General features: G+C 46.3%; 1 protein-coding gene and 3 pseudogenes across 3 annotated transcripts; all 4 read right to left on the bottom strand.

The window, feature by feature from the left end:
• Positions 1–2,783: 2,783 nt before the first annotated feature.
• Ccl21d (chemokine (C-C motif) ligand 21D) lies at positions 2,784–3,914 on the bottom strand. The gene is made up of 4 exons (NM_001270360.1): positions 3,776–3,914; positions 3,567–3,687; positions 3,290–3,472; positions 2,784–3,207 (listed from the first exon to the last, which is right to left on the bottom strand). Exons 1-4 carry the CDS (start codon positions 3,840–3,842, stop codon positions 3,177–3,179), a joined length of 402 nt encoding a protein of 133 aa, NP_001257289.1. The 5' UTR covers positions 3,843–3,914; the 3' UTR covers positions 2,784–3,176.
• Positions 3,915–12,127: 8,213 nt separating this feature from the next.
• Positions 12,128–14,079, bottom strand: Gm13302 (annotated as a pseudogene).
• A 284-nt stretch (positions 14,080–14,363) lies between these two features.
• Gm29804 (predicted gene, 29804) lies at positions 14,364–17,084 on the bottom strand (annotated as a pseudogene). The gene has a single exon (NR_166045.1). The product of NR_166045.1 is annotated as a predicted gene, 29804 (transcript).
• Positions 17,085–17,883: 799 nt separating this feature from the next.
• Positions 17,884–20,226, bottom strand: Gm29801 (predicted gene, 29801; annotated as a pseudogene). The gene has a single exon (NR_166046.1). The product of NR_166046.1 is annotated as a predicted gene, 29801 (transcript).
• Positions 20,227–69,801: the final 49,575 nt, after the last annotated feature.

Here is a 69,801-nt window from a genome sequence, read left to right as displayed (position 1 = left end):
AGCCACCATGTGGTTGTTGGGAATTGAACTCAGGACCTCTGGAAGAACAGTCAGTCCTCTTAACCTCTAAGCCATCTCTCCAGCCTCCAAATTTAAATCTTAAGTAAAAGAAAAACAAAAAGCCAGAAGTGGGGCATGAAAGTATTTCACTAGAGCCCTTGGCGAGCATGTCTGAGGTCCTAGTTCAATCCCCAAAAGAGCTTAAAGAGAAGTCAAGAAAAGGGGAAAACTGAGCGACAGAGGAGGGGTAAGAAGTGTGCGCACATCACTCTGTGTTCCTCAGTGAACGGACGTCTGCACAATTCTGGTAATATAAATGGAGCATGGTGTGATACAGGGACTGTGGGCATTGCAAGCAGAAGGCGGCGTAGCAGGGGAAGTGGTGAGAGAGCTAAATCCTCACTTTTTATAGCAAGAGGTCTATTGATGGCACTCAGCACGCTCAGTAGTTACAGGGATTTGCACATCTGCAGCAGAGCTCAGAAGAAATATCTTAGGGGTTAAAGGTCAGGGTGGGGGATGCTGCTGCTTAGAACAAGATTCTGGCACTTTCTTGCAAGAAAGAAAAAACCATTAAACATTCTTTTTAAAGCCATGAATATGTTTGTGTGATTGAAGAAATATTTTATGAGTATAAGGAAGAACCGGATAAAATTGTTAAAGAAATGGACAAGTGGTCCCTCATTCACTGAAGAAAAAAAGAAAAAGAGAAAAGGATTGCATGTTAACTGAGAGCAGGGCTTGAGGCCAGCGCCAGTCACATAGCCACAGTGAGACGTTTAGTGAACTTTTCTCCTTTGCTACTGGTTATTAAGTCTGGGGCCTCTCACATTCTAAACACACATTCTACAACTCAGCTTTATCCTCAGCCACATTTTTTACCTAAAATAATTTTTTTTTAAAAGTTGGGCAGTGTTTCTTAGGCTAACCCTGAACTTCTCTTGCAGCCAGGCAGGCTGTTACTCTGTCATCCTCCTGTCTCAGTCTCCCAAGTAGCTGGAACTCAGTCCTGGACCAGCAGGCCTGGCTAGGCGTTGCTTCTGCCTGATTTTCCTCTCATTTTAGAGCAGACTTGAGTTTGGGCAGGGCTGGGAATAAAGGGTTCTAGATATGAAAGACCCCCTTGCCTTTTGTAAATGTCTGACTCTAAAGTAACAATGGGGAAGAGGGAGAGTGACCTGGAGGGCCAGGAGATGGAGGGAGGGGCTTCTCCAGTCTGTGGAGGTGACTGTCCTGCAGATCCAGCTGTGGACACTGGCCTCTAATGCCTGGCATCGAGGGAAGTGACAGGCAGATGGCTCCAAGGGTGTGGGGAGGCACTCAGGTCAAAGTTCAGTGGCTCTAGTGTCAGAATTCCCACATCTCAAATTTGGCTTGCATCTGAAGAGACACAACCTGTGGGGATCCCAGGGGTCAGAGTTTTTTTTTTTTTTGGCTGCATCCCAAGATAGCATGGCTGTGGGGGTCAACATGGGCAGGTAGAAGGTCTCACCTGGGGTCCAGTGTTCTCAGAACTCTGCACAGCCTTTGAGAGAGGGATTCCCTTATGAGTGAGAATCTGATGGCAAGGTTTTTTTGCTAGCATTCTGGTATAGCGGCTTGGAGGAGGAACCACAGTAATTAAAGAGACACTTTATAATGTACAGCATCTTCTAATGTGCTGTGCACATCTCAGTGTGTAGGTTAAGACCACCCCCGATTGACCAAAGACTAGGGTCACTTGTCTTCACCAGCCCAGGAGGAGGGAGGGGCACGTGCAGATGCCTTGGTGATTTTGTAAGTGGTAAATGCTGCGGCCAGCTTGGGCTCTGTGCAAACTGCTACAGCCACTGCTGATTCCCTAGGTCCCTGCCTTTCTCGTCCATCCTCCAGGATCTGTCCCCTGCTTTCCCACATAGACATGGTTCCTCAGTGGTTTTCTTTACTCCTGCCTGGGGATAGGCGGGTCTCCTCTCTAAGAAGAGGTAGAGGGGAGCTTGGCTGGAGCCCTCTTGAAGGAAAGATGGATTTATGTGTGAATCTTGAACTTTCAAAGACCTGTCCTGAGAGACTTGGTCCTTGGCTTCAAGAAACTAGAAGAGAGGGTTGAGGGGATGATTAGGGATGCGAGCACTTGCTGTGAAATCACAAGAACCCGGGTTTGAACCCCCAAACACCCATGTAAAAGCCAAGCCTGGCTGCATGTTCCTGTAACCCTAGGATTGCACAGTGGCAATGGGTGGACCCTAGCAGGTTACCTGGCTTATCCAGCTGTGTTTCAAAGGAGGGAAGTGGAGCTATAGGGGAAGACACCTGATGTCCTCCTCTGGCCTTGTCATGTCCCCCACAAGTGTGAATATAGAACCCACATGCACACAATACACATACACACAAATGAACACACACGAGTGCACACACACACACACACATGCACACACACACATGCACACACGTATACACACACATGCACACAAACATAAACACATACACACATGCACACAAACACGCATACATACACATATACACACGCACACATACACAAACATGCACATACACACATGCACACCTACACTCATAAACACAGACACAGACACAAACATGCACACATGCACACATACACTCATAAACACACACACACAGACACAAACATGCACATACACACATGCACACATACACTCATAAACACAGACACAGACACAAACATGCACATACACACATGCACACATACACTCATAAACACACACACACACACACACACACGCACACACACACACACATACAACCAGGAACTGAGGAATTCGGGCTGAGGCTGGATCACTTTTTTATTCAGTTAGGTATAAATCATAGGTGCAAGGACAAGGGGAGGGCGCCATGGAGAGCAGGTTCAGGTCTTGGGACCTGAGTGACCTCCTAGAGGGGACAGTCCTGCTGTCTCCTTCCTCATTCCCTGGGAGACACTCTTTCTTCTGACTCTCTAGGTCTACCCCAGGGAAGGCAGCTCCGCCAGGTAAGAAAGGGATGGCCGTGCAGATGTAATGGTTGAAGCAGGGCAAGGGTGTGGACGGAGGCCAGCATGAGGTGGCTGCTTTGGGCTCCTGAGTCTGTTTTCTAGCTCCCTCTTTGCCTGTGAGTTGGACCGTGAACCACCCAGCTTGAAGTTCGTGGGGGATCTCCTGGGCTCCAGGCGGGCTACTGGGCTATCCTCTTGAGGGCTGTGTCTGTTCAGTTCTGGCAGGGCAGAAAAGAAGTGTGAGAGGCAGGTGGAGGGAGGCTCCTCTTTGTTCCCCTTCCATCCCTTCAGCAGCCTCACCTCTTGCAGCCCTTGGAGCCCTTTCCTTTCTTTCCAGACTTAGAGGTTCCCCGGTTCTTCCTGCAGCCGGGGCTTTGTTTCCCTGGGGCTGGAGGCTGGTCCAGGCGGCGCATCAGGTTCTGCACCCAGCCTTCCTCAGGGTTTGCACATAGCTCAGGCTTAGAGTGCTTCCGGGGTAAGAACCTGAGGGTTGGAGGGCAGCAAGCTTTCTTAGTCTGGCCCATCACACCTCCCCAACCCAACCACCAGCCTGTACCCACCCGATCAGCGCACTCACAGGATTGCCGGGATGGGACAGCCTAAACTTGGTTCTTGCTTCCTATAGCCTCGGACAATACTGTAGGGAATTTTCTTCTGGCTGTACTTAAGGCAGCAGTCCTGTCCCCCTCCATCACTGCCTGCAAGGTAGGTGCACAGACCCAGCTGCGGCTTATAAGGTGTCTCTATGGCCCCCTTCCCCAGCCAAAGCCTCTCCCTCCTTGGTACCTTGGGTCCAGGGGATGCAGAGAGCCAGGACCAGGCTAAGGAGGCTCAGAGTCATCATCTGAGCCATGATTGTGGTTGAGTTGAGGATGAGACCAGAGCTGTAGGTGAGATGGACAGCTGCAAGTTGGGGTCTGTGTGTGTGGGCTGCGACTGGCTTGCTGCCTATTTATGCAGTCTGAGACTTTCGCTTCCCTCGCTCCCCCTCCTTTTCCTGTGAGTTGGATCAGATGGCATTAGTGTGAGCATACGGTCAGCTCCTAGCTGTTCAGCTCCTCATCTCTCCCTGGTCCTTCCAGCCACTGTCCCCAAAGCATGATTGCTTCCTCCCTGCCCTTCAGGCCCCACACATCTCCTCTCCTTTCGGCAAGTAATAATCTAGCTAATGACTAGGAGTTCTTTATAGATCCCTGACAATAGGCCTTATTTTAGACATATGATATACAAATGCATCCTCTCAGTCTATAGGCTTCCTGATAGTAGCGCACAAAATTTAAAAGTTTTGTGAAACCCAACTCCCCCTCTTCCTCTACTAGCTGTGATGTTACTACCACGACATCACACTGAACCGATCATTAACAGATCCAAGCCCATGAAACTTTCCTCTGCTTTTTAAAACAATGTGTATTTTTGTGTGGCTGTAAGTGGAAGTGGTAGGTGAGGGTGCAGGGAACTGAACTCAGGTCCTCTGCAAGAGCAACACCCTTCCATAAGTGCTGAGCCATCTTTCTGCCCCTCCCTTATGTTTTATTTATTATTATTTCTTTTAGCTTTTGGGATTATAATATAATTACACAACTGTCCCCTTTCCATCCCTCCCTAGGGATTCTAATAGATATTGTACTGAATCTGAGGACCACTTACGTTGTTATCACTGTCTTTGTAAAATTAGAATTCAATCCAAGAATAAGGGATAGCTTTTTATTCATTTAGGCCTCCTTTAATTAGAATGTTTTGTATTTTTCACAGTATAAGTCTTATACCTACTGGATTAAATTTGTCTGTAAGTATTCTGTTTGGTGCTGTTATAAATATAATTGTGTTCTTTATTTCCTTTTGGAATTTTGTTGTTGTTGTTATTGTTGTTACTTTTTTGAGACACAATGTCACATGTAGCCTTGGCTGTTCTGGGATTCATAGACCAGGTTGACCTTGAACTCACAGAGATCTACCTGCCTCTGCCTCTGAGTGCTGGAATTATTAATTGCTAATAGTTCTCTCTCTCTCTCTCTCTCTCTCTCTCTCTCTCTCTCTCTCTCTCTCTCTCTCCCTCCCTCCCTCCCTCCCTCCCTCCCTCCCTCCCTCCCTCCCTCCCTCTCTCCACTATAGCTTGCACTGTTGGGTTGAAGTGAGCATCTTGTATGTTCCTGATCTGAAGAAAGCTCAGTCTTTCCTTATTGACGGACAAGGTAGGATTCTCATAGTCAGTCCTTTATTATGTTGGGATGTTTCTTGCCATTTTCAGTTAATGGGCTATTATTTTCTCCTCCTGAAAGGGCACTGGATTCATTTTTTTTTTTTATGATGTGGTAAGATCGTATGGGTTTCCCCTTCATGTTAATGTGGCCTTGTTTTAACCTGAGAGCAGACCCCACTTGGTCGTAGTATATAATACTTCACTGTGCTGCTGAGTTTGTTTTTTTAAAAATATTTTGTGGAGGGCTTTTGTGTTTTCATGTATAAGGAATGGGGGTTGGTCTGCTGTTTTCCTGTAGGCTCGTTTTCCAGCCTCAGGATCAGGTAACGCTGACCTCAGACACTGTGTTAGGGAATACCAGCTCTTCAGACTTTTGGAAACTTTGAGAACAATGGATGTTAAAATTGTTGTGATGTTGAAGAGAATTCACACTGAAGCCATTGGACCTGGTATTTTCTTAGTTTGGGTATTTGGCAATTGTTATTCCTTATTCCGTGTTCTCACGTGGTGTGAATCCACTCGGAGGTGCGTTTCTTCTCTAGCTGATTTTGGTAGATTTTGTGATTTTGGAATTTATCCATTTCACCTAGGTTGGAACAGAGTCATACATAGCACACTCTTTTTGTTTGTTTGTTTTTTGCTTTGTTGTTTGTTTTTTGTTTTGAGACAGGTTTCTCTGTGTAGCCCTGGCTATCCTAGAACTTGCTCTATAGAGCAGGCTGGCTTTGAACTCAGAGATCCACCTCCCCCTGCCTCCCCAGTCTGGGATTAAAAGCAAGCACTACCACACCCGGTTTATTGGATCTTTTTTATTTATGTCAAATTATACTGATGTCCCTATTTTCACTTTTGACTTCAATGAGTTGATCTTTTAAATTAAAAAAGTGATTTTATTTCATGTGTGTGGATGTTCTTTCCTACATGTGTATATATATATACATATATATATATATATATATATACACACACACACATATATATATATATCTTCTGTGCACGTGTGTGCAGTGCACTTGGGGGCAGAAGAGGGCATCCGATCCCCCAGAACTGGAGTTACAGATGGTTGTGAGCCACCATGTAGGTTTCGATAATTGAGGCTGGATCCTCTGGAAGAGAAGCCAGTGCTTTTAACCACTAAGCTGTCTCCCTTGACATTTGAGATATATATATATATATCAATAATATTCAAAGCCAGCTTAGTCCAGGGTATCCAGGGTGGCATTCAGTGACCCTTTATATATATATTCACAAAGATCCACCAACCTCTGCCTTCTAATGATTTTTATTTTTATTATCTTTTGAATCTTTATTTCTGCTTTCATCTGTATCATTTCCTTCTGTGTACTGATTTTTTTGTTTGCTCCTCTTCTTTTGTCCTCTTAAGAACCTTACAGTCTGTCCTGACAGCTGAGACAGACCTGGGTCCCATCCTCACACCTGGGTGCTTGTCTTACCTGGCATCTCCTTGCAGAATTTGGGCTCAGCCTCTTTCTGTAGTGCAGACTTACCTTGAACTCGGATGGTCCTGCCTCTGCCTCCTAAATAGTGCATCAAGGCTGTGAGGTGCTGCATCTGCCTGTCCTCCGCAGTTCCATACACTGCTTTCTAAACCTCTTCTTCTCAAGGATGTACAGTTCCCAGATTTCCTTTGCTTTTCTGCCCAGATTTCCCTTCAGCCACCTGAAGGTTGTTAAGTAACAATAACATAAATTCTGGTAATGTGCCGGATGTCTGGGCTTTCTCAGTAATGTTTCTCCTCTCAGTGTTTGTTTGTTTGTTATTTTTCTGTTGAGTGAGCTATATTTTGAGTATTTGTAGCTTCTTGATGACTACTGGGAACTCAGACCATTTAGTGTGGGATCTTTGGACATCAATTCTTATGCTTCTCAGAGGCTGATAACACTGTTAGCTTCAAACTTAGATGTAACCATCCTCTGCCTCCTGAGGGCTGAGGTTAAAGGAGTATGCCACTATGCCTGGCTGACAGCCCTTGTTGAGGACAATGCCATCATCTACTTGTGACTTTCCCAAAGAGATTTTTCTAAGTGTGTTGTCTTTGCTGTACAGGGTGGTATTTGGGGCTCCTTTTGTGGGGGAAACGGGTACTGTTGGGATGGTTCACAGGGAAGAAGAACTGGTCACAAGGGCTGGGAGAATAGCCACGCCCTTGGAACTGAGGTTTCTAGCAGGCTGAGACACTATGCAGGGCATGGAGTATCCTTGCTAGCAAGAAGGTGGTTTTCCTGGAAAATGGCTGGGGAAAAATAAGAGAAAATATGTCCTAAATCAGAGGACATATACCTTTAATCACAGCGCTCGGATGGCAGAGGCAATTGGATCTCTGTGAGTCTGAGGCCGGCCTGGTCTACAAATTGAGTTCTATGACAGCCAGTGAGACATTGTCTCAAATAAAACAAGACAGATGTCTTAGATTTTTTTTTTTTTTACCTAGATCTTGGCACTAGAAAAATTTAAATTCCCATCTATTTGTCTCCTCTGTGGAGGTGACACAGAAGGTAATGAGTAGCTCTGGTTGTTATCCTTCCTTCCTTCCTTCCTTCCTTCCTTCCTTCCTTCCTTCCTTCCTTCCTCCTTCCCTTCCTTTCCTTCCTTCTTCTTCTTCCTCTCTCTCTCTCTCTCTCTCTCTCTCTCTCTCTCTCTCTCTCTCTCTCTCTCTCTCTTCCTCCCTCCCTCCCTCCCTCCCTCCCTCCCTCCCTCCCTTCCTTCCTTCCTTCCTTCCTTCCTTCTTTCCTTCCTTCCTTCTCTTCCTTTTGAAACAGAGTCTCACAATGTAGGTTGGCCTGGTCTGTTACTCATTATGTAGATCAGGCAGGCTGGCTTCAAACTCAGAGATCCGTCTTTGCCTCCTGAGTGCTAGGACTAAAGGTGTGTAAGCCACATTGGAGCTGTGTTTTATTTTTTGTGTGTATGGATCTGTGTGACGTGGGTGTTCTGGAGCTGGAGTCAGTTCTAGGCAGCCATAAGTCACCCCGAGAGGGGGCAGGGAAGTGAATCCCGGTCCTCTAGGAGAGCTCTCAGTCTCCTCTCTGGTGGTTGATTTTAGTTGCCAACCTGAGTGGGTCTGGAATTAGGAGATAAACCTCTGGTCACACCTGTGAGGGGTATCTAGAATAAGGTCAGCCTCTGAGAATACCTAGGAAGGTTTTTGTTTTCTTTTAAAATTAACTAGTCTCTCTCTCTCTCTCTCTCTCTCTCTCTCTCTCTCTCTCTCTCTCTGTGTGTGTGTGTGTGTGTGTGAAAGAGAGAGAGAGAGAGAGAGAGAGAGAGAGAGTATGCATGCATCTGAGCTTGCATGTGCCATAGCTCTCAATTATGGAGGTCGGAGGACAACTCTGGGGTGACAGTTCTTGCCTTCCATCTCACTGAGGCAAAGGTTTCTGTCTTTACCTCCGTTTTTACTATGGGAATGCCAGGTCTACAGATGCATGCAACTGCACCTGCCTTTTTCTCATGGGTTCTGGGCTTGACCTCAGGCTATCAGGCTTTCAAGACAAATGTTTTCACTCATCAAGCCATTTCTCCAGCCCTGGGATTTTCCTGGCTACAGTGGGTAGACATCACAGAGCCAGGACTACCCACTTGAAGTGGGTAGGCACATCATAGACACAGGACTACCCACTTGAAGTGGGTAGTTCCTTCCAGTAACTGTTCAGCTATAAGAAGGTCAGAGGGACAACATACTTTTACATTGTGCCTGCTTGCCTTGAGTCTTTCTGGTGAGTTTATCTACTTACTCTGTTGCTGCCACTGCCTTTCCTTGCTGATGTCAGAACCCTGATTCTTCTGGCTTCCAACCTTAAGACCAGTGGCTTTCAGGGACTCCGCTAGGCCATCAGTGCCAGACTGACATGCTAAGGTATTCAGCCTTGTGGACAGCAGCTGCCAGGCTCTTAGCTTCTCCAGTGTGAAGACCATCATTGTTGAGTAGCCCGGGTGCTACTGTATAAGCCAGTCTAATAAATATCCTTTTGAATATGTATCTGTTCTATCTGCTTGGCTCCCCTAGAGAACCCTAAAGCAGTAACTTGTCTCTGAGTTTTCTAAAAAAGGAAGATAGCAGGGCTTAGAGCTAGGTATGTAGATGACAGCCATCCTTAATTCGACTCTTTCCCAAATAGGCTGCACTAAGAATCCCCTGGAAAGCGTGTTAAAAATAAACGCATCTGCCATTATCCCAGATCAACTTAAATAGACTCTCAGAACAGAGCCAAGTAATCTGTATTTTTACCCAGGTTGTCCAGGTAATTCCAAGCATTTGACGGGTGACGCTGAAAGAGCCACCTGGGCCGCTTCTGCTCCCATCCCACACTCCAGATGGGCAAAAATCTCGTGGGAAGGAACAAAGGTGACCAGAGGAAATGGTGTCCCAGTTGCCTCTCTGGAGGAAGGTTACTTTCCAGCCTAGCACAGGAAAGAAAGGTGGGGGAGGGGGATGAAGAGTGAAAAGGGGGCTTGTGGATTTGACTTCTAAAATATCTAGGCGCTTCTCTCTCACCTAAGATCCTGCCTTGTCTTTATCTGTGGCTTCCCCTCAGGTCCCATCACTGCCCACATTCCTGGATCCTGGAAACTCTTCCTAGCACAGACCAGGAACCTCTCCTGTCGAACGTGAGCCTGTAGAGATAGAACAGCCTCAAAGAGATGTTGCATCCTGGGGTTGCGGGGTCAGGTGGTCTTCCTGCTTGCTTCTGAGCTTAGAGTCCAAATGAAGGCCCTTGTGGGTAACTGAAGGTTTGATGGGGCTGGAAACCTTGGTGGGAAAAAGCTAGGGAAGGAAATATCTGTCTTGAAAACAAAAGAGATGAATGGGACCTGCCCCTACCTGGTCTGTGACTAGAGACACTGAGGTAGCCTGGGAAGAAGCAAGGCTGGCAGGAAGTTAGATGAGGAACGAATTGTTACTGTTCTCAGGACTCCAGAGACCCACGCCCACCTGGTCTTTTGCTGCCGGCCTCATCCTAGCCCACAGTCCCACCTGAACCCTAACACAAACACGGAGGTCTAGGGGTTTACATCCTAGAACCGCTTTGGGTCCCTGAGCCAGACTGCATGTAAACAGTGCAGAAAGGGCACAGAGACCAATGGGTGTCAGGCTGAGATTTGAGTGTCTGCTTAAGTATTCCAGTCCTTAATGCGAAAGTCCTGACTCCTCAGGAAACCTGGTTACTGTTTGACAGGCCCATGGAGGCTCAGAAGCAGAGGGTTTCTATGCTCGTACCTGGGTGTAAGGAGTGGGGCAGAGAGCGTGACTGATGCTAACGCTAACAACGAGACAGACCAAGTCCCTAGAGCGAGTGAGAGAGGAGCCGTGTGCATTGCTACCTCTCTCAGCCTCACTTCCAGCAGGTCCACTAGCTGTCTGGGGCTGGTACCTGGGGCCATTCTGGGGTAGACATCTTAGGTGCTGCAAGAGTCTGGAAATCCCCGTATTGGAATAGCCACATTCGCTTCTGCTCTGTGCCCGCCTGCTCCTGTCTCCTCGGGGCCTCCAGGGCAGCAGATGCTCCCTCTGAGTTTGGCAGACAAGAGCCAAGGGGAGGGTATGGTGGGAATTTCAGCTCAAGGGTTGAGCTAATCCTGGAAGAGGCTTTGCGGTATGCCAGGACCCATGGGTCTGCATATTCCACCAGGGTCAAAAGGCCTGGGTGTTTTGGTGCTCCTGGGTTCCCGGCCGAGCACTGAGTGAGCCATCCCAGGAATAAGGTACCTCATGGACAAAAGCCGATGGTGGCTGTGCCAGCGAGAGCCACTGAGTCCCTGAAGCTGTGAAAGTCGTATGCCCAGCATAGAGGTGTATGTTACCCAGTGTGCAACTGTTCAGGTTGGGTTTGGAATTAGATGGATGCCCAGAATGGTGTTGATCTGAGATCAGATTAGAATAGGGTTATGGCCAGCACAGGGAAGGATCCTGCTGATGTTAGTGTGGGGTTTTGAACTGGGTTGTGATTCTTGCTGTTAAAGGCTGGCATATGTTGGATTGGTCTTTTGAAGACAGAATGGAGTCGGGCACTGAATTTGGGTTTGAGGTTAGGATCAGCCAAGGAGTTTACATTGTATGTTGGAGGTTGGTTCTGAACTTCTAAGACAATTCAGGGAGGGATATATGGTTATGTGCAATTCTGCTCTGATATGGGGAGAGTCTGCTGGGCTGCTTTCTAGGTTCCCTGTGTGAGGCTGTAAGTCTCTCCAGAGCTATCCAAGCAGGGCAGGTGGCCATCCAGGTCCAAGGGAGAAGGAACACCAAAGCCTTCTGTGCTCATTTGGCCATTCAAGCACCTTGTTGGCATTTACCACACCACCCTTCTCTTTCTGGGAATGAGGCTGGAGTTTGGTTAGGAGTATGGCTGTAAGGCTGGGCTTGCAGTGGGATTGCAGCTAACATTAAAGCTTGCCATAGAGCTATAAAAGGAACCATGCCTGTGCCAGGGCCCCCTTCTGGGGCACCTGGGACTTTGATGGTTCCCTAAGGGTGACTTGGATCAGGCATGTCTGCCTAGTTTGTTGTTCCCTTTTACCTGCTGTGTCAGACTGTAGGGGGTCAGTAGTCTGCAGGCATGGGACCCTGGGTAAACTGAGGCTTTTCATGTGATGCGTGGTAGGTGGGATTCTAAAAGGGTCGAGAACTCACACCTGACTTTGGTAGATCTTAAAAGAGAGTCTGTCCCTGAGAACAGTTTCTGGCATGCACCTATCTTTGCCATAATTAACTTCTGAACATTCTCAAGTATTGGGGTCACTGGTGTTCTGAATTTTTCCCTATAGAACTCAAGAGCAAATCAAAAGCCTTCATATGTGAGGCTAGTGCTCTGCCACTGGGCAAGACCCTCCTTTTGTGGATATTTAAGACCTGACCAAGTTGTTGAGATCAGGATATACACATGAATCCAAGGCTATCCCATTAACGACAGGCAATAGGATAGAAGTTACAAACCAGATTTAAAGGAGGGAGAAGGGTCAGCATGGTGGTATGCCATTAATTCCAGTTCTCTGGAGGTAGAGGCAGGTAGATCTCTTTGAGTTAGAGGTTGACCTGCCTACAGAGTTAGTTCCGAGTCAGCTAGGGCTACATAGTGAGACCCGGGGACTGTGTGGACAGGCATCCTCAAGATGAAAGGTGTGACCCTGTTGTGAGGAGCCCTGGAGTGGTCTGTGCAGGAGCCTCTTCTCCTGCTCTCCATCCTGGCGTGTCTTTTGACTGACCAGGGAAAACCCAAGACCTGCGTCCCCTTCTCCAAGGTCCCCCACGACTTTGGATTTCTCTAGGTTGAACCTTTTCCCTCCAGCTTCCATGTCAACACAGACTTGGGTCTTATCCCTTTGGGATTGCGAGGCCTTGGAGCTCTGCTGGGCAGAACTATGGGGCACTGCTTTGGAAGGAGGAGGCCTTTGCGCCTGACACACATCCTGTACTGCAGAAGCTGGCTGTTTTTTAGGGTGGACCCCTTTTGCATTTGGGGCTGGCAGAGATGGGCATGCGACAGGCTGTTCCTGAAGCAGTGTGCTCTCTGACATGTGTAGACTTCTGAGAAATTCCTGGATGGATTCGCTCTCTAGGTCGGCTGTACCCAGCTCCTTGTATTCTCTCTTTTCCTTTTCAGAAATCCCAAACTGCATTGCTAGGATCTTTTTTTTTTTTTTTCAGGTGGAAATTCAGTTTGGCCAAGATATGTGTGTTTATTGGGTAGGGTCTGCATGGGGGAGGCTGACTCTCTGCAGGCACCTTCTCTGTCCTTCTGTCCGCCTCTGCTCCAGGCTGGAACTCTTCTGCAGTGTCCGCAGACACCCCACTGTCATCCTGAGCGCAGGGCTCAAGTGGGGTTATTTGAGTCAGAGCATTTGATGGGCTTTTGACAGCTTTGGGCATCTTCTCTCTGAGTCTAGGTTGGCTAGTGACTGCTGGGGATGCAGGCCTAGAGAGAGCTACACAGTAAAGGGCAGGCAGGCCTGACAGGAAGGCCAGATACTTATGATGTAAAGTTGTCTCCAGTTTCTTAATGGTTTCCTTAGGCAGGGATTGGGGCTTCTTACAGTGTTCAAAGAGAGTACCAGATAAGGTTTGTGTCTCCTGGTCACTTTTACTTTCTGCCTGTAACTTCCTGCATTGGCCTTGTGGAATCCAAGGGAAGGGAGCCACTGTTGCTAAGCTTCCAGGAATTTTGCATTCCCAAGATTTCCAGACTTGGGCCGGGACCTCGCCCTCCCGGATCTGTTCACATTTGGAATCAACATGGCTTTTCAACATTTCCCTTGTCTTGGCAAACAAGTGTGGCATGGGGATTGTCCCTTTGCCCACTGTGAGTGAGAACATGTTACCAGGCCCATCGGCCTCTGGTTTCCCGGGCTGTGAGATGCTCACATTGGGTAAGCTACTGCTGCCACAGGGCAGGGACTGCGGGTCTGTTGAGGAGAGCAGCATATTCATGGAGCACTGGATCCTCTGGGGCAGCCCCCAGCGGAGGTGAATCAGCTGCTTCTGCAGGTGGAATTCCAGCAGCCTTCCTGCGTGCTCTGGGAAGATGTCCCTGGTGGGATGTAAAAAGGGCTTCCTTGCCAAGGAAGTTTTTACTGTCTTAGCCTCACTGGGTGCTTCACACAGCATTCGGCGCTGGTTTTGGAGGAGGAGAGCTGGCAGGCCCCACTGAAGCTTGCTTAGTTGTTTCTTTAGGAGGTGGCGTTCCAGTGCTTCACACTCAGCCAGGGACAGGAACGGAACAGTAATCTGTGCTCCTTCACGCTCACAGGGAGTCTTGCCATTCAGAGAGGTCGGGGAAGAGGGAAAGGCTGACTTATATGGTGTTTTGGGTAAGAAAAGGCCCGAGAGTACCCCTGAGGGCTGAGCATCTGTGGAGGGCTTGGACATATCCTTTTTCTTGCAGGTACCTTGAGAACTCAAGGATGTAACATCCAAGGACTCACTGTGAAGGGATGGAAAGGTCCCAAACCGTGAAGAATCTTTTTTGATGGTTCTCTGCCGTCACTAATTTCTTTTACTTCTTTTTCATTCCAGCCCTTGACTTTCATAATTAAATTGAGAACATCACAATTTTTCCCTTATCGCTTTACCTTTGGCCCCAAAATATGAGCCAGGCAGAGTTTGGTGAAGGAACTCAAGCCTGATCTTTATCTTTATTGTATAATACACGAGAGACTTCCTTTCTGGTCAAGTGTTTAATTCACATTCTAGGTTGGGGTAAGGAAAACTGACTTGTCTGAAGTAAGTTCAAGTCTCCTTCCCAGGATGAGGGCATTTTTATTTCCTTCATACCTTCTCTTAATAATGTACAGCAGAGACAAAGACGACAGACAACTCATTCGGAGATAGAAAATACATTTTGGGTAGTGCAGTCCCTACCTGTTCATCAAAGAAAATGACAATGCTGTGCTCTTAAAGGGATACAGAGGTTGGGGAGCCTAGAAACTGTCACCATGCAGGGCGGTCTCCAATACCAGAAGAGCATTTCTGAAGTAAACCCTGGGAGCTAGGGTAGGTTTCTGTGGTGAGTGGCATAAGCCAACCTAGGACAGTGCCGAGGGCAATGGCGGGAGTTGCCTAATATTGAGACAGAGCCAAGCTGCTGGGAGCGAGGCCGGAGCTTACTGTCTACAATATGGGGAGCAGTTAATAAGGAGGCCATCACTGACTTCTCAGAGGACGAAAACTGGGCCTTGGGCCCTCTGGAGTCCTCTGGCTTAGTTTTCTTGGTGGGGCTCTTGGCATGAGGCAGACCCCTATCAACATTTTCTTTACTGGTTTTGGCCACCTTTCCAGGTGTAGAGACCGTGGATGGCTCCGTGTGTGCTTTGCTCTTCATCTTGGGGTTAATAGAGTGAAAAAAGAATTTCAGGTTCTGGGACAATGGATTCCTCGCTTTGACTGTCTTCCATGTCCTGCTCAGAGTCTGTCTCCATGAAGACTTCTGGAGGTGGGTCTGGGAACTGGAGCTCAGGGGACTCCCGGGGACTGTGTGGACAGGCATCCTCAAGATGAAAGGTGTGACCCTGTTGTGAGGAGCCCTGGAGTGGTCTGTGCAGGAGCCTCTTCTCCTGCTCTCCATCCTGGCGTGTCTTTTGACTGACCAGGGAAAACCCAAGACCTGCGTCCCCTTCTCCAAGGTCCCCCACAACTTTGGATTTCTCTAGGTTGAACCTTTTCCCTCCAGCTTCCATGTCAACACAGACTTGGGTCTTATCCCTTTGGGATTGCGAGGCCTTGGAGCTCTGCTGGGCAGAACTATGGGGCACTGCTTTGGAAGGAGGAGGCCTTTGCGCCTGACACACATCCTGTACTGCAGAAGCTGGCTGTTTTTTAGGGTGGACCCCTTTTGCATTTGGGGCTGGCAGAGATGGGCATGCGACAGGCTGTTCCTGAAGCAGTGTGCTCTCTGACATGTGTAGACTTCTGAGAAATTCCTGGATGGATTCGCTCTCTAGGTCGGCTGTACCCAGCTCCTTGTATTCTCTCTTTTCCTTTTCAGAAATCCCAAACTGCATTGCTAGGATCTTTTTTTTTTTCAGGTGGAAATTCAGTTTGGCCAAGATATGTGTGTTTATTGGGTAGGGTCTGCATGGGGGAGGCTGACTCTCTGCAGGCACCTTCTCTGTCCTTCTGTCCGCCTCTGCTCCAGGCTGGAACTCTTCTGCAGTGTCCACAGACACCCCACTGTCATCGTGAGCGCAGGGCTCAAGTGGGGTTATTTGAGTCAGAGCATTTGATGGGCTTTTGACAGCTTTGGGCATCTTCTCTCTGAGTCTAGGTTGGCTATTGACTGCTGGGGATGCAGGCCTAGAGAGAGCTACACAGTAAAGGGCAGGCAGGCCTGACAGGAAGGCCAGATACTTATGATGTAAAGTTGTCTCCAGTTTCTTAATGGTTTCCTTAGGCAGGGATTGGGGCTTCTTACAGTGTTCAAAGAGAGTACCAGATAAGGTTTGTGTCTCCTGGTCACTTTTACTGTCTGCCTGTAACTTCCTGCATTGGCCTTGTTGAATATAAGGGAAGGGAGCCACTGTTGCTAAGCTTCCAGGAATTTTGCATTCCCAAGATTTCCAGACTTGGGCCGGGACCTTGCCCTCCCGGATCTGTTCACATTTGGAATCAACATGGCTTTTCAACATTTCCCTTGTCTTGGCAAACAAGTGTGGCATGGGGATTGTCCCTTTGCCCGCTGTGAGTGAGAACATGTCACCAGGCCCATTGGCCTCTGGTTTCCCGGGCTGTGAGATGCTCACATTGGGTAAGCTACTGCTGCCACAGGGCAGGGACTGTGGGTCTGTTGAGGAGAGCAGCATATTCATGGAGCGCTGGATCCTCTGGGGCAGCCCCCAGCGGAGGTGAATCAGCTGCTTCTGCAGGTGGAATTCCAGCAGCCTTCCTGCGTGCTCTGGGAAGATGTCCCTGGTGGGATGTAAAAAGGGCTTCCTTGCCAAGGAAGTTTTTACTGTCTTAGCCTCACTGGGTGCTTCACACAGCATTCGGCGCTGGTTTTGGAGGAGGAGAGCTGGCAGGCCCCACTGAAGCTTGCTTAGTTGTTTCTTTAGGAGGTGGCGTTCCAGTGCTTCACACTCAGCCAGGGACAGGAACGGGACAGTAATCTGTGCTCCTTCACGCTCACAGGGAGTCTTGCCATTCAGAGAGGTCGGGGAAGAGGGAAAGGCTGACTTACATGGTGTTTTGGGTAAGAAAAGGCCCGAGAGTACCCCTGAGGGCTGAGCATCTGTGGAGGGCTTGGACATATCCTTTTTCTTGCAGGTACCTTGAGAACTCAAGGATGTAACATCCAAGGACTCACTGTGAAGGGATGGAAAGGTCCCAAACCGTGAAGAATCTTTTTTGATGGTTCTCTGCCGTCACTAATTTCTTTTACTTCTTTTTCATTCCAGCCCTTGACTTTCATAATTAAATTGAGAACATCACAATTTTTCCCTTATCGCTTTACCTTTGGCCCCAAAATATGAGCCAGGCAGAGTTTGGTGAAGGAACTCAAGCCTGATCTTTATCTTTATTGTATAATACACGAGAGACTTCCTTTCTGGTCAAGTGTTTAATTCACATTCTAGGTTGGGGTAAGGAAAACTGACTTGTCTGAAGTAAGTTCAAGTCTCCTTCCCAGGATGAGGGCATTTTTATTTCCTTCATACCTTCTCTTAATAATGTACAGCAGAGACAAAGACGACAGACAACTCATTCGGAGATAGAAAATACATTTTGGGTAGTGCAGTCCCTACCTGTTCATCAAAGAAAATGACAATGCTGTGCTCTTAAAGGGATACAGAGGTTGGGGAGCCTAGAAACTGTCACCATGCAGGGCGGTCTCCAATACCAGAAGAGCATTTCTGAAGTAAACCCTGGGAGCTAGGGTAGGTTTCTGTGGTGAGTGGCATAAGCCAACCTAGGACAGTGCCGAGGGCAATGGCGGGAGTTGCCTAATATTGAGACAGAGCCAAGCTGCCGGGAGCGAGGCCGGAGCTTACTGTCTACAATATGGGGAGCAGTTAATAAGGAGGCCATCACTGACTTCTCAGAGGACGAAAACTGGGCCTTGGGCCCTCTGGAGTCCTCTGGCTTAGTTTTCTTGGTGGGGCTCTTGGCATGAGGCAGACCCCTATCAACATTTTCTTTACTGGTTTTGGCCACCTTTCCAGGTGTAGAGACCGTGGATGGCTCCGTGTGTGCTTTGCTCTTCATCTTGGGGTTAATAGAGTGAAAAAAGAATTTCAGGTTCTGGGACAATGGATTCCTCGCTTTGACTGTCTTCCATGTCCTGCTCAGAGTCTGTCTCCATGAAGACTTCTGGAGGTGGGTCTGGGAACTGGAGCTCAGGGGACTCCCGGGGACTGTGTGGACAGGCATCCTCAAGATGAAAGGTGTGACCCTGTTGTGAGGAGCCCTGGAGTGGTCTGTGCAGGAGCCTCTTCTCCTGCTCTCCATCCTGGCGTGTCTTTTGACCGACCAGGGAAAACCCAAGACCTGCGTCCCCTTCTCCAAGGTCCCCCACGACTTTGGATTTCTCTACGTTGAACCTTTTCCCTCCAGCTTCCATGTCAACACAGACTTGGGTCTTATCCCTTTGGGATTGCGAGGCCTTGGAGCTCTGCTGGGCAGAACTATGGGGCACTGCTTTGGAAGGAGGAGGCCTTTGCGCCTGACACACATCCTGTACTGCAGAAGCTGGCTGTTTTTTAGGGTGGACCCCTTTTGCATTTGGGGCTGGCAGAGATGGGCATGCGACAGGCTGTTCCTGAAGCAGTGTGCTCTCTGACATGTGTAGACTTCTGAGAAATTCCTGGATGGATTCGCTCTCTAGGTCGGCTGTACCCAGCTCCTTGTATTCTCTCTTTTCCTTTTCAGAAATCCCAAACTGCATTGCTAGGATCTTTTTTTTCAGGTGGAAATTCAGTTTGGCCAAGATATGTGTGTTTATTGGGTAGGGTCTGCATGGGGGAGGCTGACTCTCTGCAGGCACCTTCTCTGTCCTTCTGTCCGCCTCTGCTCCAGGCTGGAACTCTTCTGCAGTGTCCGCAGACACCCCACTGTCATCGTGAGCGCAGGGCTCAAGTGGGGTTATTTGAGTCAGAGCATTTGATGGGCTTTTGACAGCTTTGGGCATCTTCTCTCTGAGTCTAGGTTGGCTAGTGACTGCTGGGGATGCAGGCCTAGAGAGAGCTACACAGTAAAGGGCAGGCAGGCCTGACAGGAAGGCCAGATACTTATGATGTAAAGTTGTCTCCAGTTTCTTAATGGTTTCCTTAGGCAGGGATTGGGGCTTCTTACAGTGTTCAAAGAGAGTACCAGATAAGGTTTGTGTCTCCTGGTCACTTTTACTTTCTGCCTGTAACTTCCTGCATTGGCCTTGTGGAATCCAAGGGAAGGGAGCCACTGTTGCTAAGCTTCCAGGAATTTTGCATTCCCAAGATTTCCAGACTTGGGCCGGGACCTCGCCCTCCCGGATCTGTTCACATTTGGAATCAACATGGCTTTTCAACATTTCCCTTGTCTTGGCAAACAAGTGTGGCATGGGGATTGTCCCTTTGCCCGCTGTGAGTGAGAACATGTCACCAGGCCCATTGGCCTCTGGTTTCCCGGGCTGTGAGATGCTCACATTGGGTAAGCTACTGCTGCCACAGGGCAGGGACTGTGGGTCTGTTGAGGAGAGCAGCATATTCATGGAGCGCTGGATCCTCTGGGGCAGCCCCCAGCGGAGGTGAATCAGCTGCTTCTGCAGGTGGAATTCCAGCAGCCTTCCTGCGTGCTCTGGGAAGATGTCCCTGGTGGGATGTAAAAAGGGCTTCCTTGCCAAGGAAGTTTTTACTGTCTTAGCCTCACTGGGTGCTTCACACAGCATTCAGCGCTGGTTTTGGAGGAGGAGAGCTGGCAGGCCCCACTGAAGCTTGCTGAGTTGTTTCTTTAGGAGGTGGCGTTCCAGTGCTTCACACTCAGCCAGGGACAGGAACAGGACAGTAATCTGTGCTCCTTCACGCTCACAGGGAGTCTTGCCATTCAGAGAGGTCGGGGAAGAGGGAAAGGCTGACTTACATGGTGTTTTGGGTAAGAAAAGGCCTGAGAGTACCCCTGAGGGCTGAGCATCTGTGGAGGGCTTGGACATATCATTTTTCTTGCAGGTACCTTGAGAACTCAAGGAAGTAACATCCAAGGACTCACTGTGAAGGGATGGAAAGGTCCCAAACCGTGAAGAATCTTTTTTGATGGTTCTCTGCCGTCACTAATTTCTTTTACTTCTTTTTCATTCCAGCCCTTGACTTTCATAATTAAATTGAGAACATCACAATTTTTCCCTTATCGCTTTACCTTTGGCCCCAAAATATGAGCCAGGCAGAGTTTGGTGAAGGAACTCAAGCCTGATCTTTATCTTTATTGTATAATACACGAGAGACTTCCTTTCTGGTCAAGTGTTTAATTCACATTCTAGGTTGGGGTAAGGAAAACTGACTTGTCTGAAGTAAGTTCAAGTCTCCTTCCCAGGATGAGGGAATTTTTATTTCCTTCATACCTTCTCTTAATAATGTACAGCAGAGACAAAGACGACAGACAACTCATTCGGAGATAGAAAATACATTTTGGGTAGTGCAGTCCCTACCTGTTCATCAAAGAAAATGACAATGCTGTGCTCTTAAAGGGATACAGAGGTTGGGGAGCCTAGAAACTGTCACCATGCAGGGCGGTCTCCAATACCAGAAGAGCATTTCTGAAGTAAACCCTGGGAGCTAGGGTAGGTTTCTGTGGTGAGTGGCATAAGCCAACCTAGGACAGTGCCGAGGGCAATGGCGGGAGTTGCCTAATATTGAGACAGAGCCAAGCTGCTGGGAGCGAGGCCGGAGCTTACTGTCTACAATATGGGGAGCAGTTAATAAGGAGGCCATCACTGACTTCTCAGAGGACGAAAACTGGGCCTTGGGCCCTCTGGAGTCCTCTGGCTTAGTTTTCTTGATGGGGCTCTTGGCATGAGGCAGACCCCTATCAACATTTTCTTTACTGGTTTTGGCCACCTTTCCAGGTGTAGAGACCGTGGATGGCTCCGTGTGTGCTTTGCTCTTCATCTTGGGGTTAATAGAGTGAAAAAAGAATTTCAGGTTCTGGGACAATGGATTCCTCGCTTTGACTGTCTTCCATGTCCTGCTCAGAGTCTGTCTCCATGAAGACTTCTGGAGGTGGGTCTGGGAACTGGAGCTCAGGGGACTCCCGGGGACTGTGTGGACAGGCATCCTCAAGATGAAAGGTGTGACCCTGTTGTGAGGAGCCCTGGAGTGGTCTGTGCAGGAGCCTCTTCTCCTGCTCTCCATCCTGGCGTGTCTTTTGACCGACCAGGGAAAACCCAAGACCTGCGTCCCCTTCTCCAAGGTCCCCCACGACTTTGGATTTCTCTACGTTGAACCTTTTCCCTCCAGCTTCCATGTCAACACAGACTTGGGTCTTATCCCTTTGGGATTGCGAGGCCTTGGAGCTCTGCTGGGCAGAAATATGGGGCACTGCTTTGGAAGGAGGAGGCCTTTGCGCCTGACACACATCCTGTACTGCAGAAGCTGGCTGTTTTTTAGGGTGGACCCCTTTTGCATTTGGGGCTGGCAGAGATGGGCATGCGACAGGCTGTTCCTGAAGCAGTGTGCTCTCTGACATGTGTAGACTTCTGAGAAATTCCTGGATGGATTCGCTCTCTAGGTCGGCTGTACCCAGCTCCTTGTATTCTCTCTTTTCCTTTTCAGAAATCCCAAACTGCATTGCTAGGATCTTTTTTTTTTTCAGGTGGAAATTCAGTTTGGCCAAGATATGTGTGTTTATTGGGTAGGGTCTGCATGGGGGAGGCTGACTCTCTGCAGGCACCTTCTCTGTCCTTCTGTCCGCCTCTGCTCCAGGCTGGAACTCTTCTGCAGTGTCCACAGACACCCCACTGTCATCGTGAGCGCAGGGCTCAAGTGGGGTTATTTGAGTCAGAGCATTTGATGGGCTTTTGACAGCTTTGGGCATCTTCTCTCTGAGTCTAGGTTGGCTATTGACTGCTGGGGATGCAGGCCTAGAGAGAGCTACACAGTAAAGGGCAGGCAGGCCTGACAGGAAGGCCAGATACTTATGATGTAAAGTTGTCTCCAGTTTCTTAATGGTTTCCTTAGGCAGGGATTGGGGCTTCTTACAGTGTTCAAAGAGAGTACCAGATAAGGTTTGTGTCTCCTGGTCACTTTTACTTTCTGCCTGTAACTTCCTGCATTGGCCTTGTGGAATCCAAGGGAAGGGAGCCACTGTTGCTAAGCTTCCAGGAATTTTGCATTCCCAAGATTTCCAGACTTGGGCCGGGACCTCGCCCTCCCGGATCTGTTCACATTTGGAATCAACATGGCTTTTCAACATTTCCCTTGTCTTGGCAAACAAGTGTGGCATGGGGATTGTCCCTTTGCCCGCTGTGAGTGAGAACATGTCACCAGGCCCATTGGCCTCTGGTTTCCCAGGCTGTGAGATGCTCACATTGGGTAAGCTACTGCTGCCACAGGGCAGGGACTGTGGGTCTGTTGAGGAGAGCAGCATATTCATGGAGCGCTGGATCCTCTGGGGCAGCCCCCAGCGGAGGTGAATCAGCTGCTTCTGCAGGTGGAATTCCAGCAGCCTTCCTGCGTGCTCTGGGAAGATGTCCCTGGTGGGATGTAAAAAGGGCTTCCTTGCCAAGGAAGTTTTTACTGTCTTAGCCTCACTGGGTGCTTCACACAGCATTCAGGGCTGGTTTTGGAGGAGGAGAGCTGGCAGGCCCCACTGAAGCTTGCTTAGTTGTTTCTTTAGGAGGTGGCGTTCCAGTGCTTCACACTCAGCCAGCGACAGGAACGGGACAGTAATCTGTGCTCCTTCACGCTCACAGGGAGTCTTGCCATTCAGAGAGGTCGGGGAAGAGGGAAAGGCTGACTTACATGGTGTTTTGGGTCAGAAAAGGCCCGAGAGTACCCCTGAGGGCTGAGCATCTGTGGAGGGCTTGGACATATCCTTTTTCTTGCAGGTACCTTGAGAACTCAAGGATGTAACATCCAAGGACTCACTGTGAAGGGATGGAAAGGTCCCAAACCGTGAAGAATCTTTTTTGATGGTTCTCTGCCGTCACTAATTTCTTTTACTTCTTTTTCATTCCAGCCCTTGACTTTCATAATTAAATTGAGAACATCACAATTTTTCCCTTATCGCTTTACCTTTGGCCCCAAAATATGAGCCAGGCAGAGTTTGGTGAAGGAACTCAAGCCTGATCTTTATCTTTATTGTATAATACACGAGAGACTTCCTTTCTGGTCAAGTGTTTAATTCACATTCTAGGTTGGGGTAAGGAAAACTGACTTGTCTGAAGTAAGTTCAAGTCTCCTTCCCAGGATGAGGGCATTTTTATTTCCTTCATACCTTCTCTTAATAATGTACAGCAGAGACAAAGACGACAGACAACTCATTCGGAGATAGAAAATACATTTTGGGTAGTGCAGTCCCTACCTGTTCATCAAAGAAAATGACAATGCTGTGCTCTTAAAGGGATACAGAGGTTGGGGAGCCTAGAAACTGTCACCATGCAGGGCGGTCTCCAATACCAGAAGAGCATTTCTGAAGTAAACCCTGGGAGCTAGGGTAGGTTTCTGTGGTGAGTGGCATAAGCCAACCTAGGACAGTGCCGAGGGCAATGGCGGGAGTTGCCTAATATTGAGACAGAGCCAAGCTGCCGGGAGCGAGGCCGGAGCTTACTGTCTACAATATGGGGAGCAGTTAATAAGGAGGCCATCACTGACTTCTCAGAGGACGAAAACTGGGCCTTGGGCCCTCTGGAGTCCTCTGGCTTAGTTTTCTTGGTGGGGCTCTTGGCATGAGGCAGACCCCTATCAACATTTTCTTTACTGGTTTTGGCCACCTTTCCAGGTGTAGAGACCGTGGATGGCTCCGTGTGTGCTTTGCTCTTCATCTTGGGGTTAATAGAGTGAAAAAAGAATTTCAGGTTCTGGGACAATGGATTCCTCGCTTTGACTGTCTTCCATGTCCTGCTCAGAGTCTGTCTCCATGAAGACTTCTGGAGGTGGGTCTGGGAACTGGAGCTCAGGGGACTCCCGGGGACTGTGTGGACAGGCATCCTCAAGATGAAAGGTGTGACCCTGTTGTGAGGAGCCCTGGAGTGGTCTGTGCAGGAGCCTCTTCTCCTGCTCTCCATCCTGGCGTGTCTTTTGACCGACCAGGGAAAACCCAAGACCTGCGTCCCCTTCTCCAAGGTCCCCCACGACTTTGGATTTCTCTAGGTTGAACCTTTTCCCTCCAGCTTCCATGTCAACACAGACTTGGGTCTTATCCCTTTGGGATTGCGAGGCCTTGGAGCTCTGCTGGGCAGAACTATGGGGCACTGCTTTGGAAGGAGGAGGCCTTTGCGCCTGACACACATCCTGTACTGCAGAAGCTGGCTGTTTTTTAGGGTGGACCCCTTTTGCATTTGGGGCTGGCAGAGATGGGCATGCGACAGGCTGTTCCTGAAGCAGTGTGCTCTCTGACATGTGTAGACTTCTGAGAAATTCCTGGATGGATTCGCTCTCTAGGTCGGCTGTACCCAGCTCCTTGTATTCTCTCTTTTCCTTTTCAGAAATCCCAAACTGCATTGCTAGGATCTTTTTTTTTTTCAGGTGGAAATTCAGTTTGGCCAAGATATGTGTGTTTATTGGGTAGGGTCTGCATGGGGGAGGCTGACTCTCTGCAGGCACCTTCTCTGTCCTTCTGTCCGCCTCTGCTCCAGGCTGGAACTCTTCTGCAGTGTCCGCAGACACCCCACTGTCATCGTGAGCGCAGGGCTCAAGTGGGGTTATTTGAGTCAGAGCATTTGATGGGCTTTTGACAGCTTTCGGCATCTTCTCTCTGAGTCTAGGTTGGCTAGTGACTGCTGGGGATGCAGGCCTAGAGAGAGCTACACAGTAAAGGGAGGTGCCACACATAGGGACACACGACTAAGTGAGTTAGAGTTTGAGATTAAGCTTCAGAGGCTGACTAATGAGCTTCGGGAACTAAAAAAGATGTCAGAAGCGGAGAAGAGTAACTCTTCTGTAGTTCACCAGGTGCCGCTGAAAGAGTAGTAAACTCAGTGCTCCAAGGTATGCTAATCATAAAACAGATAGTGACATTCCTCCACCCACCCACTTCCTGAGTTCAAGGAGTATTCATTCAAAGAAAGTCACCCTGACCATTACCGGAAGCTGCAATGCAAATGTGCTATTGTTAGGGGCTCTTAGAAACTGTCTTGAGAGTTAACAATTACCAGGTATTCTTGTGACACACCTGTGACTTTGTACTTCCTTGTGACTCTTATCTGGTATTTTTGGTATTTTCCAACAAAGCCCTTCCCACCTCCTTGAGTTGTGGATTTTTCCTTTAAATACCCCTTTACTTAGCTACTCGGGGCGCCACAGTCCTCTACCCCTGCGTGGTGTATGACCGTGGGCCCGAGAGCGCTCTTGAATAAAAATCCTCTTGCAATTTGCAGCAAGACCGTTTCTCGTTGGTGATTTTGGGGTGTCGCCTCTCCTGAGTCAGAACGTGGGGGAGTCCTCACGTTGTAGGTCTTTCATTTGGTGCGATGGCCGGGAAACGCAACCACCCCTCACACCTGTGAACCGACTTGGAGGTATGGGGATCCCCTCTTGTGTGTGTGCCGGCCGGTGTCTCTGTTTTCTGAAATGAACATTGGAACATGTGCTTGTCATGTTGGGTTGTTTGTGTCTTGTCCTATGTTTCTGAAGCACGGCAAAGTCTGAGTTTGGATCCATCTGAGTTTATTAAATTTGTATCTTGGTTTCAGGGTTACGAGATCGTGGGTTCGAGTCCCACCTCGTGCCTTGGTTTTCGGGTTGCGAGATCGTGGGTTCGAGTCCCACCTCGTGCTTTGGTTTCAGGGTTACGAGATCGTGGGTTCGAGTCCCACCTTGTGCCTTGGTTTTACACCTTGCAGAGTGAGGAACAAGTGTGCTTCTCTGGTTTTGGTCGTCTAGGTAGAAGTGGACGACGGTGTTTGTAGACGATGGGGTGATGGGGTTTTCTGAAATGCGCGTGTCTGTATTTGCAGCTGTCCTTTTGGGCCGTAAGGACCGGAGGACTGTGGTCGGCAGACGTGCTAGGAGGACCACAGGCTGTGGCCCTGGGGGACGCCCTGGGAGGTAAGGAGAGCCAGGGACGCCTGGCCGTCTCCGGATCGGTCAGAGGGACCGAGTTCTGTTGAAGCGGAAGCTTCCCCCTCCAACATCGTCTAATTCTTTTGCCTGCTTGTGGAGGACAAGAAAGGGTCGAGTGTGTCTGGATCTGTTGGTTTCTGTTTTATGTGTTTTTGTGTATGTGTTTAGAGCTATGTGAAAATCTAAAAAAGCAAAGGTAATTCTCATAGGTGCTTTATACCCTGACTAGAGATAGTTTACACCTGAAATGTGAGAGAATGGGATAAAATAAGCAGTATCAATTGGTCTTTGGAGCCCTGCACCTGTAGTTAGGAATCTAGTGTGGCTGGAGAAGCCCTGCTAGGAGCTAATTATAAACGCTGCTCTTATAGGGACCAGCAGCTTCTCAAGTTCTATGGTAAGGGAACAGATGGCTGTTTTTCCTACAAAAATCTCTGTGCTTGTGATTATTGGATTCATCAGGTGACAAGGTGCTCCTCTCTTGAAATTACAGCTAAAAAAAAAAAAAAAAAAAGAATTTTGTTTGGTTTAAATGGACAAATGTATACAGCCATTTCATTTTTGTTTCTAAATAGTTTCAAAAGTATAAATATGTTTTATATGTCTTGATTATAGATTAGTGGCTCATAAGTTATTAGTTATGATTAAAAATTTGTAACATTGGTAACAAAAAGTTGACTTAAAACTGGTAACTCTGGGTTAGAGTAATTTAGAACTACAACATGCAGCATGAGACAACCAATGGGAACAGGTCTCTAAAGATACGCCTGAATTGGGTAATATTCTGTGTAATTCTTATCCTAGAAATCTGATTTATAAAAGATAAGATCTAGGGTAGTGTCTTTTTGAGATATATTGGCGACTACACCTTCTTGTGTTTGTGTGCAGGAACGGACAGCCAAACTTTGTAACAAGTAATGTTTTTAGAGTTCATTTTTAAAGAAAATATTGTTTTCACTGTTAAAATTGGGTTTTGCTTCTCAAAATTGTGGTTGTACTCTCATGTTACAAAAGAAATTGAAGGCTTCTCCCGAACCGGAGCCACCAGCTAAATCGGCTCCTCCAAAATCTATAAAGCCTCCTGAGTGGCCTAGTCCACAACCTTCCCCTTATCCACAGCCTCAACCCCAGCCACCCAGGGAACTCCAAACCCCTCGGGGCATCGAGAGGTAGACCACTGTGGGTACATGGAGCCACAGGGAGCCGCAGAGCGCAGAGTCCGGGCGGACTCTGGTAGACCCGCCCAAATTTTAAACCCTTCAGTACTGGTCATTTTCCTCTGCTGGTATTTATAACTGAAAAATTAACCACCCCCTTTCTCAGGATCCCCAACGCCTCACAGGGTTTGTGGAGTCCCTTATGTTCTCTCATCAGCCTACTTGAGATGACTGTCAACAGCGGTTGCAGATGCTCTTAAAAACTAAAGAGCGAGAAAAAATTCTGTTAGAGGCTAGAAAAATAGCCCGGAAGCCAACGGCGGTCTACACAGCTACAAAATGAGATCGACATGGGATTTCCTTTGACTCGCCCCAGTTAAAACTGCAACATGGCTAAAGGTAGGGAGAGCTTAAAAATCTATCGCCAGGCTCCGGTCTCCAAGGTGCCTCAAAACGGGCCCACTAATTTGGCTAAGGTAAGAGGTAATGCAGGGGCCGATCGAACCTCCCTCGGTGTTCCTTGAAAGGCTTATAAAAGCCTTCAGGCGGTTCACTCCCTTTGATCTTACCTCGGAAGCCCAGAAGGCCTCAGTGGCCATGGCCTTTCATAAAGCAGTCAGCTCCCGATATCAGAAAGGAACTTCAGAGATTAAAAAGTATATTATGAGAGGGAGACAGTTATTCGATCTAGTGAAAGAGGCAGAGAAAGTGTGTGTGTGTGAGAGAGAGAGAGAGGCGAGAGGCAAAAGAAAAAAAACAGGAGGGATCGTACGTAGACAAGAAAGAAATTTGCCACAGTGGTAAGAGAAAAAGAAAAGACAGGATCTAGACAGGAAACCTGGACAACTGAAGACCGAGCCTCAGCTAAAGAGGCTCAGCTGTGTCAGACTGAAGTTACTTATTTGGGATACACCCTTCGAAGTAGAAAGCAGTGGCTAAAAGAAGCCAGAAAAAGACTGTAACGCAGATCCCCACCCCAACTACACCAAGGCAAGTAAGAAAATTCTTGGGTACTGCTGGCTTCTACAGACTCTAGATACCTGGGTTGGCGACCTTAGCTGCCCGTTGTACCCACTAACCAAAGAAGGAGAAGTGTCTATGTGGACCCCAGATCACCAGAAAGCCTTTAAAAAAATGAAAAAGGCCCTACTGATGGCCAGCCTATGCCTGACCTAACCAAGCCATTCACTCTTTATGTGAAAAAGAGAGCAGGGGTCGCCAGAAGAATCCTTACTCAGACTTTGGGACTTTAAAAAAGGCCAGTGGCTTACTTATCCAAGAAGTTACACCCTGTTGCCAGCGGGTGGTTTTCTTGCCTGAAAGCTATTGCTGCCATAACACTGCTTGTCAAAGATGCTGATAAGCTCACTCCGGGACATAGTGGCACCCCACCCCACGCTCTTGAAAGCATTATCCAAAAGCCCCCTGACTGATGGATGGTGACCAACGCTCCTGTGACACATCAGAGCTTTTTTGTTGTCTGAACAAGTGACCTTCGCTTCATTCCACCTGCTGTCCCACTGCGTGAGACTGCACCTACTCATCACTGCACTGACATTCTGGCAGAAGGTCAGATCAGCCTTGGCCTGAGGGTTCGAGCTGGTACACTGCCTTGAGGTTAAAGGTAAGCAGAAGGTGGGGACAGCAGTATGGTGGTGAACAGAAAGCAAGTGATCTAGGCCAGCAGCCTTCCTGAGGGACGTCGGCCCAGAAAGCTGAACTTGTGACTTTAAGACAAGCTCTATAAATGGCAAGAAAAAAGTCTACACTGACAACAGGTATGCTTTTGCCACTGTACGGGGCAATATACAAAGAGGGCTGTTGACATCTTCAGAAAAAGACCTAAGATGCTGTGGCTAAAAAAAAAAAAAAAAAAAAAAATCAGGTGGCAGATCTAACCGCCAAACAGGTGGCCCAAGGAGCAATGATCCTGGCAGTCAAGGAGCCTAAAGATTATTATGACATCAGAGAGACCAGCTTTAGATACACCGCTGAGCACTATCAAGTTATAGACAGTATTTGACTTGGCCTGGGGGCCAAGAAATTCAAAGGTGTGGTTAGGTCCTTTGACTACTATGTTACAAGACTCTCTGACTTGGCAAAAGAAATAGTCAAAAGCTGCAAGGCCTGTACTATGACAAGGTATAATTTGTAAAAGAAATCTTCCCAAGGTAATGGACCTGCCTTTGTTGCCCAGGTAAATCAGGGACTGGCCAAGATATTGGGGATTGGTTAGAAGTTACATTGTGCATGCAGGCCCCAAAGCTCAGGACAGGTAGAGAAAATGAATAGAACCATTAAGGGACCCTTAACAAATTGACAGCGGAGACTGGCGCTATGATTAGATAGCTCTCCTACCCTTTATGCTCTTCAGGGATAGAAACACCCCTGGACAGTTTAGACTGACCCCCCTATAAATTACTCTACAGGGGGCCCCCTCCACTGGTAAAAATAGCCTTTGTACATGGTGCTGACATGCTGCTTTCCCAGCCTTTGTTCTCTAGGCTCAAGGTGCTCCAGTGAGTGAGACAGTGAGCGAAAAAGCAGCTCCAGAAGGCCTACTCAAGAGAAGAAGACCTGCTACATTAGATGTCTCCACGCAGAAAACCTTGAGACTCTGGTGGAAAGGCCCTTATCTTATACTCTTGACGACCCTAGTTTCTACCTTTATGGGACCCCTTTTAATTTTGCTTCTGCTTTTAATTATAGGTCCATGTGTGTTAAATAGGCAAGTCACCTTTATTAGAACAAAAATTAGTGCAGTGCGGCTTTTAGTTTTGAGACCATGTCCTAAAGGATCAAGTATGTCAGGGAAAAGATAGTGTCTAGTTCTAAGATTAGAACTACTAACAAGAAGAAGGGGGGAATGAAAGAGTAGTAAACTCAGTGCTCCAAGGTATGCTAATCATAAAACAGATAGTGACATTCCTCCACCCACCCACTTCCTGAGTTCAAGGAGTATTCATTCAAAGAAAGTCACCCTGACCATTACCGGAAGCTGCAATGCAAATGTGCTATTGTTAGGGGCTCTTAGAAACTGTCTTGAGAGTTAACAATTACCAGGTATTCTTGTGACACACCTGTGACTTTGTACTTCCTTGTGACTCTTATCTGGTATTTTTGGTATTTTCCAACAAAGCCCTTCCCACCTCCTTGAGTTGTGGTTTTTTCCTTTAAATACCCCTTTACTCAGCTACTCGGGGCGCCACAGTCCTCTACCCCTGCGTGGTGTATGACCGTGGGCCCGAGAGCGCTCTTGAATAAAAATCCTCTTGCAATTTGGAGCAAGACCGTTTCTCGTTGGTGATTTTGGGGTGTCGCCTCTCCTGAGTCAGAACGTGGGGGAGTCCTCACGTTGTAGGTCTTTCACCGCTAGAAAAGGTTGTGAGTCAGGCTCGTGGGAAAGGACAGAATATGTCTAATACGCTAGCCTTTCCTGTGGTCGAGGTAGTTGATCAGCAAGATACTAGGGGCAGACATTACCAGACCTTAGATTTCAAGTTGATAAAAGAGTTAAAGGCGGCTGTTGTGCAATATGGCCCTTCAGCCCCATTCACTCAAGCATTACTGGACACAGTTGTGGAGTCACACTTAACCCCTTTAGATTGGAAGACTCTTTCTAAGGCTACCCTGTCAGGAGGAGATTTTTTGCTTTGGGATTCTGAATGGCGAGACGCCAGTAAGAAAACTGCTGCTTCTAACGCTCAGGCTGGTAATTCAGGCTGAGATAGCAACATGCTTTTAGGGGAGGGTCCATATGAGGGACAGACAAATCAGATTGATTTTCCTGTTGCAGTGTACGCACAAATTGCGACGGCCGCGCGCCGAGCTTGGGGAAGGTTGCCAGTCAAAGGAGAGATTGGTGGAAGTTTAGCTAGCATTCGGCAGAGTTCTGATAAACCATATCAGGATTTTGTGGACAGGCTATTGATTTCAGCTAGTAGAATCCTTGGGAATCCGGACACGGGAAGTCCTTTCCTTATGCAATTGGCTTATGAGAATGCTAATGCAATTTGCCGAGCTGCGATTCAACCACATAAGGGAACGACAGATTTGGCGGGATATGTCCACCTTTGCACAGACATCGGGCCTTCCTGCGAGATCTTGCAAGGAACCCACGCGCAAGCAATGTTCTCAAGGAAACGAGGGAAAAATGTATGCTTTAAGTGTGAAAGTTTAGATCATTTTAGAATTGATTGTCCTCAGAACAAGGGTGCCGAGGTTAGACAAACAGGCCGTGCCCCAGGAATATGTCCCCGTGTGGGAAGGGCCGCCACTGGGCAAAAGATTGTAAGCATAAAACAAGGGTTTTGAGCCGCCCGGTGCCGGGAAACGAGAAAAGGGGTCAGCCCCAGGCCCTGAGTTACTCAAAGAAGACAGCTTATGGGGCTATAAATCTGCTGCCCAGCCAACAAGATCAGTTCTTGAGCTTGTCAGGTCAAACCCAGGAAATGCAAGACTGGACCTCTGTTCCACTGTCCATGCAGCATTAACCCCAGAAGTGGGAGTCCAAACTCTGCCTACCGGAGTCTTTGGACCACTACCTGTAGAAACCTGTGGTTTTCTCTTAGGACGAAGCAGTTCTATTGTAGAAGGCCTGCAGATTTATCCAGGTGTTATAAGTAATGATTATGAGGGAGAAATTAAAATCATAGCCGCTTGCCCTCGTGGTGCTATAACTATACCCGCTAATCAGAAAATTGCTCAACTTACTTTGATCCCTTTGCGCTGGTCACTATCTAAATTCTTTGAAAATGAAGAAGGACAGAATAACTTTGACTCCTCTGGCGTAAATTGGGTGAAATCTATCACCAATCAGAGACCTAACCTTAAATTGATTCTTGATGGAAAAAGCTTTGAAGGATTAATAGATACCGGGGCCGATGTAACGATTATTAGAGGGCAGGACTGGCCCTCAAACTGGCCCCTGTCTGTTTCCTTGACTCACCTTCAAGGAATTGGTTATGCCAGTAACCCAAAACGTAGTTCCAAATTGCTAACCTGGAGAGATGAGGATGGAAAATCAGAAAATATTCAGCCGTATGTTATGCCAAATTTGCCTGTAACCCTGTGGGGAAGAGATCTGTTGTCACAGATGGGCGTTATCCTGTGCAGTTCTAAGGAGATGGTGACTGAACAGACGTTCAGGCAGGGACCCCTGCCTGATCGTGGACTAATAAAGAAGGGACAGAAAATTAAGACTTTTGAGGATTTTAAACCCCACTCTAACGTGAGAGGTTTAAAGTATTTTCAGTAGCGGCCACTGTCTTGCCTGCATCCCACTCCGAAAAAATTCAATGGCGTAATGATATTCTGGTGTGGGTAGATCAGTGGTCTTTACCTAAAGAGAAAATAGAGGCCGCTTCTTTGCTAGTGCAAGAGCAGTTAGAAGCAGGACATTTGGTGGAGTCTCACTCTCCCTGGAATACACCCATTTTCATTATCAGGAAGAAATCGGGAAAATGGAGACTGTTGCAAGATTTAAGAAAGGTTAATGAAACCATGGTACTTATGGGAACTTTACAACCGGGGCTCCCCTCCCCAGTAGCCATTCCTAAGGGATATTATAATATTGTTATAGATTTGAAAGATTGTTTCTTTACCATCCCTTTGCATCCAAAGGATTGTGAGAGATTTGCTTTTAGTGTTCCTTCTGTAAATTTCAAGGAACCCATGAAAAGATATCAATGGACAGTTCTCCCGAAGGGCATGGCTAATAGTCCCACCTTATGTCAAAGGTTTGTGGCAAAGGCAATTCAGCCTGTTAGACAACAATGGCCAAATATTTACATCATTCATTTCACAGATGATGTCTTGATGGCGGGAAAGGACCCCCAAGATTTGCTTTTGTGTTATGGAGACTTACGAAAGGCCCTGGCTGATAAGGGATTACAAATTGCTTCTGAAAAGATACAAACTCAGGATCCTTATAATTATTTGGGTTTTAGACTCACTGATCAAGCTGTTTTTCCCCAGAAAATTGTTATTCGTAGAGATAACCTAAGGACCTTAAATGATTTTCAAAAATTGTTAGGTGATATAAATTGGCTTCGCCCCTATCTAAAGCTTACTACAGGGGAGTTGAAACCTTTATTTGATATTCTTAAAGGGAGTTCTAATCCCACTTCCCCTAGATCCCTAACCTCAGAAGGACTACTGGCCTTACAGCTAGTGGAAAAGGCTATTGAAGAACAGTTCGTCACTTACATAGATTACTCCCTGCCGCTGCACCTGTTAATTTTTAATACGACTCATGTGCCTACGGGATTGCTATGGCAAAAATTTCCTATAATGTGGATACATTCGAGGATTTCTCCCAAACGTAATATCTTGCCATATCACGAAGCAGTGGCTCAGATGATTATCACTGGAAGAAGGCAGGCATTGACTTATTTTGGAAAGGAGCCAGATATCATTGTCCAGCCTTACAGCGTGAGTCAGGACACTTGGCTGAAACAGCATAGTACAGATCGGTTGCTTGCACAATTAGGGTTTGAAGGAACTATAGATAGCCACTACCCCCAAGATAGGTTGATAAAATTCATAAATGTGCATGATATGATATTTCCTAAGATGACTTCCTTACAGCCTTTAAATAATGCTCTATTGATTTTTACTCCTCTAAAGGGCGAGCTGGATATCTTATTAGTAATCAACAGGTTATCGTAGAGACTCCTGGTCTCTCGGCTCAGCTCGCCGAATTAACAGCAGTACTGAAGGTTTTTCAGTCTGTACATGAGGCTTTTAATATTTTTACTGACAGTTTATATGTTGCTCAGTCAGTACCCTTATTGGAAACCTGTGGTACGTTTAACTTCAATACGCCGTCAGGATCTTTATTTTCAGAATTACAAAACATCATTCTCGCCCGAAAAAATCCGTTTTATATTGGCCACATACGGTCTCACTCTGGTCTTCCTGGACCTCTGGCAGAGGGTAATGATCGCATTGACAGAGCTCTAATAGGAGAAGCCTTAGTTTCAGATCGGGTTGCTTTGGCCCAACGTGATCATGAAAGGTTTCATCTCTCTAGCCATACCCTAAGGCTCCGACATAAGATCACAAAGGAGCAAGCGAGAATGATTGTAAAACAATGTCCTAAATGTATTACTTTATCTCCAGTGCCGCATCTAGGAGTTAATCCTAGAGGCCTTATGCCTAATCATATTTGGCAAATGGATATAACCCATTATGCAGAATTTGGAAAACTAAAATATATACATGTTTGCATTGATACTTGTTCAGGATTTCTTTTTGCTTCTCTGCATACAGGAGAAGCTTCAAAAAACGTAATTGATCATTGCCTACAAGCATTTAATGCCATGGGATTGCCTAAACTTATTAAGACAGACAATGGGCCATCTTATTCCAGTAAAAACTTTATTTCATTCTGTAAAAAATTCGGTATTAAACATAAAACTAAAATTCCTTACAACCCCATGGGACAAAAAAATAGTTAAACGTGCTCATCGCACCTTAAAGAATTGGCTTTTTAAAACAAAAGAGGGGCAGCTATATCCCCCAAGGTCACCAAAGGCCCACCTTGCCTTCACCTTATTTGTCCTAAATTTCTTGCACACCGATATCAAGGGCCAGTCTGCAGCGGATCGCCACTGGCATCCAGTTAATTCTAATTCTTATGCATTGGTAAAATGGAAGGACCCCCTGACTAATGAATGGAAGGGTCCAGATCCAGTTCTAATTTGGGGTAGGGGCTCAGTTTGTGTTTTTTCACGAGATGAAGATGGAGCGCGGTGGCTGCCAGAGAGATTAATTCGTCAGATGAACACAGATTCTGACTCTTCTGGTAAGCATCATTCTAAAGACTAAAATTCCTTTTGTGCTTAGAATTCAGCTGAGAGCGAAAGCTCCCAAAGCTGTTTTCCAGCTACTCTCTGAGCCAGCTCCCGACAGGAGGCCGGAGACTAGCCTCAGCTTTACAATTTGCATTTGAATAAAGTACCTAGACTTCCCCGAAAGAAGTTCTGCTTTCTGACTTTCTCACTGTCTTTCAAGATTTTGTCTTTCAAGCAGGTAAATCAACACTCTCAAAGCGGACCAGCGGATGTGCATCCCCGCCCCCCTAGAGCACACAGGTGGCTGCTGTTATCTCCTTTCCAAGGACATTTCCAGCACGTGGCTTTCAGTCTGAGTTAAAAATTTAGGTTTTCCTAGAGGGCTAGAAGAGTAGATATTTCTATATTAATAAAGATTGGTTTTTATTTTGATAGACAGGCTTAGCCCCTTAGCTGACCTCTGGCTTTTCACCCTTGCTATTACTGCAAGGTGTAGCTCCTTAGGCTGTGGAAAAAACAGGGATGAAGAGGAACAACTTCCAGCTCCTATTTTAGCCACAAATCGTGGTGTTACTAACGACATAATTCTTGCTTAGGCTTTGCTAATTCTGAGGTTGATAATTCTCCTTTAGGAGCTGCACAGCACTCAGAACTGTGCATACTGGTTTGTGATTGTACAAATTCAGTATGGGCATCGCTTGGTGCAGAGGTACTGCAAGGGAAGGTCCGGCCTGACCATTTCTGAGTTTCCTGTGAGATAAACCCAGTTTAAAAGAGGTTGGTATCATATTTTGGTTAAAAATCAAAAATATTTTCCGGCTCTGCCTCGCCTTCCCAAAAGATACCCAGAGCCACATGTGTGGGTCTTACCAGTACCCACGGGAGGAATCGGGTCCATGTCCACCCAAGCCAAGGTTAAAAGCCCACTCATCTACGGATGAGAAAATCATTTGATCACCTCAGTTAAGCGTTGCCTTATTTAACTTAATTAATAGGGGGGAGAGAGATTGGAGACGTACTATTGAAAGGGCAAGCCCTTCACTGCCTCCCACCCAAATAAAAAAGCCAATTGGCCTTGTACTACAAGAGCCGGTCGAACTCTTTCTCCCTGTTTCCCACCTATCATCCAAAATGCGGAGGAATATCAACTTAGTGTTATTTTCACATTGTTCAGTCAAACTTAGCCAGAGTTCCAACGCCCTACTTAAAATTCAACTAGAAAGTTACCTACCAAGTACTAATTAGCATTATAAAGTCAGAGTCTGCAGCTCCAGGCCTTTCAGTTAGTTGTTTACTAGAAAGGACAGTCTTAAGCCAGATACAGTTTACCATAAGAATAGTTAAAGAATCCCAATGAAGCAAGTTTTTTCTTTAGCCCTAGATTCCAGGCAGAACTATTGAGCATAGATAATTTTTCCCCCCTCAGGCCAGCTTTTTCTTTTTTTAAATTTTGTTAATAAAAGGGAGGAGATGGAGTCTCCCCTCCCCCAGCCTGAAACCTGCTTGCTCGGGGTGGAGCTTCCTGCTCATTCGTTCTGCCACGCCCACTGCTGGAACCTGAGGAGCCACACACGTGCACCTTTCTACTGGACCCGAGATTATTCGGCGGGAATCGGGTCCCCTCCCCCTTCCTTCATAACTAGTGTCTCAACAATAAAATTTGAGCTTTGATCAGAATGAATTTGTCTTAGCTCCGTTTCTTCTTTCGCCCCGTCTAGATTCCTCTCTTACAGCTCGAGTAGCCTTCTCAGTCGAACCGTTCATGTTGCGAGCTGCTGGCGGCTGCAACACTTTAGGACTAAGTAATGGCAGATGGGAAAACAGCATTGAGTCCATATGTAAGGACATAGTATGTGTCAAGTTTGGGTCCAGGGATAGTAAAGACACAGAGGACTTCACGTGATGAAGGTCTTGGCTTTCCTGGTCAAGCTTTGCTTTGCTTTGCACTATTGTTTCCTCAATCATTAAAACCATAGGTTCCTTGAGCCTTGAAGAAGTCACAGTCTCTGAGACCATGGGCATGTTGGCGAGATGAAAATTTTGGTCTAGCTGGAGACGATCAGTCCAGCATTCTTGAACCCCGAATGTGTTGGTCAACTGTGTTAAGTGTCCCGTTAGTTGTGTTAGTGTTTGGTTTCCAGGCACCCGTGGATGAGGTCTGGTGTGCCTGGAACAGAGCTCCATATTCTGTTCAAAAGACATGGGTAACGTCTCCAGGTGTGCAGAGTGAGCAGAACCCTGGTTCAGTCCCAAAAAAGCAGGGGAGAGCTGACTTTTCTCACTCTGCACTAACTGCTGAATCTCTTCAGTCGCAGCCTCACAGATTTGGCAGCTGGGATCTAAACACAGGAGCCGCCGCACATTTCCCTGCTTGGGGACCCAGCTTTGGCTTGGAAGAGAAAAATAAGACAACCATTAATGAACGAACTTTGTCTGCCTCGTTGGAAGACTGTGTCTGGAGGTTTCTGGGCCCTTTTCTCCAGTCCCAAAGTTCTAATCCTACACTGTAGGAAATGAGGTCCTCACTCAAAGCATGGGGTGCTGCTGTATCCAGAAACTCTTGGGAATCTTTTGTGCTCTCCAGAAATGAAGTAGAGGGTAAGATGATGGGAAGATGGCATCCCAACAACTGCTCCCCTACCCTGAGGACAGACAGGAGGTAATTGCAGCAGGGTCCAGCCAAACCCAGGGCTCTGCCTTTGGAAGGGAGCAGCAGGAAGACCATATGACATGGTGACCTCTTTATGCTGAATTCCCTCTCTTGACAGGTTGGTGTCTGGGTGCAACCCTAGCAATGTCCTTTACAGAGCATGCGTGAGTCCATTCTGAAATTCAGACCTGCTGAGACCCTAACATACAGATTGGGTGTGGGGTGGCTCTTCCCTGCTGAGATGTGACCCATCTCTGCCCTGGCAGCCCTCTCAGCTGGTGAACCTGCCTGCCTGTGTTTGTCCTTCCCTCAGTCACCCCTTTCCTCACCCCTGGCCTGAATCAGGCCAAGAAATCATCAGAGTTTAGACCACAGAGGTCAAGAGGTCACCTTTTCATGATAGAGAGCAGCTCCCATGGCTTCTCAGCTTCTTCTCGGGAAAGTCTCCTGGCTGAGGAATCGGGACAAAGAGTTACGTGGCGAATGAGCATATTAGGGGGATCCTACAGGAATCACAGACTCGGTGCTCTATGGCATGTCTGTGTAGAGCATATCCATTTACAATTTGCTCTCCTTGCCCAGTTTCATTTGGGCTTCACAGGCAAGAGAGAATGGCCAGTGTTATGCCTACTTTGTGGATGGCTGAGTAAGTTACACTTTACAACCCATTATCAGCCCCTCCTTCCAGTACCCCATCCATCACACAAGTCCTCCCTCCATCCCACCTTCCCCTTCTTTTTTGAGAAGAGGAAGTCTCCTTTTTGGGTATCACTACCCCCCACTAACTCTCACTCCATAAGACTAGCTCTTAGTCTGATTTTCTCCCTCCTGTGACAAAATAACTAGGATTTTGTCAAGCAGTTTAAGGGAGAAGATGCTCGTTTGAGCACATAGTTCCACGCATCGTGGGGCGAAAGGCGTGGCGACCTGATGCCTGGGCGTGAAGCTGTGGGAGAGGCCGTGTTATAAGGGAGGTCCTAGGATGGCAGAGATGGATGCCAGAGATACGGAAAGTTGGACAAGGAATGCTGTCTGTACTGAGCATAGCCAGTTATAGCCAGTTATAGAGAGCCCAGAGAGAGCTTTGCAAGCAGAGGACCCTATAGGAGTGGACCTTGAAGGATTACAGTCCACCTTCTGTTCTGCCTGCAGCTCTGCTTCCAGATGTGCCCTGATGTGAACAAGCCACATTGCAAGCGCTTGCTGTTATGAGACAAGCCACCCAGTCGCTATGCCTTTCCCACTGTGGTGGATGGATAAGCTCTGAAGCTGTAGGCCAAAAGAGGCCCTTCTTCCATTGCTCTGCTAGGCATGCCACCCCAGTGAGGAAGTAGTGACTGCTAAGTGTGCATCCCTTGCTGCACAGCAGTCTTCATCGCGTTCTTAGCTGCTTAGTGCCCAGGAAATTGGGTAGAGCTTTGCGGAACACTCCCAGTTCCCACCCACTGCAGTCTTCGGTGTAAATCCCAGGCTGTAGAACTCAGAACTTCATGAGTTAGAACACCTGGCTCTCGGCAGCAGGGGCTCTGAGGGACAGAGGAGGTGGGAGCTCTCCCAGGGGTGGGGAGTCAGGAGACATTGGAACTTTACCTCTTGATGCTGCATCTCTAGCCCTTTGCCTGACCTTTCGATGATGCTTAAAGAGAAAAATATTACAGTGTAAAGCCAGGGCTCATTTTCTTCTTCATGTCCAAAATGAGAGACAGATCATAGACATTTTCCTATGTTTTCTAAGCTCTCGTGTCTCTGCCTTTCTTTCCACCTGAGCATTTCCTCCTCTCTGCCTATCTCCGACTCACTTGAGGCTCTCCACCATCCTTCTTCAGGTCTCTACTCTCATACAAACTTCTGTAGGAAGGATGGCACGGGCGAGGTAGGGGAGGCCAAATAGACTCAAAGACACTTCTGACGGCCCGAGGACATCAGCTCACAAAGTCCCGCAAGTGGAGCCCCTCGCCCTAGCAAGTTGGGAGGTCTTCTGAGATCCAGGACAGTAGTTCTTCTATTACCTAATTCTCAACTCAAGACCAACAGGGAGACTGGTAGCCTTTCAATCGGAGTACATGGCGGGTGGCACTGAGGTGATGGTGGTAAGGAATTATTTATAGGTCCTTTGTAACCACTTACTTTTCTAAGTCCTTTGGCACAAAACGGGGGCAATCTGGAATAGCATTTAGCATTTAAAGGTTACTTATCTAGGCTTAAAGCATTTCTATCAGAGTCAGCGTTTTCCTACCCGGTAGCAGCTCTCTTTAGGTTCCAAGCTCAATCCCTGGTAACTCCGTCTTACTTGCCAGGCAATTAGGAAAATGGTGAAGATGGAGGTGTAGGTACATAAAAGATAACCTATGTCCCAGAAAGAACATGCAGGGATTAACATGGCCTAAACTTCATTAGCATGAGGAGACTAGTCATCTCTGTATTAGTCGTTCAAGGGCCTATGTGCCTAATGACTCGCTGCACTGGGCATTGTCATGGCTGCCTCACAGAGGATGGAATTAGGGCACCAGACTGCATCACAAAGCCCTCTGTTCCACAGAGATTGCTCCAGTGGTGTTTCATTGGTCATCTGCAAAAGTAAATCTATCTATCTATCTATCTCTATCTATCCATCAATCTATCATCTAGCTATCTATACACACACACATTCCCCGCCCCCAACTTTACTTCCTCTGTCTCCCATCCCATCCCAACCTCTTTGTTCAGCTTCCTCTTCCAGAACTGTCCAGTCACTTATCTTCAGAATCTTGAGTTATTTGCCACACACGGCACCTTGTGAGAGAGAGTAACTGGGAGAGAGAGTAACCCACACTAACTCTACACCCAACCTGGGGACACGCAGGAGCTTAGAGAGAGCACAGCATGGGTGTGGCTTGAAAATGGAGAGCTTTGGTGTTTCAAGTAAGGGGTGACTTAAGAGATCAAAACTACGAGAAGGGATGGTTATGGCTGATGTGGTGGCACCATACATCCAAACAAAGGTAATAAAGCATTGGCAGCCAGAGACGGAAATGGCCACTAATAATAGTCACAAGTCCCTTCCTTGTGACTATTCATCACCCTGAGCATGTAGGAGGCTTTCTACATGGGTGGAAGTTCAAGTCTTGAATAGAGTTGCACCAGCATACTGTATCGGTGTGTCGTGGAGGAGTGTGATGCTTACAGATGCTTTCCACCCACAGGCAGGACTGTCAACTGGGTACCAAGTCTTCAAGTACGGGAGCCTATGGGGGACATTTCTTGTTCAAACACCATGTATCTTTCAACAAAATATTACTATGCTGTAATATTTCTGATTGAATGGGTAATTTCAACACAGAGATAGGATCAAGTAGACATTCTAAAAATAGAAAATATGGTAACAGTGATTGCTTGTCAAGATAGTCTTGACACCGGAGGAAAAAAATCAGTAGCCATTATCCAGGGTGACATACAAGTGAAAAACAAAACAAAACAACAAAACCAAAACCAAGCATCCAAGAGTCGTGACATGTATCAAAAAGTCTATTATAAATGCAACAGACATCCTAGAAACAGACAGACAGACAGACAGACACACAGAGAGAAACAAAAGCAATATTAGAAGAAATAGCCAATGATTTTTCAAAATTAATGAGAAGTCAATTAAAAATCAAGAGGCTTCATGATTTTTTTTGTGATACTATTAGATAGCATTCTAATTTAATAACCCAAATCTTCAAATGCTTTACATGATGAAAATGAAAGGTGACCTAAGCTCACACATGCTTCCCTGTGTTGGAGAGAAAGAGTTTGCATTACAGAAATTATGCACTGTCATACACTGGGGCTTTGAAAATCAGCTGTCAGGTGAGTCAAGGGGAAGGGGGCCGAGACCTGCTTCTCTGGGGAGCAGACTCCGAGGAGCCAGAGGAATGGCTCAGCAGTTAGGAGCGCTGCAGTTAGGAGCACTGGCTGCTCTCCTGGAGGAGGCAGGTTTGATTCCTAGCACCCTCATGGAGGCTCACAAACATCTGTGACTCCAGTTCTTAGTTATCCAAGGGCCTTTTCTTTCCTCCCTGGGCAGAAGGCAGTGCACAAACATGCATGCAGGGAGAACACCCATGCACATTTGGGGCTGATGTAACAGCTCAGAGATTAAGGCAGTCGCCACCAAGCTTGACAAACCGACAAACGGACAAACCTGGTTGTCAGGATCTATGTGGTGGATGAAAGAAGAGGAGAATCCACATTTGAAAGTTTCTCTCTCCCTCTCTCTCTCTCTCTCTCTCTCTCTCTCTCTCCCTCCCTCTCCCCCCTCTCTCTCTCTCCCTCTCTCTCACACACACACAATAATAGGGGAAAAAAAAGAACTGATGCTGCCAAGATTAGGTCATCTTTGGCAGCAGGACATGCCCAGGAGGTGAAGGAGGGATATCTGTTATGACTTTGGAAGGTTTGTTTTTATCCAGATCCATGACAAACTCATTAATCACTTACTCCACCAGCCAGGTGTTTAACAGGAATCTAGGGGTTAGTTACAACTTGAAAGGAATACATTAGGACCAGAGAGAAGAGATAGAGTTACCTCCTACTCATCAGCCTTGGGCAGACACTGCCAAGACTGCTGATGTCGGTGCTAATAGAGCATCAGGGTATACTGAACACACAGAAATAGAGCAGAGAGTAGCTATCCCCTTGACCCAGGAGCCATCTGATGCATCAGATGCGGGCTGATATCAGGTTTTTGAACTGAGGAAGCGCTGAGTCTGTTCATACATTCCCTTCCTGCTCCCCCATACCCGTTTTTTGTTTGTTTACTTGTTTGTTTTGTTTTGTTTTGTTTTATTCTGTTTTTTTTTTTTTTTTTTTTTTTTTTTTTTTTTTTTGGCATGGAAAACTTTATGTGCCAAGATTGTTAGCCACACTAAGAGCAGCAGAGAGGATGACTCCTCTTCCTCTCATCTGTCACCTTCACTGCATAGGTAATGAGTTCACTGGAGAGAGCAAAGTAGCTGCAGGTCTCTTGGGAGAAAAACAAGACTTTCAATAGCCTTTTGGAAGAGAATGATAATTACAGTAAGATGTAGCTAAGTGTCCTGGCTAATTTACTGTCAACTGAACACAAGCTAGAGTCATTTGGGAAGAACCCTCAATTGGGAAAATGCCTCCATGTTAGTAAACAGCACTCCTCCATGGCCTCTGCATCAGCTCCCGCTTCCAGGTCCCTTGAGTTCTTGACCCAACTTTCCAGGACGATGAATTACAAGCTACAGGATGAAATAAGCCCTTTCTTTCCCGAGGTTTCTCTTGGTTGTGTGGTTTTACCATAGCAACAGAGACCCTGTCTAAGATGCTAGGTAAAAATGCTAATTAGAATAAGGTTGTGGGGAGAGGGGGCGGGGCAACATGTGAAACTAATTGAGTACTACAAGATGTTGAGAAAAGAGGACAGAAAGAAATATCCCATGCTGAACCAGAACTGGTTGTGTGTGCTTTGACTCATTTTGGCAGAATACATGGTGAGATACAGTTTCTATCATGAGATGGGTCCTACTATGAGACAGGACCACAAAATAAAGAGGGAAAAGAAGGAAGGGGCTGGGCGGGGAGACAAGAGGAGCACATGGATATTAAAGGGTGACCATTTGGGACTGGACAGCCATTTCCTATGAACTTCCCTGGGGAGGCCCTCCTCTCCCAGCTTCCCTCAGCTGCCTCTGGGTAGGGCTGGTGCCTTGTGGACTTTTCTATCCACTTTGGCGTGTCCATTGGTGAGCAGGTTCTATTTAGGAATGTATATGTACACACATGTATGTGCCTGCAGGAGCCGAAAAAGGAGGCCACGAAACTGAAGAAGAACAAGGAAGGTTTATGGGAGGGTTTGGAGGGAGGAAGGGAGAAATGTAGTTGTATATTAAATATATTGCATTATATTATATTACACTCTCAAGACTGTATAAAAATAAAAAGGGTGGTTGACTTATGAAGGCTCGGTCCGAGTCAATTTATTAACCCACTCATGAATTAACATGTCAGTGGATTAATAAGTTGTTGCTTGCATGTTTTGTTATAGCCACGCTCCTTGTGCTCAGCTTGCTCTGTGTTACCATGGCCATCACAGATGTCAGGCAGATGCTGCCACCAGGCTCCAGAACCTTGAGGAAATAGATGATTTCTTTATAAGTTTTCCTCATCAATTATGTCATCTGTGGCATTCTTATGGCAACAGAAAATGGACTATTCTATATGATTATAGGAAATTATAGGTCACAACAAATGATAAAGCTTCTGGAATATAACAGAGAATGTCTTCATTATGACTTAAGAAAAGCTGTGCCGCAGATCTAGCCCAGGGACCCCGCATACCAGGCAAACATTCTCCCATGGAGTTGCATCTCCAACCCTTTCATTAGGAATTTCTCGATGGTAAACAAAATTCCTTTAAAAATTACAGAGCACTAATCCTAAAATGAGATTGATACATTGGTGCATTTTAAACATCAGGGTTTCCTTTTAAAGAGTGGTGTGGTGGTTTGAAAAAGAGTGACAGCCCCTACCCCCCCCCCCCACACACACACACAGATTCACACATTCGGAAGCTTAGCCATCAGGGAGAGTAGTTTCCAAAGGAATGACCTCAACAAACAAAGGAAGCCTGAAGGTTTTATCTGGGGGCCTACCCACAGTCACATAAGAAAACACATTAGGAACAAGCATAGTCTATGGATGCTCACGTTCCTGAATAGTTACAGTTTAGCATCATTGTCTTTGTTAAGGTTTCTACTGCTGTGGTAAAGACCCGACCAAAGCAACTTAGGGAGGAAAAGACTTTATTCAGCTTACACTTCCAGTTAATAGTCCATCACTGAGGGAAGTCAGGCCAAGAACTCCAGCTGGACAGGGACCTAATACAGCAGAAACTGGTCAGAGGCCATGAAGAGGTGCTGATAACTGTCTTGCTCTCCATGACTTGCACAACCTGCTTTCTCATACCACCCAGGACCACCTGCCCAGGAGTAGCACCATCTACAATGGGCTGGTCCCTCCCGCATCAATAACTAAGCAATACAAAGCCAAGCAGCTGAAACAGTTCTGAAATTGATCCATCCTCGAACCAAACACCTTTATTTACAGAGGAAATCAATATGAGCAGGTTATTAAGCGCTTTGAATAGGCACTTCAGTGCACTATGTTCTTCGGGAAGGATCATCTATAGTGTGCCTGCCTCCATAACAAAAATAGAAAAGATAATGTGGTTTTGATTTTCTTGTGAATTTGTGGGTTTTTCAAGACAGGATTCCTCTGTGTAAACTTGGGTGTCCTTGGAAATTGCTGTGTCAACCTGGCTAGCCTCAAACACAGATCTGACTGCCTTTGCCTCTCTAGTACTGGGATTAAAGGTATATGTCACCACTGCCCAGCCTATTCTAATTTTTTAATGGAATTTTTCTAAGTAAGTAAGAAATTACATTTTAAGGATCTCTTATCAATTCAGTCCTAGTTTCTGTCTCTGTAAAATTACACATATTATCTACAGTTAATAAATTAACCAACCTGTAACAGTACTTATGCTTGAAAGGTCTTTCTTTTTGTAGTTTTAAGAACTTAATTTACATGTACAGGATGCCCTCAGCAGACATTAAATCATGTGTAGAATGTACTCATCTTCAAAACTGCAGGATTATGCATCTGAATAAGTGTGCTGTTGTCAAAGAAGTAAGAAACAAAACAAAATAAAAAACTCAGAACTCCTGCATGATTAAAAAAAAAAAAAAAGAAAGAAAGAAAATGCCACACAAGATTGCCTATAGACCAACCTATGGAGTCATTTTCTTAGTTGTAATTTCCTTTTCTCAAATGACTTTAGCTTGTCAAGTTGATAAAAACAAAACAAAACCCAACCAGGACAGTTCATGAAAGGACAGTTGACTGGTTTTGGTCATGCTTAGCTCAGCGTTCTGGGCCACAAGTTTAAGAGGTTAAACAGGTAGACACGAGCATTTTAGGGGTATGCTCCACTGGGGTCCTAGGGACGGCTGACAGGGGGGCCTCTTGGCAGGTGACTTAGGGTTTCTCTTGCTGTGAACAGACACCATAACCACTGCAACTCTTATAAAGGACAACATTTAATTGGGGCTGGCTTACAGTCCAGAGGTTTAGCCCATTGCCATCATGGTGGCTTGCAAGCAGACATGGTGCTGAAGAGGTAGATGAGAGTTCAACATTTTGATCCACAGGCATCAGAAAGAGAAGTGGTTGAGCTTCTGAGACCTCAAAGCCCATCCCCTACTCACATACTTCCTTCCTCCAACAAAGCCACACCTCCTCCAACAAAGCCACACCTCCGAATAGTGCCCCACCCCCACTACCCATGGGCCTATGGGGGCCATTTTTATTCATGCCACCAGAGTAGGGTCAATTTTTTTTTTAATCCTTTCACTTCTGCACCCTATTGCTCTGGCATAATAAATCCAGGAAACCATGATTTGACATATATTACAAATATATTATAGGATGGAAATGTTTATAATCTCTCAAACTTTAAATCTCTGGCAGAGATCTCTTTCAGTCTTTCAGGACCTCTCTGAAGTTTGTGTGTGTGTGTGTGTGTGTGTGTGTGTGTGTGTGTGTGTGTGCGCGCATAGGGGGCTAGAGGACAGCTTTGACTGTCAATCTAATGATACTATCCACCTTGTTTTTTGAGACAGATTCTCTCACTGGCCTTGAGCTCACCAACTAGGCTGGCTGGCTAGGGAGTCCAAATGTCTGTCTACCTTTGTCTCTCTGGTGCTGAGATTACAAGTATTTACCACCATGTCCTGCTTTTTAAAATGTGGGTTCTGGGCCTCGAACTCAGGTCCTCCTATTTTATGAGGTAAGGCAACTGCTTTATGGACTGAGCTATCATCTCAGCTCTCATCTGCCAGTCTTTATGGCCAGACATCCTTGACAAGGCTTCTTTTTAAAGCAGGGACTCCTTTAAATCTCCGGTACCTCTGAAATTAGCCAGGGCAGAGGTTATTTTCAACCTCTGCCAGACCTGGGGACCAGTATCAACCTCAGGCTTCAGGCTAACCCCCTTGTGCTTGCTTTCTGATGCATCAAGTTCCTATTTATTTTGTTCTAAGACTCTTGTGGACAACTCAGGGTCCAGGCTCATCCCCTGATTGTGTGAAGTCACTGGAGTGGCTTCCAACTTTGCCCAGAAGCACATGAGCAGTGTAGGGTTAGTGAGATGCTCTTGTGCAGGGGTCAAGCCAGGAAGGCTGCCTCTCTTCATTGACTCTGTGCCAAGTTTACATAAGACTGTTCAGCACAGACTGGAAACAAGACAGATTGTGGGCTAAGAACCCCAGCATGCATTTCTTGGAAATTGGCCTCTGTCCTGGCTGGTTTTATGTTAACTTGACACAAGCTAGAGTCATTAGAGAGGAGGGAGCCTCAATTGAGAAAATGCCTCCATTACATCAGGCTTGTAGGCAAGCCTGTGGGGCATTTTCTTAATTAGTAATTGATGGGGAAGGGCCCCACCCACTGTGGGTGGGGTCACCCCAGGCTGGTGGTTCTCACATCTAGAAGAAAACAGGATGAGGGAAGGCTTCAGGGACCTGAAGAAGATAAGGACTCCACAGGAAGACCACAGAGTCAACTAACCTGGACACTTGGGGGCTCCAGAGACTGAGCCACCAACCAAAGAGAGAGCATGGGCTGGACCTAGGCCCCCTGCACATGTGTAGCAGATGTGCAGCTTGGTCTTCATGTGGGTCCCCCAACAACTGGAGTGGGGGCTGTCCCTGACTCTGTTGCCTGCCTGTGGACTTTGTTCCCCTAACTGGACTGCTTTGTTTGTCCTCAGTGGGAGAGGATGCACCTAGTCCTGCAGTTACTTGATGTGTGTGTGTGTGTGTGTGTGATACCCAGGGAGGGGCTCCCCTTCTTAGAAGAGAAGGGGAGGAGAGGAGGGAGTGAGGGAAGAATCTGTGACTGGGGAGGGGTCCTGTAGAGTGAATAAATTAATTAATAAATAAAAATTAAACTGGGCTGGTGAGATGGCTCAGCGGGTAAGAGCACTGACTGTTCTTCTGAAGGTCCTGAGTTCAAATCCCAGCAATCAACATGGTGTCTCACAACCATCTGTAATGAGATCTGACACCCTCTACTGGTGCGTCTGAAGGCAGCTACAGTGTACTTATATTTACTAAATAAATAAATGTTTGGGCCGGAGCGAGCAGGGACTGAGTGAGCAGAGGTCCTAAAAAATTCAATTCCCCACAACCATCTGTACAGCTACAGTGTACTCATATACATAAAAATAAATAAAATAAATCTTTAAAAAATAAAAAGTAAATAAATAATAAAAATTAAGCTATGGGGAACCACAAAAAATATAAGAAAGAAAGAAAGAAAGAAAGAAAGAAAGAAAGAAAGAAAGAAAGAAAGAAAGAAAGAAAGCAGGCTGAGCAAGGCATGAGGAGCAAACCAGTAAGGAGCACCCCTCCGTGACCTCTGTACCAGCCCCTGCCTCTGAGTTCTTGCACTGTTTGAATTCCTGTTCTGACTTCCTTCAATGATGAACTATGATGGGGAAGCTCAAGCCAAACGAACCTTTTCCTCCCGAATTTGCTTTGTTCACAGCAATAGTAACCCAAAGGAGGACAGCTTCTAAGCTAAATAAAAGGTTCTCAAACGCATAAGAAATCACAAATCCTGATAGCTGAGGCCACATGAAGTTACTACACAGGCCTCCAGAAAAGGCAGGTGACTGCCAGGGAGGAGCTGGCAGGGCCCTCAACAACCTCCCTGGGGCTGCTGCTCTTCTGTCTCCCGGCTAAGGAGTTGGAACCATGTGCAGACCACCCTGTGGTGTGGGCTTCTGTGCTGGTTTGTCACTTGCAGGCAGAAGATGTCAGTGTGGAGAGCACAGAGGACACAGAGTTCCTGAAGAAAGGTGCCGTTCATACAGTGGACACAGCGAGGCCATTTTGGTTGTGTGTGTGTGTGTGTGTGTGTGTGTGTGTGTGTGTGTGTGTGTATCATCACATCTGTTCTGCCTTCTGTCTGAACAGGAAACAGGGAGGATGAAGCCTATGACACGCCCCTGTTGACTCTGGCGATGGGGGCGCAGTAAGAGACCCTTACTCATTTGTTTCTAGGAAACAAGTTTAAGGCGGACCCTGCTTCCATTGTCACGCCCGGTGGCGGCCGAGGTTCACAAGCCTTTAAAGAAAGCAGGCAGAAGAGACAGGCAGTTCCTGCAGAGCATTTACAGGAGCCTTCCTATGTCTTCTGCTCATAAAAGACTAACAAACACCTAGAATGCTTTAAAGTTCTGAGAACAGGGATTTTTTTTTTTTTAAATATACGTGAGCGTCTTTGTTAATAACCAAAGCCCAGAATTTCTGTAAGTTCGACAGGAAACCTCAGCGTGGTGTCAGACAGTGGGACTGCCTGAGCTTCAGGCCAATTAGTTCTGGTGCAGGGCGATCACGAGACACAAGGCAGGAAGCGCTATTGGGCAGCACCCGCACATCCTAGACTCGCTCCAGGGCTGCACCACCTCTCACTGGCTGGAATCTTTTGGGTCAGTTGCTCCTGTGTATCTCAAGCTTGGCTTTTCATCAGACTCACTCACCAACGGCTTGTTATAAACAGGGCTGTCTGTAGTATTTGCAGGGCCCCGGAGAAAATGAAAATTTGTAACATTTCAAATGGGCAACTGGAAAGCCACTCAGGGGTACCTTGGGGAGCACATGTAGCCTTGTTAGGTAGCTTAAATCTGAGTCCTGCTGAAACTATGGACTGTGATTCAGGGATAGATGGGGTGTCTCTCAGTGGCAGAGCACCTGTTTAACATGCACAAGGCCTTGGGTTCAGTTCCAAGAGGAAGGGAAGAGGAGGAGGAGAAGCAGAAGAGAGGGGAGGAGGGCAAGAGGAGGAAGTGAGTGAAGGGGAAAGAGGAGTATTGTAGGAAGCCATCGCAAAGGGGAAAAAAAACACACATATAGGAGTCATTTTTCTCTATATTACCAGAATTAAGTTAGAGTAGATCCAATCAGAGATATAAGAAAATACTATAAATACTATAAATAATGAACAACATGAAAAAATTAAAATCCTACTAGGATTATTCACTAAATGCAAAACAAGGCACTAAAGAGGGACAACAAGAAAAATCAAACTGTGAGACTTACGTTTAACAGTAAAAACAGCACTGGAAGAATATGAGGCAGATTGTTAATCAGATTGAAAATGAGGGCCTGGGGCTGGAGAGCTGGCTCAGCAGGTAAGAGCTCTTCCAGAGGACTCAGGTTTAGTCCCCAGCACCGCAGCTCACAATGGTCTGTAACTCCAGTTTCAGGGGACCTGATACCCTCTTCTGGCCTCCAAGGGCACCAGGCATGCACATGATATATATATATATATATACACACAGAGGCAAATCACCATACACATAAACATAAATAAATCTTTAAAATGAGGGGCTAGGTGATGATTCAGTGGGTAATGTGTTTACTGTGCAAGCTGAGTTAGCTGTTTGTTTGTTTGGTTGGTTGGTTTTTACCGAGTGCTGGAATTAAAGGCGTGTGCTACCATGCCTGGCTGCAAGCTGAGTTTTGTATCCCCAGCCCACAATATAAAACAAAGGCAGCCTTCTGGGGTCATGTGTGCCTGTATACCCAGTGCTTTGCAGACATGCTGGCTTTTGTCAACTTGGCATAAACTAGAGTCACTTGAGAAAAGGGAGCCTTATCTAAGTAATAACTTTCATCAGATCGGTCTGTACTCATGTCTCTAGGGCATTTCTTGATTAAGGATTGCTGTGGGAGGGCCCAGCACCCACTGGGCAGGTATTCCTCAGTTAAACACACACACACACACACATACACACACACATACACACACACATACACACACATACACACACACACATACACACACACACATACAGACACACACACACACACACACACACACACACACACACACAAGAGAAGCTGAGGTTCAAGCCATAGAGTGATCCAGGAAACAGTGTTTCTCTGTGGTCTCTGCCTCTAGGTTCCTGCCTTGAACCAGTGCCCTAGCTTCCCTAGGTGAGACGGACTGTTACCTAGAACTTTCAGATGAACCCTTCTCTCCTGCTTGGATTTTGTATTTTATTACAGCATCAGAAAGAACACTAGGTCAGGGTCTAATGTCACCACACTCTTTATCCAAAGACTTCTATTACAACCTTTCAAACTCTGCGAGCGCGCGTGCGTGTGTGTGTGTGTATGTGTATGTGTGTGTGTGTGTGTATGGTGTATGTGTGTGTATGTGTGTATGTGTGTGTATGTGTGTGTGTATGTGTGTGTGTGTATGTGTGTGTGTGTGTGTGTGTGTGTGTGTGTGTGTGTGTGTGTGTGTGTGTGTACATGTTTGTTTACACCAGAGGTTCACATCAGGTATCTTCCTCAATCGCTCTGTTTTTCAAGACAGCTTCTCTCAGCGAAGTATGAGCTCACCAGTTCTGCTAGGCTGCCTGATGATGGGCTCCAGGGACCTGCCTGTCTACACACTACCCCTGGGATTACAGATGTGGGCCTCTATGTGGGTGCTAAGGATATGAATTCAGATCCTCATGCATGTGTGGAAAGAACTTACCAACTAAGGCATTTCCCCAGCTCTGTATACTTCTGCCTTTAATGAAAAGCCCTACCTGTGTGGGGAGTGTTTCCCTTTTGTCATCTGTCTCTTTAACAGATGTTTATCATTCTCCTTCTCTGGGACTATATTGGCGGAATGAATGGAGATGGTGTGGTAGGTGGAAATGATTGTGGAAGAGATGCCAAGAAAAATGAACCTCAATTCACTATCAAAATATTAAAACAAGGCTGGGTGATGATGCTGCACACCTTTAATCCCAGCACTCAGGAGGCAGAGGCAGAGGCAGAGGCGGGCAGGGGGGGGGCGGGGGGCAGGGGGGCAAGGGGGGCAGGGGGGCAGAGGGGGGCAGAGGGGGGCAGAGAAGGCAGAGGGGGCAGAGGGGGGCAGAGGGGGGCAGGAGGCAGGAGGCAGAGGCAGAGGAGGCAGAGAGGCAGAGGCAGAGAGGCAGAGGAGGCAGAGGCAGAGGCAGAGGCAGAGGCAGAGGCAGAGGCAGAGGCAGAGGCAGAGGCAGAGGCAGAGGCAGAGGCAGAGAGGCAGAGGCAGGTGGACCTCTGAGTTGGAGTTTAGACCACTACAGAGTGAGTTCCAGGACAGCCAGGGCTACACAGAGAAACCCTGTCTTGAATAACGAAATATGTGTGTGTGTGTGTGTATAATTATTAACTTAATTTCTGTCTCTACTACAAGATGTAGGCTCTAAGAATTTTGAAGTCTCTTCATCTACTACTGTTTGGTCACCAATATCTAGTGCAGGACCAATTGTAGTCAATAATTGTGGAAAACCAATGAAGTAAAGAAATGAGAAAAGCAATGTATGCTTTTCTCATGGTGCTGGGGTCCTTTGAAGGATCAGGTATGGAGGTTGTCTTGTGTTTTCAAGCTATCTCAGTCACTATAAGTAGCAGTCTGTATTATCCCAAGTAGCAACTGTTAATAGTACAGATACAAGTCACTACTGTAAATATTAACTCCCGAGAGGAGTTAAGAAAGATTTATGAGGTGAAAATCACCCCAGGTCCCCTGGAATTATCACCCTCTTACCACTTTCCTCCTGAGCACTGGGCTCTTTAGTGAGCTGAACTAGGAAGGCAGGGATCCTGTCCCAGCTTAGGCTGAGATTGAGACACCCAGCCTGCTCTACTGTGATATTTGCATTTCATACTAAATTTGTCTATAACATTATAAGTTTCACACTCCTACATTTCTGTTATAACATCATAATCATAAAATGACATTTTTGTCTTCTTTTTTGCAAGTCAAACGAGCACTTCCATATATAAACAGAGAAGAGAAATTGCTGGTCATCTCCTTAAATGGTTTGGGGGCTTGCTACAAGGCTGAGGCTTAAGTGTCTGGAAGGAGCCATGTCCTGTGTGGGTTCTCAGCTGTCCTCATGACTTCTGTGTTCCCCTGAGATGATACACGGTTTCAAGGTTGTCCTGTGAAATGTTTACCATATATTATTCCTAACTACTCTTACAAGATTTCTGACAAAAGAAAGCTGTCTCACTAAAGAGTGTGTATAAAGTCCTGCAGGCCTAAGATATAGAATAAAGAGAGCTGAGGAGGAAAGAGAGAAGAGGAAGAGGAGGAGAGAGAGAGAGGCTTTGTAGCCAGTGTCCCCCTTGGAGCAAAAAGGATATGTGCAGAAAGGGGCATCAGGAAGCAACACAGCCCAACAGGAACTTCTCTAAAGACCCGGGTCACTTCCAGACATCATGTATGAAGATTTCTAATAACCATAGGCTATGATATGAACTCCTATCACCAGGAAACTGAATCTGTAAGCAAGACAAAGAAACTAATGAATACCTCTCAGACAGGTCAAGGACTGTCTGAAAACTAGCCCAAGGGACCTTGTTAATAGGTTCCTCAATTTTAGGAACCACTGATAGCCTTTAAAAAAGACTCACAAGCTTGAGTCAAGGTCTGGAATGTAAAAGGGAAATTGGGAAACTGCATTTCAGCCGGAGATGTATCTAGGCAAGAACTCAGCCAAAGATGACAGTGTCTGAGGCTGGAAAAGAAGCCGTGTTCTCTGTCTGAACAATGCCAAGTCAGTGCATTTCAAGGTTGTCTTGGAGGGACAGTGGCTTTGCTCTCAATACATAGGCTAAATCCTAAATGGCAGGAAAACATGGGTGTTTATGTTGTGGGGTAATGGCAGCTATGTTCAATTCTCAATTGTTTTGTTTTGGAGCTGGTTTTGTCAGTTATGATTGGTCTCTTCCTTTGCACCTGTTTCTTTCTTGAGTTCTCTTTCTTGTCCTCATCTCATGGTTTCTCTCTCATTTCTAATTTTTTATTTCCAGTCCCCTCTCCCTCCCACCTCCTCCTCTTCCCCCCTCCTCCCCCTCCTCTTTTTTTTCTTTTATTTTTTTTATTTTTTTTTTTTACAATTTTTTTATTAGGTATTTTCCTCGTTTACATTTTCAATGCTATCCCAAAGGTCCCCCATACCCACCCCCCCAATCCCCTACCCACCCACTCCCCCTTTTTGGCCCTGGTGTTCCCCTGTACTGGGGCATATAAAGTTTGCAAGTCCAATGGCTCTTTGCAGTGATGGCCGACTAGGCCATCTTTTGATACACATGCAGCTAAAGACAAGAGCTCCCGGGTACTGGTTAGTTCATATTGTTGTTCCACCTATAGGGTTGCAGTTCCCTTTAGCTCCTTGGGTAATTTCTCCTCTTTTTTTTTTCTTTTGAGACAACATCTCACATGTATATCTGCTTAGCCTCATACTGGCTATGCTGTCCTTGATGTCTCAAAGACCCACCTGCCTCTGTCTCCTGAGTGTTGAAATCAAATGAAACCAAATCTGCTCTCCTTTTACCTTCTTCTTCTTTTTTTTTTCCTCTTTATTTTGTTTTTTTCGAGACAGGGTTTCTCTGTGTAGCCCTGGCTGTCCTGGAACTCACTCTGTAGACCAGGCTGGCCTCGAACTCAGAAATTCACCTGCCTCTGCCTACCAAGTGCTGGGATTAAAGACATGCGTCACCAGGCCCAGCTCTTTTTACTTCTTAATTATAGCTTTCTATAGCTTTAATAACCATTAAGCTCTTTGTGAGGTTCAAGTTCCAAACCCACGAAAGGATATGAGTCACGGGAGGGCAAAAGGCTAAAGAAGATGCAAGGAGCTGTAGACAGGCATGGCAGCCTTTATTTACCCAGGTGATGGCTGTCACAGGCCACTAGGCACATGTCTTTGAAGGCAAAGACACATGTAGACCACAACCAAGGTACGTAGACGTAGGCAGGCAGGCCTACAGAGGGACACACAGCCCTACAGATGGACACACAAGCAGGCTGGTGAAGGTACAGGCAAATGCTCTTGATCTCAATGCCATATTCATATAAAAGCGGTGCTCTGCCCAAAGTTGTGCCTTAGTTAGGGTTTTACTGATGTGAACAGACACCATGACCAAGGCAATTCTTATAAAGAAAACAATTAACTGGGGCTGGCTTACAGGTTCAGAGGTTCAGTCCATTTTCATCAAGGTGAGAACATGGCAGCATCCAGGCAGGCATGGTGCAGGAGGAGCTGAGAGTTCTACATCTTCATCCGAAGGCTGCTAGGAGAAGACTTACTCCCATGGGGTTAGAATGAGGGTCTCATTTCCCACCCCCACAGTGTACACTTCTTCCAACAAGGTCAATCCTACTCCAACAAGGCCACACCTCCTAATAGTGCCACTCCCTGGGCCAAGCATTCAAATCATCACAAGTAGTTAGATAACAAATTATATCACCATTTACTTTGGGATTCTTGGGTGAGCTAGTGTCCACCATTTTGTGCTGACTCAGACCCCTGGATATATCCACTGTCACTCATCTTGGATCTGTCAGGTATCAGTGCTATTTGTTTAAATATAAGCTGGCCCATCTGGCCCTCTGTTCTCAGTAGCACACTTTTTTGTTTTCTAACTCTATGGACAATGTAACTGAAGTACCCAGATGCCTTTTACTACATTTTCCTACTGAGTCTGTGGTCAAATCATTATCTACACTATTGCTGTCTGTTTCTCTGCCCGGTGTCTTTCAGTTTGGGGTGCTCCCCCTACTTTCTATTTGATAATTTTTTTGTGGGTCTTCCCACATAAAATGAGCTGGGTGTATTCCTTAAATCCTAGTACTCAGGATGCAGGGGCAGGTGGATCTCTGTGAGTGTGAAGCTAGCCTGGGCTACATAGAGAGTTCCAGGAAAACCAGGGCTATATAGAGAGACTATGTCTCAAAAAGAAAAAATAGAAAGAAAAGAAAAGAAAAAAATTTAAAAAAATATATGAAAAGTCATGCTCTCCCAGGAGGAAGCATCCCTGCTACCGTCCTTCCTTTCATGGGGTATTTTCATCAGGAAAAGCGTCTTTGCCTCCAAGCCTGATGGCCTAGTTTGATCTCTGGAACCCACATGGCAGGGGAGAGAAGCCACGTCTGCAGACTGTTGTCAGGCAGTGGGAGTGGGGAAATAATGGGGCTGGGAGAAAACCTGCCCGCCCGAGCTCTGGGGCTCTGGGTGGATGGACTCAGAGACTACTGTGCACTCTCCACGCCCCTAGGGTGAGCATCAGGTTGTGGGAAGCCACGGAATCCCAGTCCTCGGGGGATGGAGAGGGAGCAGTCCGGGTCCCTGGGCTTCACGGAGTCCAGGGATGACAGGTTCTAGGTCTTGGCCATCGCAGGACATTGCTGGACATGGAGGAAGAGCTGAGAATGGGTGGGGACCCCAGGGGCGGCTCAGTCAGCCCCAGGGCTGAAGGGAGAAGGGGGAAGGGGAAGAAGGGGCTCTGGGTGGTTTCCACTCGGGCGAGAGTCCTTGGTCTGGTGGTGTCGGCTGGAAATGCTGGGAGGCCTTCTATCGGAAGATTAGACACAGCTCTTTAAGGGAAGGCCTAGTCCATCATTCAAGCACAGTGGGTCTTGACGAGCAGGGACAGTTCGTGGTTTTAGAGCTTTATTGTAGAAAGGCAGAGAGAAAGAGAAGGTAGAAAAAGAGAGGCCGGCCATGGCCACGTGGAGAGAAGGGGGAAGGGAGGAAGAGAAGGAAAACTAGAGATGAGAATAAGAGAGGTGTGAGCTTAAGAGAGAGAGGAGGGGCCAAGCAGCCCCTTTTATAGTGGGATGGGCTATCTCGCATTTGCAGGATAGTTGCGGGGAGGAGCATGCCTGGCTATAGTCAGGTAACTGTGGGGTGGAGTCTAGCCAGAATGCCAGGAGCTTGTGACATTGTCTGCATGACTGATAGTCACAGGATTATGGAGTTGGGGGCTCCATGGTGTCAGCACCTACGTCTGAGAACATGACTCACTGTTCCATCCCTTGTAGAGTTTTTTACTGAGTCTCCGTGGTAAGCTTCGCTCAACCAGAACACAGGCTTCCTTTCACGTTCCCAGAGATTGTCGTCTGGCTTTTACTGGTACACTGCTGGTGTGTGTGCTCCTGTACTCCCAGTAGGTAAATAAAATGTAATAAAAAAAAAAATCTCAAATTCCCACATAAAATGGGATTCTTCCTGCTTCCTTAAAATTTTAGTGTTACCAGGGACACAGAGGAGGGGCTTAAAGCTGGTCAGGATTCGGGTTCCACCCTCAGTGACCTTCAGACCTGCTCCTTTCCAGTTAGTTACACAACAGCACTGCTCACAACAACCAATGGGCTCATCCTATACAGCCATTAAAGAGGACAAGATAAGATGTGCTGTATGTATATGTACAATGAGGCTTTATTCAGCCTTGAGGGAGACTGACACACTACCATCTGCAGGGAAATGAATGGAACTGGAGTTCATTCCAAGTGGCATGAGCCAGACCCAGAAAGACAATCATTAAAGGTTTCCTTTCATAAGTGGAGCTCGCACATGCCTATATGGCATGAAAATATAGGCAAAACTACTTTGCAAGAGGAAAGAAACTATCAGGAAGGGGTAAGAGTGACACACAGGGGGGTAATAGGGAATGGATATGGACAACAAACTTGAACAAAAAATGTCATTGAGACGCATGGCTTTGTACAATGAACGTGCTGATAAACAAAGGAGCCAATGCCATCTTTAGTCCCCGCAATAGCTACTTATATCAACTTCTGTATTTAACCCAATAGCTTCCCCACCTCTTGAAAAAATTCTTGTAGTGTATTGGCACACTCTACTAACCTATAAACTAAGACTATGGGGAGAAGGCTCAGTTGGTAAAGAGCTTGGTGTGACTGAGGGCCTGAGTTCCATTCTCAGCAGCTGTGTAAGGTGTGGTGTTGGGAAGTGGGGACAGATAGTCTAGCTGAATCAGCAAGCTCCAAGTTCAGTGAGAGACCTTGTCACAAAAAATAAGGAAGACAGCTGATACTGACCTCTGCATTTATATACATGAGCATGTTCTCTCTCTCTCTCTCTCTCTCTCTCTCTCTCTCTCTCTCTCTCTCTCTCTCTCTCTCACACACACACACACACACACACACACACACACACACACACATACACACACACACACACACACACACACAAAGTGAGGTAGGGAAGCATAGGAAATAGTTTAGCAAACGGAGACTCTACTTGGCTTGGGGGATACACAGACCCGTCTTCTATTAACATGCTCAGCAGCTGTCTTAGTTAGGGTTTTACTGCTGTGAACAGACACCATGACCAATGCAAGTCTTATAAAAGACAACATTTAACTGGGGCTGGCTTACAGGTTCAGAGGTTCATCCATTATCACCAAGGCAAGAACATGGCAGCATCCAGACAGGCATGGTTCAGAAGGAGCTCTGAGGGTTCTACATCTTCATTTGAAGGCTGCTAGCAGAATACTGACTTCCAGGCAGCTAGGATGAGGGTCTTATAGCCCACACCCACAGTGACACACCTACTCCAACAGGACCACACCTTCTAATAGTGCCACTCCCTGGGCCAAGCATATACAAACCATCACAGCAGCCTAGGACTCACACCTGCATGTATCATGCACACATCTGAGCACCTAGCAACATGCTAGCAACCGAGACCCTCCCCACCTGCATCAAGTTGCCTGCACAAACTTCTCTCCAAACGATGGACTAATTTCTTTTCCCTTTAACAGCCATCACACATAGACAGTTTTTATTTATATGTACTTCAGTTATACTTAGGAACAAGGGTAGGAGGACCAATGCAGGCTGAGCTAGTTTTGATGCATGTACAACAGGGCAGGCTGTGTCCTCTGAGTGAACAGGGAGAAGCTCCTATTTACCATCTTATGCCTATGCATGTTTGGATGTGCATAAGATTTAAAAATCAGATGCATTGTGGGAAGAGTCGTGTGCAATAGAAGAAAAGGTTATATAATTCAAATATGTCAATCAAAAAGAGAACTATCCAATTATGGCTTGTGGTAAATAGTTACTTTGCTCTTTAAATCCCATAAAAGATGTCCTGGGTGTGAACGTGGTACCCCGAGTGTTCTCTCGTTCATATGGGCTGCTGCCACTTTTATTAGCAGATTTCCCATCTATTCTAGCATCTTGATTTTGAACAGCTTCCTGGCTACTTTTCAGTCCATGTGTGCTTATTTCAATTCCTAGAATATGATGCCAAGAATCTAGAAACACTTGGTGGAGACAGGGACCACTGTTAACACAAGAATGTGATCACATACTGGGACAGGAGAGATGGTTCAACAGTAACAAGCACTTCCTGTTCTTCCAGAAGATCCAGGTTCAGTTCCCAGAACCCGTCACTGCTGTCTGTAAATCTAATGCTACGGGATCTGACACCCCTTTCTGGCTTCCATGAGCTCCAGACGCACATGTGGTGGGTGAGTAGACAAGGTGAGGTGTCCTGGAACTTGTGTAGGTCAGACTGGCCTCAAACTCATAGAGATCCTCTGACTCGGTGTCCCTGGAGTAAAGGTGTGCACCACCATACTATGTGACAGTACTGATAATAATAGGATGAAAGAGGCCATCATGAGCCTTGAGCCTTGCAAGTTTGACCTACAGAAAGAAACTGAGCACAAGGCCTAGAGAGGTGCACAGATGTTTTAAGGCAGAGTCCTGCCCTCCCCATAGAGAAAAGGATTTTTCCTTCATCTGAAATACTGAGCTTCCCCCGGGGAGCTCAGTAATGGCGATAAAGTTGTTTGTGAATCATAAAGGAAAGCTTCTGAGATGTCTCCATTTAATTGTAAAGAGAAGCAGATGGAAGGCGGGGGGGGGGGGGGGTAATTAGGAATAACTGACAGGCTAAAAGGACAGGAGACAATTTGACAATCTCATACATATGTTAAAATCTGAGCTCTGGGGGCTGGCAAGATGGCTCAGCTGGTAAGAGTACTGACTGCTCTTACAGAGGTTCTGAGTTCAAATCCCAGCAACCACATGGTGGCTCATAACCTCCCGTAATGAGATCTGACAACCTTTTCTGGTGTGTCTGAAGTCAGCTACAGTGTACTTATGTATAAAAATAAATAAGTCTTTGGACCGGAGCAAGCAGGGACTGAGTAAGCAGAGTTGACTGGAGCGAGCGGGGCCAACCAGAGTGAGCAGAGGTCCTAAAAATTCAATTCCCAACAACCACATGAAGGCTCACAACCATCTGCACAGCTACAGTGTACTCACATACATAAAATAAATAAATATATAAATAAATAAATTTTTAAAAAAATCTGAGCTCTACTATCTTAACCCCTTAGGTATCAATTCTTGCTTGTGGTTCAACTAAACAGAGCCAGCCACCGCGTCTCCCTGGGCACATTCTGTCCTAACACTTTTCCTGTCACTCATAATCCTGCCCCTCTTTCATGCAGCCTTTGAGGGTTCAGTGTGGACACCTTCTTTTGTTTCGGTGTTGTATAGCTGGATTAAGTGCTTAGGAAGGACCTGGATGATTCATGCATGATTAGGATGATGAAGAATATTTTCAGTTAAATAATAATACTGACTCATTGTTGAAGGCAAATTTCTATTGGCCAGAGATAGGATCTGAGCAAGAATTAATTTTGTATTAAGTGTCTAGGACCTAGAGGTCTTCAACATAGAAACCTTACAGACTCGAGGAATTATATGGGCTTACTTCATGTAATTACTTCTATATTAGTTACTATTCTGTTGCTGGGATAAAATATCCTGACAAAAAGGACCTTAGGGAGCTGGGTTGTGGCATATGCCAGTAATCCCAGCACTCGGGAGGCAGAGACAGGCAGATCTCCAAGTTTGAGGCCAGCCTAGCCTGGTCTACAGAGAAAGTTCTAGGGCAGCCAGGACTACACAGAGAAACCCTGTCTCAAAAACCAAACAAACAAGGAAACAAAGGAACCTGGGGAAGAGAGTTTTCAGCCTGTGGTTCCAGAGGATAGACTCCATCATAGTGGGGAAGGCATGGGGGCAGAAGCAGGAAGCTGGCTCATCGCATCTTCATCCACATGTAGGGGAAGGGAGGAGAAAGAAAGATGGGGCGGGAACAGGCAGAAGTGGAATTGGGCTCAAAGTAAGCTCTCAGTGAGGTACTTCCTCCTGTTAGGAACCTTGGAAAGGCTCCATAGCTCCCCCGAAAGCACCACCGCCTTGGGACCAAGTGTTCAAATAGGGAGCCTTAGGGGAACCTCCTTCAAACCTCAGAGCTGTGCTCCGGTGGCTCCACCTTATGGAAGCCAAAAGAATATGAAGACAAACCCAAGGATTCCCCAAGCGGCAAAGAACCCTGTACAATCTTAAATGCCTCTTTGACATATACGGCAAAGTTGTTCATTCAGTTTGCTTTCTGTTTTTTTTTTTTAAATCCATTAATTTATTCACTTTACATCTCAGTTGCAGCCCCCTCCTTCTTTTCCTCCCAGTCCCACCCTTAAAAATCCCTCCCCCATTACCCCTCCCCTTCTCCTCAGACAAGGGGAAGCCCCCTTGAATACCATCCTACCCTGAAACCTCCAGTCCCACAAGGACTATCGCTTTCCGTTTTTTTTTCTCATTTGTTATTTTTTAATGCATTTTTATTTTTTGTGTATGAGTGTTTTGTCTCAGTGCATATATGTGCACCACATGCATGCCTGGTGCCCTCAGAAGTCAGAAGAAGGCGTTAGAGTCCCTGGAACTAGAGTTATGAGCATATGTGAGCCACCATGTGGATGCCAGGAACTGAACCTGGGTCCTCTACAAGAACATCCAGTGCTCTTGACTGCAGGGCAATCTCTCCAGCCCCCTCATTTGTTATTTACTGGGATCTCACCTGGATATTCTGTCATCTCAGTCAGACACGGGCGAGCCTAACAAGAGTCTGCAGTGCATATAAGAACCACAGTGATAAAGAGCAGTTGTCTCCCCACGACACGAGCTGAGGCCAGAGGTGGCAAGTAACTGCCATAAAAATAATATCTGAACACAAAATCTAGGCAACCTTTGTTTGCTGCCCCTGTCTTCTCTCTCTCTCTCTCCCTCCCTCCCTCCCTCCCTCCATCCCTTGTCCTCCTCCTCCTCCTCCTCCTCCTCCTCCTCTGCCTCCTCCTCCTACTCCTCCTCCTCCTCCTCGTCCTCCGCCTCCTCCTCTGCCTCCTCCTCCTCTTCTTCTTTTGAGACAATGTTTCTCTGCATAGCCTTGGCTATCCTGGAACTCACTATGTAGACCAGGCTGGCCTAGAGATCCACCTGCCTCTGCCTTCTGAGTTCTGGTTTTAAAAGCGTGTGCCACTACACCTGGCTCTTTATTGTAAAAGGTTTGCATTTTATTTAATTAAGAAGAGCATCGTATCCTTACACAATCATGTTCCTTGTGTAGTTCTAAAACCACAAAAATCAATCTGCAATTATAAAATCCTTCAATATTTTATTACAGTTGTGGTAAGATCAGGTGAGCACCAACACAATGTTTCTCTTACAAAACAAAACTCAAAAAAAAATTCAAGATTTACCTCTCCAGGGGAAGGGACACTTGTGCACCGGGTCCTCCTGGATTCTGGGACTCCCTCACATCAAGAACCATTGCCAACCTTTGGGACCCACCTTCAACAGACCCAGAAACTATCTGTGCCTTTGCAGGGCAGAAACAGGATCATCAAGCGAGCTCTCAGCTCTGAGTAGAACGCATTAAGCACCTCCCAGCGAATGCCCCTGCTCACTGAAGCTGGAATCTGCAGAGAAGAACCAGCACAGCTGGATTCGAGGGCAAGCCTGGGCTCACAGAACCACAGCACCAGTGGTGGCTTTTTGAATTTTTTTTTTTCCGGACTAAATTTAATTCCATCTGAAACCTCAACCTACACACGGGCATGGGCAGAGAGACTTCAGTAGAAGTCCTGTAATAATTCTGGTTCAAAAATCTTTCATCATTTTGGCAATGGCAGTCATAAAGAAGTTTCTATTTCGAGGAGCTGAGGTCAAGGGTCAGGTGAGCCCCTATGGTGCCTCCTGCTGCTTGGTCCTAATGCATTGTGGGAAGTGGTAGAGTGGGGTAAAGGAATCACTGGCTTTCCCTTACTGCGGGATAAGAAAAGAGGAGTCACAAAGGTAAATATTGGGATGTTAGCAGCTCGAGAAGGCAATCTTGAAAGTTGTTTATGTAGCAGCTCTACCTTTGGAATGCACAGAGTTGCGCCAACCCTTGTCAGTGTGCACAGTCTTTGAGAGCTCTTCTCTGGAAAAAATTGGTGTTCAAAGCCCACACTGGACACTTGGCGGTGAACACGTGGGAAGGAGCTGAATAGCATAGCAAGGCTTTGAAAATTGAGCTGACATGGAAGCTCAGCTCGCAGAAGGCCACTTAGAACTTAGAGCCTGAATCCAGCTGGATCTATTGTCTGCTAAAGCTAAAATACCAACATCATTAGTAGGATTTAAGTAAGACTTGAAGATCCATAGAATAACATTCAAAATGTCTAGGATCAAGGCAGTTATTCAGAATATGAAAAAACAGAAAAATCTCTGGTAGAAAAATATGTGTAACAATGCCAAGGATAGCCAAATACTGAAGATTCTCATAGAAAGTTAGAGTGAATGAAACAGAAGGAAAATAGAAAATCCATGAGATGAACTAGGTTTAGCTGGGTATGGTGGCACACCTTTAATCATAGCACTGGGGAAGTAGAGGCAAGTGGATCTCTGAGTTTGAGGCCAGTCTGGTTTGCATAGTGAGTTCTGGGATAGACAGGGCTACATAGAGAGACCTTGCCTCAAAAAAAATTTTTTTTTCTAAAACCTTCTCAATTTAGAAAGCTTAAAATACCCAAAACAGGAATAAATACAAAGGACTTTACCCCCAGACACCTAATAATCAAAGTGATGAAAGACAGAGACACAGAAGAAGTTCTGAAAGTAACCAGAACAAAAAGCAACATATTCATGAAGCAGAATAAAATTTCAGTGATTATAGATTCTCATGAGAAACCATGACAACCGGAAGAAAGTGGAACAATACTTTTCAAATGCTGAAAAGGAAATAATTACCCAGATGGAATTCTGTAACTACTGAAATATTCTTCAGACTGAAGGTAAAAGGAAAATGAAGAAACTGTTACTGGAAGACCTTATCTGTGGTTATTGCTTAAGAGAGAAAGAGTAGCCGAAGGGAACTTAGAACGTTAGGAAAGAAAGAACAGGTACCTTTCCTCTGCAACCGAACGCTTGGTCACTGACAGCAGAGACTGGAAGTCTTGTAACAGCTCTGTTCCTCACTGTGTGGTCAAATACCCAATACAAGCAACATGTGACGGGCATATCTTGTCTCACAATGTGAGCATGCAGTCCGCCAGGGCATAGAAGGGACATGAGGTGTCTGGTCACCTGGATGCCTGCACTCAGGAAGCAGAGATGGGGATGTTGCCACCCTGTCTTCTTGGATTCGTCTGGCAATGGTGCTGTTCACAATCAGGATGTGTTTTTCCCTCTTTGGTCAAACCTTTCTGGAAGGTACCATTGTAGACACATTCCAGATGTGATTCTAATCCAATCAACTTGATGACAAAGACAGCTTATCACAAGTACCTAATATTTTATTTCACAGTGCTGGGAATTGAACTCAGGTCCTCACACATGCTGGAAAAGTGAACTGCACCAGGCTCCATCCCCAGGCCATGATGAGGTTTTCAGTGTATGTGGGTGTAATATATAAGACAGCAACATAAGAGGGGAGATACACCAAACCATATAATAGTAAGGTGGTTTTCCTAAAAGAACATAACTTTTAAAAGGAAGAATGTTGGAGGAATCATATCCAATTGTGAGACTTCCTATAAAATATAGTGATCTACATAATGTAGTAAAAGAGAAAGACCCATTAGCGAGACATATAGGAGAAGATCTACACAGTACAGTAGCTAATATTTGAATTTCTGTATCAGAGAAACTTGACAAAGATCTTTTTTCATCAAGTGGTGTTGATTGTGACATCCTTATACAAAAGGTCAACTACATCCTAAACCTCACACCACATATAAAACTGATTTATAGTGGGTCCCAGTGTCACAGTGCTTGTCTGGCCTGCTGGAGGCCTGCGTTAGACTCCTAACCCAGACAGAGAAACACCACCTTCCCAAACAAAAAAACTCAAGTGGGCTGTAATTGAAATGTGACACATAAAACTATAATGCTTTTAGAAGAAAATCCTTGTGACCATGAATCAGGATAGAACTCTTAGATGTGATACTGAAAGTATAAATGGACCAGGAAAAATATTAGATTTCATCAAAATGAAAAAAAATCTGCCAAAGATACCATTTTTTAAAAATGAAAGAAAGCAAGAAGAGGGGAAAGTAAAGAAATGGTGAAGCAGTTAAAAGTGCCTGCTGCTGTTCAGAGACCTGAGTTTAATTCCTAGAACCCATGCCAGGTGGCCTATGATTGTCAATAGCACAGCTGGTGGCCACATTCCAGTGCCCCCACACATAAGCACACATCCACATGTAGACACACACCCCTATGCATAATTTAAAATGATAAGAATAAGAATCAATGTAAAGAAAAGCTATAGTTGGCAGGAAATGATTGTAAATCAAACAAAGTATTTATTTCCAGAATATACTTCACTTATTTAAAAATTTAAAGTTAGTGTAAGTCTCTGGTGAGCTTTAGCTACCGAGGACCCCCTGAGTGAGCCACATGGATCTGGGGATCGATGCTAAAGCAAGAGGTATTTATTGTTCCTGTGCACTGGGGTCATCCTGCACCTGAAGGAGAGGCAATAACCTCAGGCAGCCCATTCAGCAAGTTTTTATACAGTTTCCAGGGGGCAGAATGGAGCACCAGCAACTAGGCACAATATGATTGGCTGAACAGTGTGACTTTTAAATTGATTGGTCTCTGCAGGTGACCAATGGTTGGTCCCCCCTCCCTTCTGGAGGGGAGGGGTGCCTACATGCTTCATGACCTCTCTCTTCCAGGGGGAGGGGTGCCTGGTGGAATTTTCCAAAGGTCCTGAGCTGACCTCTTTATCCCCCCCCACCCCCTTTTTTCTTGTGCATGTTTCAATCCCGAAGCTATTGCTGGTATTCTGATTTCTTATACTCCTGGTCTTCTGTATCTAGTTCTTTGTATCTTTGCTTTAAGATCAGTAGCTGGACTGTACCTATGCATTCCTTAACAAAAGTGGCCAAGCAGTTGCAAATGTAGGGGCCAAAAGTCAGAAGTAAAATCAAGATGACTAAGAAGCCTAATAGGGAGGAGATCAGGGTGGTAATCCAAGGAGAATTGTTAAACCAGGATTCAAACCAACCTTGGGTTTTCTTTCTTTCTCTCTTCCACTTGGCTAGTCCTTCTTTCACCTTGGCCCAATGCTTCACACCTCTAGGTAGCACAGAAAAAGTGGTTGGCCCCCTAGCACTAATGGGCCTGCTGCTAGCTTCTCCCATCTCGAGGTCACACATATATGGGGGTTTCTTGCAAGAAACTTCTCAAATTTGAGTATCCTCACTCTAAGCCCCACCCTCCAAGGCCAATTCTGAGACACAGTTCAGATTTACATATCCCACATCCCCCACATTTGGGCAATCCCTCCCAGTGGACACCCCAGGGGTCAAGGCCCACTGCTAAATCACAGAGATCAAAGACAAGGTCCAGCCACCAGATACAATGTGGGTGTTCCTCTGTTGTGGACCAAGTCACATCCCTAGTGGCTGAGAGAACCTGCCAAGTCACCCCAGTAGGGTTGTGGGGGCTGCTGAGACTCAGCACTGGAAGATACACCATGGCCATCTCAAGGTTTCTTTGGCCTTGCAGAAGGGGGTTGCTTGGGTGTTTGGCTGCTATCCAGTTGGCATCAGGCACAGGTGCTGGTCTGACATGAACCCAGGAAGTTACTCCATCCACTTTAATGGAGGTCTGGGTGGTCAACAACACCAGGAACAGCCCTCTCCACTTTGCTTCCAAGTTTTCAGCATGATGTCCCTTAACATATACCCAATCTCCAACTTGGAGTACCTGTGTTATACAGGGCACTAAGTTTAGGCCACAATTTCTGATGGGTGATCTGGAAAGCTTGCAATCAAGCCATAAGATTCTCGTCAGTCTGCAAAGTCACTCTGAGGGAATCAAGAGTGGGGGTCAAGGGAGTGGGAGTCCCATACAGGATCTCAAAAGGGGTCAGGTTAAAATGGTAGGGGGTATTCCGGGCTCGGAACAGGGCCAGGAAAAGGAACACCACTCAGTCAGTGCCAGTCTTCAAGGTCAATTTAGTCAAAGTCTCTCTTAAGGTTCTATTTATTTTCTCTACCTGCCATGAGTTCTGGGGACAGTATGCACAACGGTGCTTCCAATTAGTCCCCAATGTCTCTGCCAATCCCTGACTTACCTTAGAGACAAAAACAGAACCATTGTCTGATCCAGTTACCTTGGACACTCTGAATCTCTGGGAAATTTCCTCTCATATCTTCTTGGCTACCATGGTAGCTGTTTCCTGCTTGGTGGGGAAAGCCTCAACCCATCCATAGAAAGTATCTACAAACACTAGAAGGTATTTGTAACCATATTTTCCTGGCTTAACTTCTGTAAAATTGACTTCCCAGTATACTCCAGGCCTCTCTCCCCTAGGTCTTCTGCCCTGTTTACCCTTGGCCGCATAAGCATTCACTTGCTGGCATACCGTACACTGTTCTCTCTAGCCTAAAACCTGAGGTCCATTACATAGACTTTAGATCCCTTGACTGCTTGGATGAGCTCCTTATCTCCTAACTGAGTCCATCTGTGCATTTGGCCTAGTAAGTCTTTTGCTTGCTTTCTAGGGGGTATAATTTTCCTTCTTGTGTGCACCATTGCCCTTCCTTCTCTAGGTAGTAGTTGGTAGGGTGAGTAGCAATCTGAGTCCTTTCTTTTCCAGTATATTCTAAGTGAGGCCATTCTTTAGTCCAGTCCCATTTCCCAGTGGGTGTCTCTTGCAGGCCCATAATCTGGATAGGCTCCTGCATAGCCACTTCTCAAGCCTGGTAATTGCCTCGGGCCTCTCTCTTGGTATATAGCCCCATGGTTGTGGGCTGTGGCAAAGCCATACCTGCTATCCATGTTGATGTTAATCTTCTTGCCAGCCCCAAGTTCCAAGGCTTTAATAAAGGCAATTAGCTCTGATTTCTGCGCTGACATGCCAGGGGTAGAAGTTCCACCCAGATGACCTTTGTGCCGTCCACCATGGCAGCACCCACTCATCTCTGACCAGCATGGAGAAAACTGCTCCCATCTGTAAAGCAGGTCGCCTTGGCGCCCCACAGGGGTCAATCAGGGAGGTCTTTCCTCCACCCATAGGCTCTCCTTTTGGGCCAGTTAGTTGTGGCCCATCGAGCAGGAAATGTATCTGGGCCCCCACCTTGGAGAGTAAGTCTTGCCCCAACAGAGGGTAGGGACAGTAAATAAGTGGGATACCTGGCCCATCCTAATGTCCACTGTTCTTTGGTTATATACATCTTGGTACCAGTAGCTTCTTGGACTCAGGTTTTTTGCTGGAGACTGGCCCATCAGCTTGGAGGAGGACTGAGTGTTGGGCCCCTGTGTCCATCAAGAATTGAGTGGGTTTCCCCTCCACTCTGAGTTACCCTGGGGAGGGGATCTGAACCCCATCCTCCCTAGACACTGTCTTCCCCCAGGGCTAATACCTTTGCTGTTTTCCCAAGACCTGGAATTTCCCACCTCCAGCTTCCATTTGTTAGGGCACTCTTGGGCCCAGTGGCCTCTCTCCTTGCAATATGTGCACTGTGCACTGGTCCTCTTCAAGGGCTTTTCTGTCTCTTTTCTCTGCTTTTCCTAACTACTATAGCCAGGACTCTATAGATTCCTTCCCTGTCACTTTCCTTCCTTCCTTCCTTCCTTCCTTCCTTCCTTCTTTCCTTCCTTCCTTCCTTCCTTCCTTCCTTTCTTCCTCTCTCTCTTTCTCTCTCTCTTCCTTCCTTTCTATCAGTAAGTATATTTTTAAAATTTCAAAGTACCAAAAACTCTTTGAAGTTAAACATTAAGAAAATGCTAATTTCGAGCACAGTGAGAAAAATTATCAATAGAACATGATTTTAACATTTTCAACTGTTGATATTCAACAAAAGAATAGTTATTTTTTTAAGATATACTTTGCTGTTATGTCTTCCATTTCAGTTCTGATTTTGTTAATTTGGATACTGTCTCTGTGCCCTCTACTTAGTCTGGCTAACGGTTTATCTATCTTGTTGATTTTCTCAAGGAACCAGCTCCTGGTTTGGTTGATTCTTTCTATAGTTATTTTTCTTTCTATTTGGTTTGATTATTTCCTGCTGTCTACTCCTCTTGGGTGTATTTGCTTCTTTTTGTTTTAGAGCTTTCAGGTGGGCTGTCAAGCTGCTAGTGTAAGCTCTCTTCAGTTTCTTTTTGGAGGCACTTAGAGCTATAAGTTTTCCTCCTACCACTGCTTTCATTGTGCCCCATAAGTTTTGGTACAATGTGTCTTCATTTTAATTAAATTCTAAAAAGCCTTTAATTTCTTTCTTTATTTCTTCCTTGACCAAGTTATCATTGAGTAGAGTGCTGTTTAGCTTCCATGTGTGTGTGTGATTTCCCTTGTTTTTGTTGGAATTTAAGACCAGCCTTAGTCTGTGGTTATCTGATAGGGCGCATGGGATTATTTCAATCTTATTGTATCTGTTGAGGCCTGTTTTGTGGCTAATTATATGGTCAGTTTTGGAGAAGGTACCATGAGGTGCTGAGAAGAAGGTATGGTCTTTTGCTTTAGGATGAAATGTTCTATAAATATCTGTTAGATCCATTTGGTTCATAACTTCTGTTACTTTCACTGTGTTTCGGTTTAGTTTCTGTTTCCATGATCTGTCCATTGCTGAGGGTAGGGTGTTGAAGTCTCCCACTATTACTGTGTGGGGTACAATGTGTGCTTTGAGCTTTAGTAAAGTTTTTTTTTGTTTGTTTTTGTTTTATGAATGTGGGTGTCCTTGCATTTGGAGCATAGATGTTCAGAATTGAGAGTTCATCTTAGTAGATTTTCCCTTTGACCAATATGAAGTGTCCTTCCTTATCTTTTCTTGATAACTTTGGTTGAGAGTTGATTTTTATTTGATATTAGTGTGTTTCTTGGGACCATTTGCTTGGAAAATTGTTTTCCAACCTTTTACTCTGAGGTAGTGTCTGTCTTTGTCACTGAGGTGGGTCTCCTGTATGCAGCAAAATCCTGGGTCCTGTTTATGTATCCAGTCTGTTAGTCTATGTCTTTTGGGGGGAATTGAGTCCATTGATGTTAAGAGATATTAAGGAAAAGTGATTGTCACCTCCTGTTATTTTGTTGTTAGAGATGGAAGTATGTTTAT

Source organism: Mus musculus, chromosome 4, assembly GCF_000001635.26.
Source record: "Mus musculus strain C57BL/6J chromosome 4, GRCm38.p6 C57BL/6J".
Taxonomy (NCBI): Eukaryota; Metazoa; Chordata; class Mammalia; order Rodentia; family Muridae; genus Mus; species Mus musculus.
The sequence above is the reverse complement of the archived record's forward strand: the minus strand, read 5'-3'. Positions and strand labels throughout refer to the sequence as shown.

Coding starts and splice junctions, on each gene's coding strand:
- Ccl21d (NM_001270360.1), bottom strand. CDS start 3,842: ATGGCTCAGATGATGACTCTGAGCCTCCTTAGCCTGGTCCTGGCTCTC. Junction 3,473..3,566: donor TGTCCCATCCCGGCAATCCT/GTGAGTGCGCTG, acceptor TCCAACCCTCAG/GTTCTTACCCCGGAAGCACT. Junction 3,208..3,289: donor GGCTCCAAGGGCTGCAAGAG/GTGAGGCTGCTG, acceptor CTGCCCTGCCAG/AACTGAACAGACACAGCCCT.